The 60,269-nt window shown below is 39.8% G+C and overlaps 1 protein-coding gene and 1 non-coding gene across 2 annotated transcripts; one reads left to right on the top strand and one right to left on the bottom strand.

Moving 5' to 3' along the window:
- The first annotated feature begins 28,176 nt into the window (after nucleotides 1-28,176).
- Nucleotides 28,177-35,813, top strand: LOC114491977 (all-trans-retinol dehydrogenase [NAD(+)] ADH7-like). Its single transcript, XM_036026157.1, has 4 exons — nucleotides 28,177-28,500; nucleotides 30,771-30,906; nucleotides 33,571-33,709; nucleotides 35,611-35,813. The coding sequence occupies exons 1-4, from the start codon at nucleotides 28,192-28,194 to the stop codon at nucleotides 35,633-35,635; spliced, it is 609 nt and encodes a 202-aa protein (XP_035882050.1). The 5' UTR covers nucleotides 28,177-28,191; the 3' UTR covers nucleotides 35,636-35,813.
- Nucleotides 35,814-37,740: 1,927 nt separating this feature from the next.
- On the bottom strand, nucleotides 37,741-37,847 carry LOC114493545. The gene has a single exon (XR_003684182.1). It is a non-coding gene; the product is annotated as a U6 spliceosomal RNA (small nuclear RNA).
- Between the last annotated feature and the right edge of the window lie 22,422 nt (nucleotides 37,848-60,269).

The following is a 60,269-nucleotide window of genomic DNA, read 5'->3' as shown; positions in this document are numbered from 1 at the left end:
GGGAAAAGTACATGGTTTTGGTAATAAAAGATGTAAGGAAACAGAATTGAAAGGAGGTTGTTCTAAAGTTGGTTAGTTCTGAATGACTTAAAAAGAAGCAAAATAAAGGGACCAGGCAAGTTGTAGAAGGTTTGTGTTCATCACAGTAAGCTCACATAAGTCACAGAGGGATTGTGTAAATTGAAGAAGGATTCTGTAGAAGGAGGAAGCAAAAAGAGAAAGAATTGAGGAAGTGAAAAAGGTGAGAAAGGATAAAAGAAGGATATACATATTACAAGGAGGAAGGACATTGGAGAAGGAAACTCAATAAGGGAAATGGAAATGCAAAAAAGAAATAAGAAAGAAAAGGAAAGGCACATAGACAGATGGTGAAGTGAAGTAGTCATTTTAATGTAGATTTTTTTGAAAACAGTAAAAGCAAATGGAGTGAAATACCTTGTATTCAGTTGTTTATGACCCTTTATCAAGATAGACATGTAAGAAAAGTCTTGTGAGATGTGTGTTGCCACAATATCAGATGAATTAGGGGACACCTTCCTTACCGCCCTGGCAAGATGCTGGCCCCTTTCCCTAGTGAGTCAAAAGGAACCCACCCTGAGGGTGGAGCAGCCTGTTTCCCAGCCCACTTTGTCCCCCAAAGTACAACCACCTCTGTATAACCTCTCCCCCACTGCAGCATCTGGTCCTGCTCGTAGTCTGCTCACTACAAGGAGCGAAACAAAATATCATCCAAGCCCTAACATGTTACCTCTGGGGGAAGTAGCAAACAGGGGATCCTGGTGAAGGAATTATTCAGGTCCATGTTCTGTTCTCTATGTCTGACCTGGTACTTTGCAAAGAAAAACTCTTGTCAGTTTTCTGAAGACCCTAGCAAATTCACAGAGGGTTTTAATCATGTAACACTGACTTATCACCTGACTTGGAGTGATTTGCAGATTGTTTTCTCCCACTGCCCTACAGCAGACGAAAAGCAGCACATAATAGGAGCCACTAGAGCTTATGCTAATGAATTAGCTGGTTGTCATGCAGCATCACCTGTATCCACCAGAGGGAGATGCTATTCCAGACCAGGATGCTAACTGGGATGATCAAACTGGGACAGACAGAGGATGAGAGGGAAGGGACTGCCATACCCATTTGGTTATTTGTCTCATAGAAGAGATGAAAAATGTACCATTAGTCCTGTTAATTATGGCAAAATAAAAGAGGTTACTGAAAAAAGGATAAAAACTCCAGGTTTTTTTAATTCAGGGGTGATTAACAGAAGCTTTGTGAAAATCCACAAACATCAACCTCAACCTGCCGAGCGCCAAGCACTTTCAGGGGTGTACTTTATCCAGCAGACACCCCAGATATCAGGAGAAAGTTATAAAAACTAGCCTTTGGATCCAAGACACCCCCTGAACAACTGGTAGAGATAGCTTTCAGTATTTTTAACAACTGAGGCAGGGCAGAAGAAGAGCAAAATGACACTGATGGAAGCAAAGTCTTTCTTGTTAGCTGCAGCTTTAAGTCCTACGCCGCCTCAGGGTCACCCAGCCCCTGGACTACAGTGGACCTGAAAGGGGCAATGCTATTCCTATGGATAAAAAGGACACATAAAGAAGGAGTGCCCATACTGGACTCAGGGTCATCTACCTCCAGGACCTCTGCAAGAGAGAAGGCCATTGGAAAAGCAAGTGTCCTAGGCTCTGAAGGAAGCCCTGGGTGAGCCTTGACGTGGCAAGTGAGCTTATTACATTTTTATTAGACACGAGGGCTGATTGCTCTGCTCTGACTCATTCATCAGGGCCTCTTTCTTCTGAGACCTGTTTGATCACTGGGGTAAATAGGTGTCCTCAACACTATGATTTCACTCAACACCTTGGCTGCAGCCTCAGGAATCTCACTTTCACTCATGCCTTTCTCATAGTTTTGGGATGCCCCATCTCCTTATTAGGGAGGGGCATCTTGTCTAGTCTAGGAACTACCATAACCTTAGGAGTGTCAGCCATAGAAAATAATGAATGCTCATTGTTGTGCCTGGTGGCCACCTAACTTCTCAGCCTGAACTAGAAGTTAATAATATTCCAGAATCTGTCCTCACCCAAGTCAACCCTGAGGTACAGGAAATTAGAATACCAGGCAGGGCAACAAACATATCCCTGTCAAGGTACCTCCAAAACCAGGGGTACCCTACCCTAACAAAAGACAATACCTTCCAAAACCTAAGGCCTTAAAAGGGGTTGAATCTCCCATTGAAAAATACTTAAAGCTTCTCAGGCTCTGCCAGTCCCCATGCAGTTCTCCCAGCACAAACACCAAATGGAGAGTACTGGTTTGTACAAGGCCTCAGAGCAGATAATGAGGCTACAATTCTGGTACATCCTATAGTTCCAAACCCCTACACTATCTTAAATCCCAGGAGAAGCCAAATATTTTACTGTATTTGATTTAAAGCACGGATGCCTTTTTCTGTATCCCCTTTCATCCTGACTCCCAGTAATTGTTCTCATTTGAATAGACTAACCTCAAACTAAGAAAAGTTGCAAATTCCTCAGGGCTTCAGAGACAGTCCCATTTGTTTGGAAATGCTTTAGCCAAGGAGTTTAGAGAACTCCAATTAACCAACAGTCCTCTCCTATAATATGTTGATGGATGACATATTAATTTCTAGCACCAACAAACAGGATTCAGATAAAAATTCCATTCCGGTTTTCAAATTCCTCACAGGTGAAGGATATAAAGTCTCTCTCAAGAAGGCTCAAATAATCTCTCATCAGGTCCAATACCTAGGGTATTTAACCCCAGGATCTGGGACCCTGTTACCCCAAAGAAAACAGGCCATACTGACTCTTGGGGGCCCACAAAGTAAATAACAACTTTGAGGAATTTTAGGAATAACTGGCTTCTTATGTCTGTGGATACCAGGTTTTGGGCTGATTGCTAAATCTCTTTATGAAGGTTTAAAAGGAGACAACAAAGGACCTACAGACAGGAAACCTGAATGCCACCATACCTTTGAGGAGTTAACAGTCAAACTAAACAGAGCACCCACCTTAGGGCTACCAAATCTATAAAAACCATTTACTCTATATACAGTAGAAAGACAAGGAATAGCACTTATAGTCCTCACTCAGAAATTAGCCTGACTCCAAGGCCAGTAGCTTACTTTTCAAAAACAATTAGACACTACAGCAGCTGGCTGGCCACATTGTTTACCAGCCTCAGCAGCCACTGCTCCCCTGGTAGGAGAGGCCAATGAACGTGTCCTAGGGAAGCCACTAGCAGTACGAACCACCCATCAGGTATAAGCTGTGCTAGAAATGAAAGGACATCAAAGGCTCACAGGGGAAGGCTAAGTAAATATCAGGCTCTCTTCCTAGACTCTCCTAAATTAACCCTGAAAGTCCGTCAAACTCTCAGTCCTGCCACCCTCCTACCAGTAAATGCAGAAACTCAGGCCACACACCAATGCATAGAAACTATTGAACAAGCGTATTCTAGGTCAAGCAGGCCTGACCTAGAAGATGAACCTTTACCTAACCCTGAAGCAGAGTGGTTTATGGATGGTAGTAGTCTGTACCAGATGGGGTCAGACAGGCAGGATATGCCACTGTCAGTCTTCAGGAAACAATAGAGGCAGAGGCCCTGCCCCCTATTACTTCAGCTGAAAAGCTGAACTCATAGCACTCACCAGGACCTTACAATTAGGGAAAAGCCTCTGGGTTAGTATCTCTACTGATGCAAAATATGGGTTTCTAATATTGCGTGCCCATCCTGCTGTTTGGAAGGAAAAAAGACATCTAATAGAAATAAATTCCCCCATAAAACACCTCAAAGACATTTCAGAACTTCTGACAACTGTAAGTAACACTCTCCCAGCAAGTGGTAGTACACATTGCCAGGGCCACCGACAGGGAAACAGACATAATCAAAGACAATACATTGGCCAGTAGGACAGCTAAGATACAGAACAGTCTTCATCAATCGCCCTAGAGTCAGCTCTGTTCCCTAACCCCCAGAAGGGCCCCTCCTACATCACAGAAGAGGTCTCCTGGGCTTTAGAGGATGGATTCTCTAGAAACCCAGCAGGCTAGGTGTCAAAGAATAACAAACTTTTATTACCTTGGATCTTAAAATGGAAATACATCAAAATGCTCCACGATGACATTCACTTGGGGAGAGAGACCCTTACCACCCTTGCCTCCCAGCTATTTATAGCACAAGGGCTTCATACGCTGTAAAGGAAGTGACCCAAGGGTGTGTGCTCTGCTTCAAAATAAACCCCAGAGTTGCCTCTCTCCTCCTCCCCTCCTGACATTAGTACAATACCAGGAACACCCCTGGCTGGTGTAGCTCAGTGGATTCAGCGTGGGCCTGTGAACCAAAGGGTTGCCAGTTCGATTCCCAGTCAGGGCACATGCTTGGGTCATGGGTCAGGTCCTCAATAGGGGGCGCATAAGAGACAACCACACATTGATGTTTCTCTCCATCTCTTTCTCCCTTCCTCTCTCTCAAAGTAAAATAAACAAACAAAAACAAAAACAAAAGCAAAAAACACCAGGCACATAACCTGGGGATGACTGGCAAATTGGTTTTACTAAGATGTCTCCTAAAGCTGGATTTAAATATTTGCTAGTATTTGTAGATAATTTCACAGGATGGATCAAAACCTTTCCTACCAGAACAGAAAAAGCTACTGAGGTAGCCAGGTAGTTACTAAAGGTAATTTTACCTAGGTTTGAACTACCAAGAAACTTACAGAGTGTCAATGGCCCCTCTTTTGTAGTGAAGCTTACACAGCAGCTGGCTCAAGCTTTAGAAATCAACTATCACTCACACTCATCATGAAGATATCATTCCTCAGGTGAGGCAGAAAGAGCTAATCAAGCCCAAAAAAGGACTCTAGCCAGCCTATGTCAACAAACCTCAGAGTGTTGGTGTTCATGTTACCCACAAGTCTCATGAGAATGACAGCTGCACCTAAAGAAAATTTACAAGTTAGTTCCTTTGAACTCACCTATGGCAGGCCTTTTCTCAGATTTGACCTGCTAATGGATGAGGACAGGTATATAAAGCATTACAGGAATATGGAAACAAAATTCTATCTGCTCCACAATAAAGACACCAACACAAACAAGTTAAAGCACGAGACAAAGTCTATTTAAAAACCTGAGGGACAACTGTCCCGAGTCCCAACTACAATCCAGATGGAAGGGACTGCACAAGTCCTATAAGCACCCCAACTGCAGTAAAACTCACAGGGGTACCCAACTGGGTTCATTTATCTCAAATTTAACCTGTTTTTTTTTGTGTGTCCCCAGAGGAAACACAACCTGAGACCTATTCTTGTAAACCGATTGAGGATCTCAAGTTCCCCTTCAAGAAACAAGAATCTGTTACAGATAACTAATATTATGTCTAGGCCTTAATATAATTGTCTTTCTCATCTTTCTGAGACTTTCTACCAGTCTGTTGATATGCTCAGGTTCCTCCCCTAGGAAAGGAATCTTTCTGTCCCTGTTGATTTCACCCTTATCAGACAAAGTCCCAGGTCCTCCACCCCACTAACCTTCTTGTCAAATTTGTCACCTTTGGGATACAATTCCATGTCAAGATGATGACACTTTAGGGAATCCAGCCCATCCCTACTTTAGATGAATCACCCAATGGCCTCTCTGTTCCAGCCTCAGATCCCATTCCCTTGTCTCCCTTAGACCAGGCAGGGGCAGACTTCCATACCCTACTGCAGGCAGAAGCCTCAATCTTTATCAGCAGGAAGCAGTCACTGAAGACATACCACCCTCCCTTCTCAACCCTAGAAGATTTTAGGGATAGAATTCTCTAAGAGAGTGTGGAGGAGTATGAGGCAGAATAGTGAGAAGCTAGGGAACTTCCTTGACAAGTGAAATAAAGAAAACTGAGATAAATAATTAAATAAGGCCAAATGATTTGCACAATTTATAGCCAGCTAATAAATCATAAGGTTTTACCTCCCCTAACCAAGGACACTTAGGAGCAAATGGTTTACACACTCCATACCGTCCTGGGACAGACCAACCTTGTACCAGTTCCACAGCAATGATGTTCTTGATAACATTCTTTGAAAATAAAACTAATCATTAAATAACCCCTGAGCCATTTATACACACATTTCTGATAAATTAACCTATTGAAGGACACACCTGAAAAAGTAATGAATATTCTGTTAAGATCCTCTACTGAAATCTCCCCTAGGATCTGGCCAGTCAAAAAAAGATAAAAGGCCTCAAGACAAAGGACCCACAGTGTGCTCTTGCTAGAACATGCCCATGACTTATATCTCTGCTGTCTTTCTCCTAAATTCTGAGGGTCCCCATGAGACTTGTAACCAGGGGAGCAGCAGGCAGCTACAGCTTGTCCCAGACTTACCCCCTCAACCTGCCTTCAAGTTCCCCCTTGTTTTCTGGCTTTCTCTCTCCTGTTGCTTCCTTTACCCTAAACCCTTCCTTTGTTTTACTGTCCTGAGTGTTAATAAACATACTCTCAAAATCACCTGAATTTTTACTGTGAAATCTTTCCTACAGGAATTCAAGAATCCACACAATACAATCAGGCCCAGTGCAGACCTGCTCTGGGCCTGGTCCCCATCTGGTAATAATATACACAGTGAGTTTTTTTAATGGACAACATAAAGTGAGTCAATTTAAATCTACTCTGCCATTTTTAGTCTTTAATAAAAGTTTTATTGAGATATAATTCACCTACTATACCATTCATTTCTTTAAAGGGTACTGTTCAATTTTTTTGTATATTCACAGATATATGCAAACATTACCACAATTAATTTTAAAATATTACGGTAGTATCTGGCAGGTAGTAGAGTTACTTAAATGTTAACTCTTGCCCCCATTTCAGGGCTGACATCTCCCTAATATAACCTAAAATAGCAAATCACCTGGCATCTACTATAATGGATTGTGGAACCATTCAATTAATTGATGCCCACACCTTTCAGGCTGATAAATATTTTAAATATTGCATCTGTCCACCATGATCCTGATGCAGATTTCATTCAGAGTTATAGTGCTTGGCATTATATATTAATAAATTATAAATTAGTGAATTAGTATTCACTTTATCAAATTTCATGAGTGTGACTTATGTGAATCAGTCTTCAGAATCTAATCAAACTTATGCATACTAATAAAATTAAGTTCTTGAACTTGCAAAGTGGAGACATACATAGATCCAAGATGAACTCATCGTATTACAGACTCCCATGTAGGTGAGATTCAGCATTATCCTGGATCTGCTATCTAACTTTCTAAAGATAATAGGAAACACAAGGAGCAGTGGAGGTGCAAACACAGAGACAGCTGACTCACTATGAGGGCAGCATTTGCACTGTGCCTAAAAGGCCAGGACAGCAGGGAAGCTCTCACTGGCTCAGTGAGATAGAAGAAAATAGTGGAGAAATTAAAGTGTTGTGGTTTTTATACAATTTAAGATTCTTTGTACCTTGTATTCCTTTCTTTCACTTTGCTCACCCATCCTTGCAAACAAGCCTACACTTCAAGGTTAATGTCATGTGGCTGTTTTAGAAGACTTAGACCCCAAGGACCCTGCAGTTTACCTGAGAGATATGTTGATCCAGGTGTGGCTTCCCATTTCTAGCAGCAGAAACAGCAGCACATGAGAGTGAGGGAAGGAAGGAATTCACAGTGACCTCCACAGGCTCGAGCCCTGCTATGTGCTGTCTTTATAGATCCTTGCATTTCCCATGATCAGTTCTTATGTTCCCGTCTTAGGTGACGCTAAGGCTAGTCTAGCCTCCCCAATGATGCAGGAGTTTTCTTTCTACTCTTACTAGCAGGTGGTTCTGCCCTTTTAATGATAAGCAGCTCAAAAACTTTGTAAGTTAACCCATTTAATATTGGAAAATTCTTGCTTCTACTGAGACCAAAGAGTCTTAAGAGTTTCACTCATGTTTCTACTTCTTTGCTTTAGATATGCAAGTCAGTTCTTTCCCCCTCCCACAGGCCCAGAGAACACTCTTCTTCACAAAGGTTTGCCAATACAAAACAGGTTAAGGCAAAACTCTGGGTGTGGGGATGGCATGGGCTCGATAAGCCCGCCCATTAGCCTGCCCTGACCCACCACACTTCTGCTGTTGTAGAGACTTCTGCAAGTGCCCTCTTGACTCCACAGGGACCTCTGCAGTGGAGATGTGGTCTGCAGCCACTTTGAGCTGACCTTCTGGAGTTTCTATGTTCTACTGAGACAAGCACTGAGGGGGGCTCTGGAAATAGATGCCAAAAGAGAACAGATCACAACTTGTGTGAGACATGCAGTGCCTTCCAGAGCCATGTCTGACTTCTTCCCAAGGCCTCTGCTTTCCAGTCGTTAGCCACACTCCCAGTTGTTGTGCCCATTTGTGGCCTGACCTCTGTGAGGAAGAGCCTCGAGGCTCCTCTCTGTAATGAAGAACCAACAGCCAGCCCTGCTGCCTTGACTTATTTTCTGTGCATATCCAGGGAAGTAATGAGGGGAACAAAACAACTGGGATTTATATTTTTCCACAATTCTGATCTCCTTGAATGGAAACTCTCATCAGCCAGCATACTCAGGTGGTGGGCTGAACACAATGGAGAGTTCACAAAAGGAGAGACGAAGTTCTCTGACATAGGAAAAATCTGCTTTGGATTCTCTTCATGGGCAGGGTATGAGTGCACAGGAAAATTTTCTGAAACTGCCCAGCACAATCTCACACACAGCAGTTCTGAAAGCTGGTGCAGGGGGCCTGAAGGATTAGAAAAATCTGCCAGGGCAGAGCTGCAGAAACCCTACCCCAACCCTTCTTTCCAGTAAGGCCTCACCCTCATGGGGCTTGGCAGAGCTCAAGGATGGAAGGATGGGTTTCAGCTTGCAACCAGCTGAGCTGCAGTGTTGGAGAGAGAAAACTGTAGGAACAAAGGCCAGGATACAACCCCACCCTGAATGTTTGGCATTGGCTGAGGCAGAACAACAGTTGTTAGTGTTTATGGTTATCCTGGGTGACTAGCAGTTGAATGCTTTTTAGTATTATAGTTGCATAACTATTTCTGCTACTAAGAATGATTCAGCAATAAACTAAGGTTCATTTTCCTGTGACACAAAGGCCCTTTTCGTACTCAGTCTTGGAGATACAACTTATTGTATTTTTGTTTTCTGACCGTGTGACAGTGTAATAAGCAGGTTGGCACACATGGCCTCCCTTAGGCTCATGACAAGCCTTGAAGTTGTGAAGTTTGGAGCACTTAGTGTGTTGCCACTAGCTCTTCCTGGTCACTGCTGGAGCTGACGTTTCACTTAGTTCTTCTGACTCCAGTGACCATCTCTCTTCCCTGCTGTCATCCTGAAGCCTGGGGCCAACAGAGTCCTAGTTGGTGTCCATGATGGAAGGCTGTTACTGAGGGTGAAGGATCAGGGCTGTGAACAGGAGGCCTGGCACTCAAAGCTGACATGACTCTGTGGATCACACACACTCATGGACTTCAGGGGAAGCAGAGCGTGCATAAGATGACAGTCTCCATTTGCTTGGACTCTCCTGGGTTTAGCACTGACTTTCCTGCATCCTGGGAATGCCCTCAGTCCAGGGCAAACACATGTGTGGATCATATTCTGCCACTTTGATTCCACCTTTTTGCAGGTGCAGAAGATTCTTAGCCTTAAACTCTTAGGAAACCCTGGAGACTCTGGGACTGCACAGTTGATTCCTGTAAGAGTTCTGCTGAGCTAGACTACAGGTCTTATATTTTACATTTTAATTATTTAAAAAATCTAAGAGATCCTGACAGCGTGGTAGTTGGCAACTTCGTCTGCTTGCTCCCAGACCTGGACTGGACTCGCAGTCAAAACACGGAGAGGAGAGTAAGTGAGAATATCTGTGAGTGAGTGTGTACATAGATGAGAGCTTGGGGAGTGTGTTGCAGTGGGAAAAAATTCAGCCACCTGCTGGGCACTCGGGAGCCGGTGGCCTGGTCACTCTAAGTGGGGTTGCCACAGCTGTCCAGCCCGGTATAGCACTTCTGGCTGCATGGAATTGAGTCAGGGGCAGATTAGCTCAGTAACCACAAGCTACCAGAAATGGAGAGAGAAGGCCTGGGTGGTGTGGGCTGAGAAACACCATGGCAGGAGCAGGCCTGCCCAAGGCTGAAGATCTCTGGAGGGAGCAGGGTCAGCATTCTGCTACCACCCTGTGCTATAATATACCTGCGGGTCTCTTCCCAACACCATCTGGGAAGGAGGCAGAGAGAAACTTTATCTAAAACTGTTGGAGGCTCTGAAAGGTGGTGGCCAGCCCTGACCATGAGAGACTGTCTGATTTTTGGGGAGGGGGAGTATGTGAAGAATAGGGGAGGGTGTGAAGAATAGGCCCCCTGAGGGACCAGTGCTATAGCATGGAGGCCACACAGAAACTTGTTTAAAAGGTCGCTGAAGCGAGACCTGAGATTCTTCAGGGACCCAGGTCTCCCACATCTGTGTGTGCACCTGTGTACATGAGTGCAGCATCTCTGCTAACCAAAAACTCAGAGGGTTAAAGTACACTGAAGGAATGGTAGGACTTGACTCAGCACAGCTCATGAACAGAGGGCTGTTCAGAGTGGAGATTTTAGGCCAAACCTCCTGTGAGGGAGCAGTAGGCTCAGGTCTGGAAGGCAGGAGTTGAATGCCTTAGATTTGCTGCATCCAGTCAGATTCCCTCACAGATAGGTGAGCCCACCCCGCCATCTGTGGGATTACAGGCCCTGCAGATCAGCGAGACCAGGCTCAGGAGTTTCCTGCAGGGTACATTTCTGCAGGAGAAAGAAGAAAAATCTCTGAAAGGGCCCTTCACCAGACATTATGCGCTACACAGTTCCTCAGGCCCTGATCTACTAAACCCAGCAGATCATAGAGGATAGAGACAGGCACATTAAAGTGCTATATTCTCTCCTGCATAGCTGCTTAACATTCATTTCTTATCCTTCAAGCTTGGGCCTAATATGTCACCAGGTTTTACAAAGTAGTTCATTTCAAATTCCATATTTTGTTCTTTCCTTCTCCTACTCCACTTTACCTTCTTCTTTCCTCTTATTTTTGTTTTAAATTCTACTTTCTCCTTATCCATGACTTGTTTCTGTTCTGCATTCTTACTATTTCTCCCTGCTCTAGCCTATCAAAACCACTTGTAATTGTCATTAGTCATCTCCCATTCTTTTTCCCATTCTTAAAACATCCTTATTCTCTCTCCACCTCTATCAATCTTTGTTTGTTAATTGTGGATAAGGTGATTGTTATTGCATTTCTTCAATCTTATTTCTAGATAGTCACTATTTTTTAATTTCAAATCTCAAATTTTACCATTCCCTTCTCCTACTCCATTTTGCTTTCCTCCTGCCTCCTCTTTTTTTTTGGTTTGTTTTAAAGATTAATTTTTCTCTGTCTTAGCCTGGTTTTCATTCTTCACTCTTAGTATCCTTTCTCCCTATATTCTCTCAATATCACTTCTCTTTCCTCTAGGCATCTTCTGAGCTTCTCTTTCTTTCTTTCTTTCTTTCTTTCTTTCTTTCTTTCTTTCTTTCTCTCTCTCTCTCTTTCTCTCTTTCCTTCCTTCTTTCCTTCCTTCTTTCCTTCCTTCCTTCCTTCCTTCCTTCCTTCCTTCCTTCCTTCCTTCCTTCCTTCCTTCCTCCCTCTTATCCCATCCCACCTGTATAAATCTTAGCTCATTTGTTGTTGATATTGCTGAGGTGGGTCTTTTTCTCCAACCGGGTCCCTATTATTGTTTATATATACTCTTTTTTGTTCTTCTTTCTGTGTGTGTGTGTGTGTGTGTGTATACAGATATATATATACTATATGCTTTCCTTCTCTTACTCCATTCTGCCTTCCCTCCTCCCATTTTAATTTATGATGTAAATTTTATAATCTTTCTCTCTTCACCTTGTCTCTATTCCCTACTCTTATTATTGCTTCCCCCTATACCCTCACAAATCACTTTTCTTGTAGTTTGTCATCTCATATTTGATTTTCCTTTCTTACAATAGTCTTAATCTATTTACACCTTTATTAATATTGGCTCATTTGTTGTTGATAGTGTGATTGTTGGTGGGGGTTATTTTTGCAGGTATGGGTTTTTTTTTCCCTGGGCAGTTTGGTTTTGTTCTGGCAGCAGCTGCACAACAGTATATAAGATGTGGTGGGTGGAGTGACTCTCAGTCAGCCAGCTGGAGGGAGGACCCACCAAAGAATGGCCCCCAAACAACCAAAACACAATTATAACCAGAGGGCCCACACAAATAGCATAAATGGAATCCCAAGAGCATCAAGTTTAGGAGATCAAGGAGACTGCACCACTGAGTCCCACAGGTCTCCTATCACAGAAGTTCACACCATGAAGACAGGAAGTCAAAGCAGATCAGTCTAAAAGCAGAAACAAACAAGAAGAATTACCTAAAATGGGGAAACAAAGAAACAACCCAAAAATGAAAGGAAAGGAGGAATCCCCAGAAAGGCTGCTAAATAAAATTGAGGAGAGCAAAATATCAGACATCAAGTTCAAAATAATGGTTATAAGGATGCTCAAGGAGTTCTGTGACAACTACAAAGAACTCTAAAGAAGCTATAAGGAAATTATTGTGAGCTGCACAAGCATGAAAAAGGACATAGAAACTATAAATAAGAGCCAGAAGGAAGTGAAGAATACAATATCTTAAATGAACAACACAGTAGAAGAAATTAAAGGTTATGTGAAGGTTATGTGAAGCAGAGGATCAAATCAGTGAGCTAGAGGACAAAGTAGAAAAAAAATTACCAGAGAGAGCAACAAAATGAAAAAGGACACACAAAAAAGAGAAGTTAAGGACAACATGAAATGTATGAATATCCATATCATATGGACACTAGAAGGGGAAGAAGAGGAGCAAGGGATAAAAAAAGTAATGACAGAAAACATCCCCAACTTGATGAGAGAAAAAGTCATACAAATCCAGGAAGCACAGAGGATCCCAATTAAGATGAACCCAGAGTCCCGTTCCAAGACACATTGTAATTAAAATGGCAAAATTCTAAGACAAAGAAAGAATCTTGAAGACAGTAAAGGAGATGTAGGAAGTAACATACAAGGGAGCCCTGATAAGGCTAGCATCTGACTTCTCAACAGCAACACTACAAATCTGAAGGGGATGGCAAGAAATATTGCAAGTAATGAAAAGCAAAGGCTGGCAATCAACACTACTCTACCCAGCAAGGCTCTCATTTAAAATGGAAAGTAAAATAAGGGGTTTCAAAGACAAAAGAAGGCTAATAGAATACACCCCCACCAAACCAGTATTGCAAGACATGCTAAAGGAACTGTTTTAAGAAAATGATGAAAAAGAGTGAGTGAGAGAGAGAGAGAAACACGGGTATAAAGGGGAAAAATGGCAAGGAATAAATGCCTATCAATAATAACCTTAAACATAAATGGATTAAATGCTCCAATCAAAAGACATACGGTAGCTGAATGGATAGGAAAACATGACCCACACATATGCTACCTATGAAAGACTAAAAAACACAGATGGAAAGTGAAGGGTTGGAAAAAAATATTTGAAGCAAAAGGACAGGGAAAAAAAGCTGGGGTTGCAATACTTATATCAGACAAAGTAGATTTTTTAAAAAGGCCATAAAAGGACACACAGAAGAGCATTTCATAACACCCAAGGGTAGAATCTGTCAAGAAGACATAAACATTGTAAACGTATATGCACGCAACATAGGAGCACCCAAATATATAAGGAAAATCTTGGAGGACTTCAAGAAAGATATAGACAGCAACACACTTATAGTAGGGGATTTTAATACCCCACTGTCAAAAATGGATACATCTTCCAAACAAATAATCAACAAGGATATTGTGGCACTAAATAACACTAGATCAAATGGACTTAATTTATGTATATATAGAACTTTTCACCCCAAAGAAACAAAATATATATTTATTTTAAATACACATGGAATATTGTCAAAGATAGGCCACATGATAGGACACAAAGCAAGCCTCAACAAATTCAAGAAAATTTAAATCACATCAAGCGTCTTCTTGGATCACAATGTTTTGGATTATACTAGAAACCAATCCCAAGAAAAAACTAAAAAAAATTTATATTCATGGAGAAAGAATAACATGCTATTAAACAATGAATGTGTCAACAATGAGATAAAAGAAGAAGTCAAACAGTTTCTGGAAACACGTGAAAATGAGCACACAACAGCCCATAACCTATGGGACACAGTGAAGGCAGTATTGAGAGGGAAGTTTAGAGCAATACAGGCCTACTTAAAAAAGATAAACAACCTAACCTTACATCTACAAGAAATAGAGGAACAACAACAAAAAAAGGCAGTCCAAAGCAAGTAGAAGGAAGGAAATAATCAAAATCAGAGCAGAGTTAAATGACATAAAGACTGAAAGAACAATTCAAAGGCTCAATAAATCCAGGAACTGGCTCTTTGAAAAGATAAACAAAATTGAGAGCCTTTAACCAGATTCATCAAGAAAAAAAAGAGAGACTTCCAGCCAAGATGGAGGCATAGGCAGACACACTGTGCCTCCTCTCACAACCAAGATAGGGACAACAATAATTTAGAAATAGAATAACAACCATAACTGACAGAAAATTGATCTGAATGGAAGTTGGACAACCAAGAAGTTAAAATAGACACATTCATCCAGATGGGTAGGAGGGGCAGAGTTGGGCAGCTGAGCACTGGTCATCGCGGGGAGAGCAGAGAGTGTTGGGACCGGGTGTGTAAGGCATCCAGGGCATGCAAGACTGCAGCAGGTGGACCCTGAGTGTGCAAGTGGCAGCTGGCAGACCCCGGCCAAGGGGTGGCAACCAGCAGACCCAGCAAGGCAGTGATTGTGAAGCAAGGTACTGCGCACAACCCAGGATCCCAGCGCTGGAAAATATATCCCTGGGTCACTGAATGAAAACACCTGTGGGGGTTGAGGCACAGGGAGAGATTCCTAGCTTCACAGGAGAGGTCATTGGAAAGTCCCACAGGGTGCACAAGCCCACCCACATGGGAGGCCCAGTGGCCAGAGAGGCCCAGAGAGGCCCAGTTTGCTTGGGGGAAGCGGTGGAAGGGACTGAAGTCTGACAGAAAGCAGAGCAAGCATCATTGTTCCCTCTCTGACCCTGCCCCCACATACAACGTCACAACCCAGCGACTGGGGTGCCTTGTCCTGGTGAACACTTAAGGCTCTGCTCCTCATATGTAACAGGCACAACCAGACCAAGGGAAAAAAAAATGGCTCAAACAGAATTGAAAGCCCCAGAATCAGTACTTTTAAGTGACTGAGAAATAGCCAACCTATCAGATGCATAATTCAAAGCACTGGTGATCAGGATGCTCACAGAATTGGTTGATTTTGGTCGCAAATTAGGTGAAAAAAATGAAGGCTACAATAAGTGAAATGAAGAAAAATGCACAGGGAACCAGTAGTGATGGGATAGAAACTGGGACTCAAATCAATGGAGTGGACCAGAAGGAAGAAAAAAACATACAATCAGCAAAGAATGAAGAACTAAGAATTCAAAAAAATGAGGAGTGGCTTAGGAACTTCCAGGATATCTTTAAACATTCCAACATCTGAATTATAGGGGTACCAGAAGGAGAAGAGGAAGAGCAACAAGTGGAAAACTTATTTGAACAAATAATAAAGGAGAACTTCCCCAATCTGGTAAAGGAAATGGACTTCCAGGAAGTCCAGGAAGCTCAGAGAGTCCCAAAGAAGTTGGACCCAAGAAGAAACACACCAAGACACATCATCATTACATGAGCCAAGATAAAAATAAAAGAGAGAATCCTAGAAGCAGCAAGAGATAAGGAGACAGTAACCTACAAATGAGCTCCCATCAAACTGTCAGCTGATTTCTCCAAAGAGACCTTACAGGCAAGAAGGGACTGGAAAGAAGTATTCCACGTCATGAAAGGCAAAGACCTACATCCCAGATTGCTCTATCCAGCAAAGCTTTCATTTAGAATGGAAGGGCAGATAAAGTGCTTCTCAGATAAGGTCAAGTTAAAGGAGTTCATCATCACCAAGCCCTTATTTTATGAAATGTTAAAGGGGCTTATCTAAGAAAAAGAAGATAAAAAATGTGTATAGTAAAATGACAGCAAACTCACAATTATTAACAATCACACCTAAAGCAAAACCAAAAGAAACTAAGCAAACAATTAGAACAGGAACAGAACCACAGAAATGGAGATCACATGGGGGGTTAGCAACAGGGGAGTGGGAGGAGGAGATACGGAGATACGGAAAAGGTATGGAGAATAAGTAGCATAGATGGTAGATAGAAAATAGACAGGGGGAGGGTAAGAATAGTATGGGAAATGTAGAAGTTCAAGAACTTATGACACATGGACATGAACTAAAGGGGGGGAATGTGGGTGGGAGAGAGTGTGCAGGGTGGAGGGGAATGAAGGGGGGTAATGGGACAACTGTCATAGCATAATCAATAAAATATATTTAAATAAAGAAAAAAGAGAAAAGACTCAAATAAATAAAATCAGAAACGAAAGGGGAGAAATTCCAACTGATAGCACAGGAATACAAAGGATCATAAGAAACTACTATGAACAACTATATGCCAAGAAATTGGAAAACCTGGACAAAATGGACAAATTTCTAGAAAAATATAATCTTCCAAAACTGAATCAAGAAGAGCAGAAAGCCTGAACAGACCAATAACAGCTACTGAAACTGATGCAGTAACCAAAAAACTCCTGGCACACAAAAGCCCTGGAGCAAAAGACCTGGAGCAGGTGAATTTTACCAAACATTTAGGGAAGAGGTAACTCCTTTCATTCTCAAGTGATTCTAAAAAATTCAAGAAGAAGGAAGTATCCCAAACTCATTATATGAGGCAAGTGTTGTCCTAATCTAAAACCTGATAAAGACGCAACGAAGAAAGAAAATCACAGACTAATATGGTTAATGAACATAGATGCTAAAATTCTCAACAAAATATTGACAAACTTGATCAAGCAATACATTAGAAAGATCATACACAGTGAAGTGTATGATTCTTCTCAGGAATGTAAGGATGGTACAATATTAGCAAATCAATGAACATAATACATCATGTAAACAAAATGATAGATAAAATTCATATGATTATATCAATAGGTACCGAAAAAGCATTTGATAAAGTATAGCACCCATTTATGGTAAAATCACTCAGCAAAGTGGGAGTACAGAGAGCATACTTCAACATAATAAAAGCCACATATGAGAAGCTTATAGCCAACATTATACTCAACAGGCAAAAACTAAAAGCCTTCCACCTGAGATCAGGCCACAAGATAAGTGTGTCTACTTTCGCAACTACTATTCAACATAGTATTGGAACTTCTAGCCACAGTGATCAGAGAAGAAAAAGGAATAAAACGTATCCAAACCAGAAAGCAGGAAGTAAAACTCTCATTGTTTCCAAATGACATGATAGTGTACATAGAAAACCCTATACACTCCACCAAAGAACTACTTGACCTAATAAGTGAATTTGGCAAATAACTAATACAAAGTCAATATTTAGAAGTCAGTGGCATTTTTGTACACCAACAGTGAAATAGCAGAAATAGAAACTAGGAAAAAATTCCTGTTTACTATAGCAACACAAAAAATAAAGTACCTAGGAATAAACTTAACCAAGGTGGTAAAAGACCTGTACTCTGAAAACTACACAACACTAAAGAAAGAAATTAAGGAAAAGACAATGAAATGAAAGCATATACTGTGTTAATGGATTGGAAGATTTTTATGTCATTAAAATGTCCATACTACCTAAGGCAATCTATAGATTCAATACAATCCCCATTAAAATACCGATGACATATGTCACAGATATACAACAAATATTTGAACAATTTATATGGAACCATAAATGACCACAAATTGCCTCAGCAATTTTCGGAAAGAAGAACAAAATAGGTGGGATCACCACACCTGACATCAAACTATGTTACAAGACCACAGTAATCAAAACAGTCTGGTACTGGCATAAGAACAGACTCACAGGCCATAAAACAGAATAGAGAGCCCAGAAATAAACCCATGTCTCTATGGTCAATTAATATTGACAAAGGGGGCAAGAACATAAAATGGAGTAAATATAGCCTCTTTGATAAACCATGCTGCGAGATCTGGATAGCTACATGCAAAGAAATGAAACTGTATCACCAGTTTATATCATACACAAAAATAAGTACAAGATGGATAAAAGACTTGAATATAAGTTGCGACACCATAAAAGTTCTAGAGTAAATATAGGCAGGAAAATTTCAGCTATCCCACGCAGCAATATTTTTGTCAACATATTTCCTAGGGCAAGGGATATAAATGAAAAAATAAACAAATGTGACTACATCAAATTAAAAGCTTATACTTGGCAAAGAAAGCATCAGCAAAATGAAAAGGGAACCAACTGTATGGGAAAATATATTTGGCAATGATACCTTGGACAAGGGTTTGATGTCCAATATATATAAAGAACTCATATGACTGAACACCAGGAAGACAAACAATTGAATTAAAAATGAGCAAAAGGAGAGTTCAGGCCAACATGCAGGCGTAGGCAGGAACCCTTCACTTCCTCATACAACCAAAAGGAGGATAACAACCAATCTAAAAACAATAAACAACCAGAAGTGCCAGAAAATCAAGCTGCATGGAACTCTGACAACTAAGGAATTAAAGAAATAGTCAACCAGACCAACCAGACCAGTAGAAGGAAGGTAGAGAGCCCTGCGGGCAGAAAGAACCCACAGTAAGGTGGCAGACCATGAGGGCAGGGCTGACTGAATGGGAAACTGAGACTCAGAGCTGGCTGTACACTAGGGCAGGAGTTGCCACAGCAGGAGAAACTCCAGTCTCATGTGAGAATTTGTTGGAAAGTAGGACTAGAGCCAAACAAGAGAGATGCATTGTTCCCTTTCTGACCCCCCCCCTACCCCCACACCCACAATGAGTGCCAGAATGCAGCAAAGAGGGTTGCCCTACCCTGGTGAATACCTAAGGCCCCACCCCCTTACAACTTAACAGGTGCTTCGCTGAGACAAAGAAATATGGCCCAAATGAAAGAACAGACCAAAACTTCAGAAAAAGAGCTAAGCAACAAGGACACAGCCAACTTACCTGATGCAGAGTTCAAAACGCTGGTAATGGAGATGCTCACAGAACTGACTGAGCTTCTGAAAGCTCAATAACAAAATGAAAGAACAAATGAAGGCTACCCAAAATGAAATAAAGAAAACATATTCAGGGAGCCAACAGTGATGGGCAGGAAACCGAGACTCAAATCAATGATTTGGAACAAAAGGAAGAAATAAACATCCAACTGGAACAGAATGAAGAAAGAAGAATTCAAAAAATGAGGAGAGGCTTAGGAACCTCTGGGACAACTTTAAATGTTGCAATATCTGAATTATAGGGGTGCCACAAGAAGAAGAAGAGCAAGATATTGAAAACTTATTTGAACAAATAATGAAGGAAAACTTCCTCAATCTGGCAAAGGAAATAGACTTTCAGGAAGTCCAGGAAGCCCAGAGAGTCCCAAAGAAGTTGGACCCAAGGAGGAACATACCAAGGCACATCATCAGTAAGTTACCCAACATTAAATATAAAGAGAGAATCCTAAAAGAAGCATGAGGAAAGGAGAGGCTTACCTACAAAGGAGTCCCCATAAGGCTATCAGCTGATTTCTCAAGAGAAACCTTGCAGGCAAAAGGGGCTGGAAAGAAGTATTCAAAGTCATGAAAGGCAAGGACCTACATCTAAGGTTACTCTATCCAGCAAAGCTATCATTTAGAACATAAGAGCAGATAAAGTGTTTCCCAGATAAGGTCAAGTTAAAAGGGTTCATCACCAAGCCCTTATTATGCAAAATGTTAAAGGGACTCATCTAAGAGAAATAGAAGAAGATCAAAAACTCCAAACAGTAAAATGACAACAAACTCACAACTATCAACAACTGAACCTAAAACAACAACAACAATAAAAACAATGACCAAGCAAACAACTAGAACAGGAATAGAATCAGAGGATATGGACATCACATGGGGGGTTTTCAGTGGGGAAGGAAAGGAGAGGGGAAGAACAGGGGGGTAAAGTACAGAGAATAAGAAGCATAACTGGTAGCCATAAAATAGTTGGGGAGAGGCTAAGAATGGTATAGGAAACAGAGAAGTCAAAGAACTTATATGTACAATCCACAAACATGAACTAATGGGGGGGAGAATGCTGGAGGTTTGGGGGGTGCAGGGTAGAGTGGGGATAAAAGGGGAAAAATTGGGAAAACTGTAATAGTGTAATCAATAAAATATAATTTAAAAAGATATAAGGAATAAGAAACACAAATGGTAGGTACAAAATAGGAGGTTAAGAATATTATAGGAAATGGAGAAGCCAAATAACTTATTTGATCTTATTTGTACAACCCATGGACATGAATTAAGGTGGGGTAATGATGGTGGGATGGGTGTGCAGGGCAGAGGGGAATAAAAGGGAGAAAAAATGGGACAACTGTAATAGCATAATCAATAAAATATATTTTTAAAAAAATGACCAAAGGGCCTGAACAGACACTTCTCCTAGGAGGACATACAGAGGGCCCATAGACATATAAAAGAATACTCAACATCACTAGCTGTCAGAGAGATGCAAATGAAAACCACAATGAGATACCACTTCACACCAGTCAGAATGGCCACCATTAATAAATTAACAAACAAGAAGTTCTGGTGAGGATGTGGAGAAAAGGGAAACCTAAAGCACTGTTGGTGGGAATGCAGACTGATGCAGTCACTGTGGAAAACACTATGGAATTTCCTCAGAAATCTAAAAATGGAACTGTCTTTTGATCCAGTGATCCCACTGCTAGAATTATACCCTAAGAATTCTGAAACACCAATTTAAAAGAACCTGTGTACCCCAATGTTCATAGCAGCGATATTTACAATATCAAAGTGCTAGAAATAGCCTAAGTGTCCATCAGTAAATGAGTGGATCAAAAAAATTGTGGTACTTTTACACAATGGAATACTGCATAGCAAAAAGAAAGAAGGGGCTCCTACCCTTTGAGACAGCATTGATGGATCTGAAGAATATTATGCTAAGTGAAATAAGCCAGGTGGTGAAAGACAAATATCATATGATCTCACTTATAAGAGCACCTAATCAACAAAACAAACAAATGAGCAAAATATAACCAGAGACACTGAATAAGGAACAAACTGACAGTAACTAGAGGGACAGGGAGAGGAGGATAGTGGGGGAAAGAAGGGGCAGAGTCTAGTCAAGGATCATGTATAAATGTCCCATAGACATGGACAACAGGGTGGGGATCTACTGTGGGAGTGGGGTTGGGCAGGGCAGGGGAGAGCAACAGGGAAACATTGGGGCAACTGTAAAAAAAATAAAAATAATAGGGTAATGGGTAAAAAAAATAAATGTGAACACTTGAGAAAATAAATCTAAACCTTTAGTTACCGATGGACACCAAGTTAATAATAATTCTACTTGCTACTGAACCAGGCAGTATGGGAAGTGCTTTATGATCCTCATGATGGCACCCAGGACATGCATTTAACCTACAGATCATTATTCCCATTTTACGAATGTGGCAGCTTAGGGCATGCATGTTCCAGGTCCTGAACCAGGTGTATCTGACACCACAGCCCTTACTCCTGCATCATACTTCTCAAAGTCCTTCCTGGCATATTCTGTCCTGAAGAAATTAGAGTTCCATGGGTACTTTGAGATTTGCATGTTTCTTTGGAGACTTTTGGAAACTTTTGGAGTGCCACCAGGTTCATGGCTTTAGGAGATTCAGTACCCTGGGAGATTTGGCCCCAGAATTTCATGGAAACACTGTGAAAAGGTTTACAAGAGGGAGTCAGCTGACAATTTCTGCAAACCTAAAATTAGGACTGACATGCTTTATTATCCAACACAACGGTGAACTTTTTTAGCCCAACTTTTTAAAAATAGGTTACCTTCCAAGTTGCAGCTTTTGGCATTTATATCACCCAAGCAATTCTCCCTGAGAAGGGATGTAGGGTAAGTAAAGGCAATCTGGATTCCTCACCCAGGTGTCTGGGTAGCTGAGGGAAACAGTGTTCCCACAGCCTTGAAGGGGCCTAATAAGTAGCATTCTCATAGCCTTGAAACTGGGTCCAATAAACTGTCCCTCCAACATGAAGTGGACTCGCATGCACAGAATTATGTTATGTAATTTCTGGCATCTTGCTGGCTTTGTTCCCCTCTGATATTTAAATAGATAGGGACTCCCTGCTGGGGGTGATGATGATGAGAGACACATAAGGGGACAGGTGCCAAGATGGGTGCCACACTGGAAAGCAAGGGCCAAGACATGAGACATGCAGATGCACACATAGCTTGCAGCGTGTGTGCCTCATCCACCCATGAATAAAGGCATTCCAGACAACCCGGCAGTTCCGTGGATATTTTCTGTCTGCATGAATACCATGGACCAGACCAGCCTTGGAAGGTCGCAACACGATGGATTAGGCTCATAAGGATTATACAGATATGAAATCTCACTCACTAACACTATTTTTTGTAAAACTTTTTTTATATTAATGTGCTAAAAGGTTGTGCCAAGACCTTAAGAGGGAGTTCACCAAATGAGTGTTTTTGTGTTTGTTCTGGCACTGACTATGTTGGTACTCTTTTGCCCTTGTCCGTAAGTAAACAACTTTTCATCACTGAGATAAAGATTGGTTTAAAGGTTGGGACTCAGAATAAAATGGGCCTGACTTCATCAGTGTTTGCAGCTAAAACAGTGGCTCACACTCAAGCCTCATGGACTGGCAGTACTTTCACCTAGTGCTTTTAATTTGGCTATGACTAAGCAGAACTAATTTTAATTGCCAGCTCTGAGTTAGGCAGAAATATATGTTAAATTGGACCTACTACACTTACTATATTACATTGAGATTTTCCACAATTTATTTCATCATTTTTCTATTATTATTTATGTATTTGTTTATACATATTGGTCACATATTTTCCTTCATAAATAGTGCTGTGATAACTTCTAATCTATATTAAGATTTTTTGAATTTAACATTTAATTAAAGTAGACTTTTAAATATAGAACTATAGGGTGAAAGGGTCAAAATAGTAAGTAGGGTACAAAGTTTTTGCTATGCAAGATGATATGTTCTGGAAATTGAATATACAGCATGGTGATTATAGTTAATATTATATAATTGAAATTTGCTAGGAAGATAAATCTTAAATTATATCTCAACACACACACACACACACGCACCATAGTAACTAGGTAGAGGTGATGGGTAGGTTATTTAACTTGATTGTGGTGATCTTTTCAGAATATATACATATATCAAAACATCAAGTTATATTCTCTAAATGTGTACAATTTTTATATTTCAAAGATATCTCAAAAATTTGCCAAAAAATGTGACTACTTGAAGGAAAAGAAACATTTCTAAGTATTCTGATGTATACTGTGAATTATTTTTCAAAAGTATTTATATAAATAACATTGCCTTTTTCACTGCCCCTTTGACACTACTGTGTACTCTATGTAAGTAAGAGATCAGTACTGACTTTAAATAGAAAATTATGTCATTATTTTCATTAACAAGGCCTTTTTATAGCAGAGAACAACTGCTTGGTGATATATTCATTAACTTGAACTTTCCTACTTATGTTGTTTGCACGAATTTCTGGGTGTGAATGTGGTATGTGGGAGGGCAGGAGTAGTTGGAGAGGATGGGTTCCTTTGTGCTTTCCTTTTAAATTTAATTAAGCGTTGTATGTCTCAAAAATGTTTCCTTTGGTCATTTTTGCAGTAAGCCTTTTCCCCTCAGACTCTGGCTTAAATTAGTTAAGTTTGGAAGATTTAGTTACTGTTTCTCAATACACGAAATTTTCATTTTTAGAAGGTTTCTTTATGACTTTTATCATTTTTAGCATAAAACTTCTTATATGCTCCATATATTTGATATTGAAGCCTTCATTGATTGTTGAAATAGTTCGATTTAAAGGGTAAATTTTGTCCTGGCTGGTGTGGCTCAGTGGATTGAATGCTGGCCTGTGAAACGAAAGGTCACAGGTTTGATTCCTATTCAGGGCACTTGCCTGGGTTGTAGCCTAGGTCCCCAGCTGGGTCATGTGAGAGGCAATCAATTGATGTATTTCTCACACACTGATGTTTCTCTCCCTCTTTTTCTTTTTCCTTTTCCCTTCCCCTAGCTCTAAAAGTAAATAAATACATTTTTTAGAAAAAGTAAATCTCAACTATTCAAGTAGCTGGAATTTGTGTGGAATTGTAGTGTGCAATTCTAATTTCAACAATGGACCACAGTACATTCTGACCCATAACATTTTCCTTAGAAAGGATGAGGGCGAATGTTAGTAACCTGAGTCAGGGATGGCTTTCAGCCACCCATCTGTTTCTAGCATATGATTTCTCATATTAATCTCTTTGCAAAAGAGCCATATAACCATCCACAGGAGCCCTGCTAGAATGTTGCTTTAGTTGACAAGTAAGATAAGGGATAGCTCATATTGCATCTGAACAAATTAATTACAATATTTTATAGGATTCCTTGACAGATTTGCACATGGGAAGACAGGAAGAGTGTCTCTCTCAGAATGAGATTATCTCAGCAAAACCACTGAAGACTAGTTTCTGAGTATTTCCACAACTTAAGTTCTTCTGTAAGATGAGAAGCTTTAATTTGCCTAACTCTCAAGACTCAATGAGATGCAAAAACTGGGCTAGGTGAAAAAAAAATAGGGCTACAGAGATGCAAAACCCAGACTGACTCATCTAGGAACTCCCAGTCTATTAGACTTCATGACATTCGTGGTTCCCTTCATTTCTACCATGCTAATTTTTAATTTCTTCCCCACTGCTACATGATTATACAGCACTTAAATACTGGCTTAAATTCCTGCAGAAAAATCAGCAGCATCTTCGGTTTTATAAATTTGCCCTTGTGGATAAGTGATAGAAAGATGACAGTTTTGTTAATTTGAAATGTAGTACAAGAACCTAATTTAGTGAAATATTATGTGACCACAGCAATAAAAGCAAAGGGCTGTGGCTCAGGTCTAGTCCAGCCCTGCTCCTCAGGCATCACGTGGCCGTGGATCAATCTTTTGGGCCATGTTTCTCATACACCAAACACGGGTGCACACAAGATGATCTCTAAAGATTACAATTCTAGTCTTCAGTGAAAACCATCCTGGTCAAATTAGAATGTTATATAAAAGCTTTTGTCCACATTTTTATTATTTGTGGAATCTGTATTTGCGAAGACATAATTTAATTATAACCTATTATAACTCTCACCAATTTCTTAGGTTATTAAATGCAAGGCAACTGTGTTATGGGAGCTGAATAATCCCCTTTCCATTGAGGAAATAGAAGTTGCCCCACCAAAGGCTAAAGAAGTTTGTATTAAGGTAATGAGCCTTAGATTACATAAGTCTAACATGTTATCACACCAATATTGAGTATATCATTGTTGTGAGGATGGATTCTTAAATAAAGAGATATTTCCCAAGTTTTGTATATTAATTCTGTTACTGGTTCTTGTTTATTGTTAAGGATCTTGTCATACTGGATATGAAATTTATGACCTAATTATCCATTAAAGACAAAACTACTAATCTGCTCTATTAAAACTATTGTTTGTTGACTTTTTATTGATATGCTTCTGATTTAAAAAATTGTTAGTAAACATGACTAATAACTTCTTTTAAAATATTCTGGAAGTCAGATAGTATTGAGATTACTTTTCCCAAAGAATGAGAAACTCATTTTTTTTGAGCCTGGAGAAATGACAGCTTCTTGGAGTTCTTCCCTGAATCCTTTGGATACAGCCTAACCACTGGTTTGGTTACCAGCTTGTTGAATAAGTGTTGCTACCAGTCCTTCTTTGATCTTCTCCTGTTACCTGTGCACTGCAGTTAACAGATTTTGCTTCGTACCTACCTTTGTGCATGCCATTTCCTCTACCTTTCATTAACAAAGTTTCAGGAGGGCCTGGCTATAAAAATCTACTTTTGTGTTGGCCACATGGTAACATCTGCATTCTGTTTTCATCATAACAATACCAGTTTACTAGACAAAGGAACTTAGATTCAAAGTAGGGCCAGAGGCAGCAATATTGTGAATCCCTTGATGAGAAGGATCATGCATGATGGCTAGTATTAGGCTCAGAATCTTCTGTGAGTTTAAGACTGTGTTGAGTGGTTTAAACAAAAATTTATTTTCTCACATTCTGGAAACTAGAATCAAGGTGCTGGCAGGACTGGTTTTCTCTGAGGGCTGTGAGTGAAGGGTCTGTTCCAGACAGCTCTCCTTGGCTGTCTTCTTGCTATGTCCCTTCATATCGTCTCCCATGTATGTCAGTCTTTGTGTCCAAATTCCTCTTTTTATTAGGACACCAGTCATACTGGATAAGGGTCCACCCTAATCACTTTATTTTAACTTAATTACCTATGCAAAAACCCTATTTCCAAATAAGATCACGTCCTTAGGTACTAGGGATTAAGACTTCAACATATGAATTTGGGGGTAGGGACATAAATCATCTTGACTAAGCAGATGTTGTGGACTTTCTTCTGTTGTCCTCATTACTCATCTTGACCATCTCCAATAATTCTCCATTTAGAAGCCAAACTAATTTCATAAAGCATAAACTAGATTATGTTAGTTTTGTCCCAAAATCCTTCAGTAGTTTTCATATTTGGAACATTATTGTGTAAGCCAGCCTGACTTTCCTCTTTTAGCATCCACAAGCCTACTGAGCTTCTTCTGCATGAAGGCCTCTATACATGCTAGCCTGACTGTCTGAAGCACTCATCTCCTGAGCACTCATGTGGTTGGTTCCTTAACACCACCCTCAGTTCGAAGTCACCTATATGCTCAGAGAAATTCTTGTTTTTCTGTCCACTGCATCTAAATAGGAACTTCGTCCGTTATTCAAGGAAACATGATTGGTTTATTAATAGTATGTGTCCCAAATCTCAAAGTCTTATGTCTTTAGTGTTACTCATTAGACAATAAGCTCCAGGAAGCTACACAACAAGTCTCCTTTATGCACTACAATACTTCTTTATTTAATCTCTAGTAAACCTTGAACTGTGGTGGCTATGAAGTGTGATATTTTTAATCATTAAGAAACTGTACCTCTAAGCAGCTCTCCTTAGGTCCCAGACTCCCCTCTGAAAAGTGATAGTTTCTTAACCCTCCAGTCACTCTGCCTCTGAGCCTTTAAGTGGACCATGGCCCTAGTCTCTGCTAACCTGACAACAGCAAAAACCAAACAACCAAGAATCAAAACCAACAGCAACAAACCAACAAGTTTTCTTCCTTCCCTCATCTTCCTGTTCTAAAGAATAGGAACTAGAGATTAATATCTATAGTAAATTTTCCATATCATTATTGGGGAAGAAAGCCACAGTCTAAAATAAAAGTGTTAAACATACATTATTTAAAAATATTTTATTAGCTTTTGCGATTGCTTTTCTTCCCTGTTCTGATCTCCTTAGTATTCTTTAATGATCGTCTGTGTGTCACCATTCGAGAGGTCTTCAGGACTGGTTATGTTGGGCTCCTGGGAGGTAACTTTGGATTCGTTGGAACACCCTGCCTGATGCGAGTGTCTTTGTGTACCTGAGACCTGTGCTGTGCCAGTTTATGCAAACACTGTAGTTTATGGTAAATGGAAGCCTGGGGCTTTAAGCCATCAGCTTGACCTCTGGTGGTGTTGGGGTCTGAGTAGCTGAGGTCAGTTACGGGAATGCTGCATGCCTGCATCCCCCAAAAGAAACCCTGACACCAAGACTTGAGTGAATTTCCCTGGTTGACCAATGTGTGTTGTCACACATTGTTCCTGGGAGAGTTAAGCTCTGTACCTGGGACACCACTGGGAGAAGACAACTGAGGTTTATACCTGGAGAGATTTAAAATATGCCTTGTAGGTAAAGTTAACAGAACTTGTTGTTGGCTTGCATACAAGGTAATGGAGAGAGAAGGTCATGGATGAAGAAACTTGGAATGAACATAAATATGTTCAACGGGCAAAGAACAAGAAAATTAAGAGTTCAGTTTTATACATAATAGCTTGAGATACCTGTGAGACATCCAAATGGAGGTGTCAGATAAGGAGTTGGATGAAACTCTTTTCTCTCCACTGGTCACCCCGGGTTCCATCTGTGCTGTCTTTGGCCTGAGAGGAGTTGGCTTTTCAGTCATCATGGGCTGTAAGTCGGCTGGTGCTTCCAGGATCATCAGAATTGACCTCAACAAAGGCAAATTTGAGAAGGCCATGGCTGTAGGGGCCACAGAGTGCATCAGCCCCAAGGACTTTACCAAGCCCATCAATGAAGTGCTGTCAGAAATGACAGGCAACAACGTGGGCTTCAGTTTTGAAGTCGTTGGGTGTCTTGACACGATGGTAAGAAACAAGATTAGGGCACCACACAATACACAAGCTATTTAATCACACAAGGTAAAACTCATTTTCTATAGCTTTATTAACAAATAACTATGGAAATAGCCCTTAGGTGAAAACTGATAATCATGAAGCAATTCTGCTGAAAAAGTCAAAAGCTTATGAGCAGGTCTGAGTGAGCAGGTCTGAGTGACCAAAGTGTCACATCACACCACTCTCATGTGATCAGCATTCAAGGTAATCAACTATCTAAACCATTTTTTGCGTGTTCAGTTCCTTGTGTGTGTACGGGATTTTATTGGCAAAGGTGATCCCATCTATTATACTTCAGTAAGCCAAACAGCACAAAGTGACTTCCTGAAGAGAAATAAGGACATCCGGGGGAAAGAGACTATTCCAAATTGGTAATCTGTTCCCCCAAATCCATGATGTAGCCAACTTCTCACTCTTTACACCTGAGTTTTGTTTTGTCTGAATTCCCGTGGAGTAGGAGCCTTCCACTTCTCAAACATGGCTCCACTGTGGCAGCCAGCAGCACCAGCCTCCATGTAGAAACAGGTGCAGAGCTTCTGGATGAGGGAGCCCCAGCCTGGGGAGGGAAAGGAGACTCGGAAATGTGAGACAAAGCCAATCCTGCACATGACAGAGTAGGAGCTTTGATTCACTTTAGTACCATTCATAATTTATGAATAATTAGTCTTTAATTTACCATTGTTGTCATAGTCCTTTCCCAGTGAGACCTAGAATTACTCCATACCAACAAATAGCATTCTAGGTTGTATGTTTACAGAGCCAACATGCAATATTGGATATATTGTTAGTGCCTGTTGACTTCCAGGTAATATACTGATGAACATGGGTATCTGAAAAACTCAATATCCATTACTACTATCTAGCCACTAGTCAAAAAAAAATACAGTAAGTCCTCATTAAATGTTCTCCATAGGTTCTGAAAACTGCAACTTCAAGTGAAAAGACATAACAAAACCAATGTTGTCACAGGCTAATTGATATAATCAAGAGTCAAGTTATGGCATATTTCTGGTCACAGAAAACATTACCAAAATTCTAAATAAAGACTCAAAACATGTATAATATTAAACATTGAAATAAATGTGAAATGTGAATACATTTAAGAAAGATTAATAAAAACAAATAAGCTAATTTTTTCTCACTGCTTTATTCCAATTTAGGGTCTCAAATGCCCACAGTCCATCCTGGCAGCTTGGCAGAAGGCAGGTCGCACCCTGGTCATGACACCCTTCCATCAGAGGGTGCTCACACACATACACATGCTCACCAGGTTGGGACAATGCATAGATGCCATTTACCTCATGAGCACATCTGTGGGACATAGGAGGAACCCAGAGTCCCTGGAAAAAATCCACACAGACACAGTGAGAATGTGCAAACTCCACAGGCACAGACATTGGTCCAGGCCAAGAATCAGTTTTTTTTCCTTATCAATGTTACAATGAAGCAACATTGAATGAAATGACATGATTAAAGGATTTGCTGTATTAATGAAAACCCAGATGAATAAATGACCAGAAAATGTAGGGTTAGTGTCAGAGATGCCACCAAAAAAAAGAGAGACTCCTTTGTTTCACATTTTAGTATTTTATTTAATTTTCACACTAAACTTAAAAAATTAGGTTAATTGACTTAGTGTAGTTAATTCAATTTAGTTTAGATCAAATGACTTTCCAAGGCTTATCTGAAATGGTGGCATTTGTCTGAAAATTTCACAGGAATTTCTCTTTTGCTTTGACCCATGACACACTGAAAATGCCACAAACACTGACCACAAGAATTTCTGCCGTCTGCCTTAAAGTACAAATGTATAAAAAACTAAATTAAGACTAGAATTGTGTTGAGAATTTTATTTTTAAAATTTTTTTATCCTCACCCAAGGACATTTTTTTTCATTGCTTTTAGAGTGATAGAGAGAGAGAGAAACATTGAATGGTTGCTTTCTTGTACACACTCCAACCAGGGAATTGAACCTGCAACCCAGGTAAGTGCCCTGACCAGAAATCAAACTTACAAGTTTTTGGTCTATAGAACAACACTCTGACCAATTGAGCTACACCAGTGAGGGTTGTGTTGAGAATTTTGAAACACAAGTAGAAAACAAAAAGTGTGTGGGCCTAATTTAGCCTCATGACTTGGAAACGAACTAACTACTAGAATTCTGAGTATATAGGCACTTACAAGCCCATGAGATACAATGAGACAGAAGAAACAAATAGCCTCCTTCATTTTAAACTTAGGTTGATGTCCTCACATTCTGCCACTCAAACTACGGGACCAGTGTGGTGGTAGGTGCTCCTCCAGCAACCAAAATGCTCACCTATGACCCTATGCTGCTCTTCACTGGACGCACATGGAAGGGGTGCATTTTTGGAGGTAAGTGCAGCAGAGCCTCTGGCCCAGGAGGGCTGCCTTAACTGTTGCTTTCAAAAGTGAGAGAAGCCAATTGTCTCATCATACCTCTCTTAAATTTCTTTGTTCCAAGGATTGGTATGAAGTGATCTAACCTGAGACTGTGACCACAATGATACAAAAGATGATTGCCCATCCCTCCTCACCTTGAGTTAGGGCTAATATTGGTGGGCACATTTTTAATTGTAGCACTTGCAACTCAAGTTTCTCCAGGACCTGAATGATAGGGACCAGAAATCTCTCTATGGGAATGATATTAGAGGGCAGGAAGTGCTGATTAAGTCCACTTTCTCAATATGTGCAAGAACATATATGAAAATGTGTTCATTGCACTTCAATTGTCACTCCTTCCAGGAATATTTGCTGGAGACTCCACATCTTCAGATCTCCAACTTTTGTGTGTCCTAGGGCTCAGAACTTTTCCTTACTTACATGTACTTCCAAGGTAATCTCCTCTGGTCTCATGGCTTTAAGTCTGCATCTTCTGCCTAGACCTCCACCTGAGCTACAGACTTGTATACCCAATTGCCCACCTGACATATCCACTTGCATAGTTGATAAACGCATAAGCCTAACCTGCCCCAAACCTCTCTGCCTGCCACTACCCAACCCCAGCCCCCAACCTACTCCTCCAGCAGTGTTCCCATCTCAGTAAGTGACAGCTCCATCATTCCTGCTGGTCAGGCCCCAAACCTTGGATTGCACTCTTTCTCTCATGCAGTGAATAGTTCAGAAAATCCTGTTGGCTTTATCTTCAAAGTTTACCCCGGACCTGACCATTTCTCACCATCACTTGTCCAGGCCACCATCAGCTCCTTCCTTTGTCACAGTAACTTCTTAGATGGTCTCCCTGCACTTGCCCTTGTCCCCTACATAGAACATTCCCCACAGAGCAACTCGAGTGTGACTGTTTCAGAAGAAGTAAGATCGGGTCACACCTCTCTCAAAATTCTGTAATGTAATGATTTTCAGCCAGTGTGTGTGGCACACTGGTGTGCTGCATGAATTTTTAAAACATGCAATACCTGACTAGGTAGTCAGAGGCACTGACTTCTTTTCCCTTACATTGTCAGAAAAATGACAACAGCCAACACAACAACAGGTGTCATATAACAGAGTTAGCTTTTATTGGTCATGTGGCATAATGAGGTTGCATCTGATTGGGTTATTTTTTTGGTACCAGAAATCTTGTATATATGTATAGGCACCTGATTTTCTTCAAAGTCACTTTAGAGCAAAAGGGTAGATAATTACTGTTAATATTTTTCTTGTAAATCTGTCAAAATTATACTTATATATAAATATTTTTAGATAGATATTTTTGGGTATGCTGCAGAATTTTAGTAATTAGTTTATGTGTGCCATGATAGGAAGAAGTTTGAAAATTGCTGCTCTAATGGCTTCTTTTCCTGTTCAGAATAAAATCCCCAAATATTCAATGGCCAGAGTCTCATTGATCTGGCCCCTGACCCCAGATGCTGCTCCTCTTCTGTTCTCACTCTGCTCCAGCCACACTGCCCTCCATGCCCTTCTCACATGCCAACTCTCCACCTCAATGCCTTCACATTTACTCTGCTCTCTCCCAGAATGTTCTTTCTTAAGATTCCTGCCTAGCTCATTTCCTTTATGTTTTTGTCCAAATATCACCTAATCAAGCTGGCCTTCCTTCAGCTTCATTAAATATCATTCCCTCCCAGAACCCCACCTGTTCTGTCCCTCCAGCAGTGCCCATGACCCTTACTCTATTTTTCTCCTCGTGCATCACTGGACAAAGTCCTCTGCATTGGGTTGTTCATGTCAGTCTCTGCAGTAAAGTGAGAGGGTTCCCATGCTTCCTGCTGGCAGGGGCCTGGTATGTTTTACTTTGCTATATTCCCAGCCTGGTGCCTGGTACTAGTATATACCTAATAGATACTCACTGAATTTTATTTTTAATATCCTGATAATTTGTAATCTTCCCACATCACACAAATAGTCAAAGTGAGGTGTCTCAAGTTACATCTTTGATTGTTTATTCATCAGTTCAAGTCTTCTTTCCTCTAAGGAGCCAGCCCTAAAGAACCACCTATGTACCGAGTAGCCTCTCATTTTGTGCCCCAGATGATGATGTGGAAAGAGAACAAGCTTCAGCCTCCCACTGAGCCTCATCCCTGTCAGTAACCTTGAGGAGAGCTGCAGCTGCAGATGCCCAGGGGGCACAAGCAAAAATGGCAGAGTGGGCAGTGGAACTGGAAGCAATGAACCAGAGATGAATTTTTTTCTCTAAACTAAAGAAGTTACTCGTCTCTTAGTTTAGAGAAAACTAAGTTACTTCGTTTTCTCTAAACTAAGTAAGTTTTCCCCTGAGTGTTTCTGTTACTAAAAAAGCAACAGAAATTTGGATCAGCTAGAAGGAGATATGGGATCTTGAAAGTATTTTTGTGGCTTTTTTTTTGCCTTTGGGAAAATAGGTTATTGGTATGTGATTGAGAATAGATTCTTAAGAGGAAAGAATAGCCTATTTGTGTGATGTTGAGAAGAGTTCAACATGGGAGAAAGGTAAAAATGCAAAAGAGAGAAGATACAAATATAATAAACTATAAATATAATTTAATAAAGTCTAAAGAGAAAATATGTGCTTATTTACACGTTGGAAAAGCACAGATGATATTCCAAAAATAGTGACTGACTTCCTGGCAAGGAAATTTGACCTGGACCAGTTGGTAACCCATGTTTTGCCTTTTAAAAAAATCCAGGAAGGATTTGAACTGCTCTATTCAGGCCAATGGTACTTGGCTTTTTATGGTGATCTTGTCTTCATTACACAGGCTTTTAAATTTTGATACTTATAAATGTACCTATTTCTCTTGTATTTTATTTTTGTTTTTTTATTGTTGATACTATTACACTTGCCCCCAATTACCCCCCTGTTTCTGATTTTTTACCCTTGCAAGATTGGTATAGCTGATTACTTTTTTAAGACTTACTATATCATTGTCCTATATTAACCAATTTTTTAAAAATCTTCTGGACCTTGGTTTTCTACATTAGATTGATTTCATTATAGCTATTTTTATTTCATCATAAAGATGCTAACTTCAAAAAATGCCACAAAATTTTCTTTACAGTTGTCAAGTGCTTTTTTAAATGTGCTTTCTTGCAATCCTTAAAGGTCACATGTTATTTCTACCATTTGCAGTTGAACAAACTGAGACTGTGAAAAACAAATCAATAACTTGCTAGACCTTGTAGAGGCAGCACCAGGATGCAAAATCAATGCAAAGCCTGTGCTCTTCTCACCAGACTCAAAATTCCTCTGACCAAGCCCAGCAAACATGGGCATTCTCGTCACTACTCTTGTTGCTTCTGAGGGTGGGGCAAGGGTAGATGTAGAATATGAAAAATTCACACAAATGTCAACTATGACATCTAGAAGAGCAATCAGAGAGCCTTCTACAAAGATGACATGAAATTTTACTCACTGGGGTCTGTAAATATATATTTAATACCTGCTATGTGCCAAAGATTTGGGTTTCATTAGCAAACGGAGATGTTGACCTGAGATCCAAATTCTCAGTAAGTTTTCCCCTGAGTGTTTTTTCAATGTTGTCTGGTCTTTCTACATCTGGTCCTGACTATCAGGTCATTGCATTATAAACATACACTCAAACTCCTTTTAAGCAAGAAAACAATGGGTTAAAATATCAAAACAGCCTTCACTCAGTTAACCCAAACAAATTGCATAATATGGCCAATTTCACAAGAGTTACTAACTAATGCCCAGAGACACAAAGTCTGCTCTCAGAAGTTTTGCGCCCAGTATCACAAACTGACCTTTATACCTGTAAACCTAAGCACTTCATTTCCAACTGCTTCCTACATAGCTTCACTTGAGTGCTATGCTTGCATCAACTTGACCCCAAATAATTCTTCCACCAGTACCTGTTATCTCAGCAAATAATGTCACATTTCTGCTTTTACAGACAGAGCATCACGTTTGACTCCTTCACTCTTGCCCACCACATGGAAACTGATGCTGAGCCCGAAGCATATAACTCCCAGGGTCTCCTCCCTTGCCTCCTCCATTGCCCAGAGCATTACATAGTTCAGTCCAATCACCTCTCTGCTGGGCGTGTTAATACAGAAAGATCTCCTGCCTTCTGTGTTTTACCATAGTGCTCAGGCCTTCATTAAGCTGCTAAAACTCAAGTTGCCCAAAACGTCAATGCCTTCTCGTGGTTTTGAAAGCCTTTACTATTCATTTGTTAACATAGCCAGCCATACACAGCTGAGAACTTAGCACCCACTGGACTGCAGCCTCAGTGCCAGGCTGTGGGGATGGAGCCAGGGTGTAGGTCTCTCCTATTTCCACAATCTCCTAGGCATCCAGAAGTCTAAGCACAGTGGATTACCTTTCCTGTTCACACCTTCCCAGCCTTATGCATACTTTCTCTTCAGCCTTTGTCGACCTGGTGCAGTTGTGTTGAGGCTTCAAGAATCATCTCAGATGCCCTTATCAGAGACTCATGAGAAAGAAAATTAATTGGTGTGGCCCTCAGGGCCAGAAGGATTTCCAAGAACAGAATTTACCTGAAGTTTCCTCTAACAGATAGGGCAGATAATTGTTTAAACTGTTCTTGTTTGGAATGTATGGGCCAAATCACTAAATATGATCATTTTACATTTCAGCATTCGAACTGTCCTGACATTTTGAGATTCTAAGTGGCAGGAGGTCTGTGTTGTGAGGTGGCCTGGAGCTTCCCTTTCACATGTTTACTGAGCTGAGACCATGGAGCTGCTTCATAAACACAAGCAGGAACAGGTGGTTTGAGAAAGATATAGAACCTTTATGAAATAAATATTTGCAGTTGTATGAGTAACTGGGAATTAGCAGGGAACTTGGGTCAACAATATTAACACTTTAATATACATTTTCTAAAGTTGTAAAGGTACTTTTTTTGAAAGATTTTATTTATGTACTTTTTAGAGGGGAAGGGAGGGAGAAAGAAAGAGAGAAATATTAATGTACAAGGGATACATTGAAAAGTTACCCCTCACACACCTCCAACTGGGAAACCTGGCCTATAACCCAGGCATTGTGCCCTGATATGGGAATTGAAGTAGCAACCTTTTGGTTCACATGGCGATTCTTAATCCACTGAACCACACCAGCCAGAGCTAAACATGCATTTTGAAAAATATATGTGCGGTCTGTCTGGAAAAAGTCCAACCATTGTTAATGTAACAAGAACTGTTTGGGTGACATTGATGTGTCCTGGCAGGCAAGGAAAGTGGACTGGAAAGTGCATGCATGAACGACAACTTTACTGTACTAGTCAGTGGGAGTGTTAGATGCTGTTAAGTGAGGTGTGTACTGTATGGCCATCCCATTCAAAATAAGTGAATGAGTAGAACAATGAATCTGCATCAAATATTCCATTAACTTAAAAATTCCTCTGCAGAAACTATTTCAATGATTTTGAAGGCTGCAGCTATGGGCAACTGGCAGCTTCATCATGACAACATGCCTCCTCATGCATCACATCTTGTGTAGAGATTTTTGGAGAAACATCATATCACCCAGGTGTAGCCACCCTACAGACCAGATTTGGCACCCTGTGACTTCTGGCTTTTCCCAAAATTAAAATCATCTTAGAAAGGGAAGAGATTTCAGGCCATTGATGAGATTCAGAAACATACTATGGGGTAGTTGATGGCAATTGGGAGAATGTGTGAGGTCCCAAATGCCTACTTTGAAGAGGACTGAGGCATTACTGTCCTATATGTAATGTTTCTTGTATCTTCATCAGTAAATGTTTCTATTTTTACTATCACATGACTGGATACTTTCCGGACAGAGCTTGTGTACTTGAACTTTTATATTAGAATAGAGATTTTTTTTTCATTTTAATCATTGTTCAAGTACAGTTTTCTCCCTTTTACTCCCAATCCAGCCCACCCACCCAATCCTCCCCTCTTCCCTCCCAATACCACCCTCCCCCTAGTTTTTGTCCATGTGTCCTTTAAATTTGTTCCTGTAAACCCTTCCCATTGTCCCCTGAAAATTCCTCTTCTCTCCCCTGTGGCCACTGTCAGCCTGTCCTCTATTTCAGTGTTTTTGATTATGTTTTGCTTGTTTCTTTGTTTTGTTGTTTAGGTTCTTGTTAAAGGTGAGATCATATGGTATTTGTCTTTCACCACCTGGCTTGTTTTGCTTAGCATAATGCTTTCCAGCTCCATCCAAGCTGTTGCAAAGGCTAGGAGCTCCTTCTTTCTTTCTGCTACATAGAATTCCATTGTGTAAATGTACCATAGTTTTTTGATCCATTCATTTACTGATGGGCATCTAGGTTGCTTCCAGCACCTAACTATTGTAAATTATGCTGCTATGAACATTGGGGTGCATAGGTTCTTTTGTATTGGTGTTTTAGTGTTCTTAGGATATAGTCCCAGCAGTGGAATTGCTGGGTCAAAAGGCAGATCCATTTTTAGTTTTCTAAGGAAGTTCCATACTGCTTGCCATAGTGGTTGTACCAGTCTGCAGTCCTACCAACAGTGCACTAGGGACCCCTTTTCTCCACAACCTCTCCCACACTTGTTGTTTGGTGCTTTGTTTATGATGGCCATTCTGACTGGTGTGAAGTGGTATCTCATTGTGGTTTTAATTTGCATCTCTCTGATAGCTAGCGATATTGAACATCATTTCATGTATCTTTGGATTTTCTGTATGTCCTCCTTGGAGAAGTGTCTGTTCAAGTCCTTTGCCCATTTTTTAATTGGATTCCTTGTTTTCTTAGAGTGTAGTTGTGTAAGTTCTTTAAAAATATGGAATGCTTCATGAATTTGCGGGTCATCCTTGCACAGGGGCCATGCTAATCTTCTCTGTATCATTCCAATTTTAGTATATGTGCTGCCAAAGCGAGCATGAGACTTTTTTTTAAAAGAGTTTTAACCAGCTTCCATTACTTAGAGCAGATTTAGCATGTAAAGATGACATATATATTTCCTAAAGTAATATTCATTATAGTGAATATTGTAAATTCAGTGAAATGAATTGAGGATGGTCTTTATAAAAGAATTGTAAACATTCTTTTTGGGATTCAGTTGTAAATATATATATATATTTTAAAATCCTTGTTGTAAATTAACTTATATTAGATTTTAAAATGTCCTGCACAAGTTGATTAGATTAGGAAAGAAGTACAGAATTTGAAGGCCACATTTTCAATGATTAACTTTAAATTTATCATTATATAACTGGGTGGACCTGAAAGAACATACTATCAGGGTGTATGATGCTATTGTTCTGTGCACTAATACTGCAGAAACTATGCCTTTTAATAATACTACTTCAATATAAAATTACAGCTAGAATCACATTGCAACATATACCACAATGTTCAGTTCAATAAAGTAGAACTGTAAGTCCCTAAGTCCCTGTGTACTTAATAATGACTCCATTTAACAAAAAGTGTTTTTAATTTAGTACAACTGAACTGGCATTGCTATCTAGTGTATCTATATATAATATAGTATAAGTTCTTAATGAGGTTTGAATATTTTATAAAATATTTTGTAGTGATATAGTTTGTTTGAAGAGTCAATTTCATTTTTGTTTTTAAACTTTTATTGGCTATGGATAAAGTATTAAAGCACCTAAAAAATATAAAATGCATTATAAGAAAAATAAGCATGGTAAGCAGAAGTAGGGGTTTCAATATAAAGATGTAATATAGCTTGGGCAGTCCTGCCTTGGTAAATTGCAAAATATTCATGTAATTATGAGCCACTTTTTCACAATGAGTATTTCCCAATGAATAGTGGCTTGAACCCAAGGGTGAAAGATTTTCCTTTTATCAGTTTGTTGATCTAGGCTTAATCTAGCTTTGTGGGAAAAACCAAGAAGCTGAAATACTAAAAAAATATACAGAATTCCTTTCTGAAGTAACTTTAACATCAGATAAGTTTAGCTATGGGAATCCTCAAAGCACTTATAAATAGTCACAGTTTATAAATATATATATATATATATATATATATATATATATATATATTTACCCTCCACCTAAGAATCATTTGAAGACATTTTCTTTATCCACTAGCAATGTCTGGAGTTAGAAACCTGGGACCTAATTAATGCAGCGAAAACTGGCCCCACCATTCTCCTGCCCAAAGAATTTTTGACTGGAAAGACAAATTAATGTTTACTTTTTATCTGAAATTTCAAAAAAATTAAATAAAGATATATAAATAGTTACATCAAAAGAAATCTAAGAAAGAATAAACATTTATATTCTCAGATTGCAGTTTTTGAAATGAACTCCATTTTATGCCTAGAGCTTCCCATAAATTCTATTTTTATAAATGTTACATATGTCACAATTTTATATAATTAATATTTATTATGAAACTTTGTGGAATCATTTCTCACTTCTGAGTTTATCACGGCCAAACAGTGAGCAGAAAGTACTTGCACCATGTTGCTGGGGAAACCTGCCTATGAAGTTTTACTTTTTCTTTTTTTCCCTTGATTATTCTTTTGGAATGTTTGTTTAATTTCACCCTCAGTAAAGTAATTTGAATTGTGAAAGTACGTCTGAGAGCCATAGTACTATCTCATTCTTTTATTTTTTAGTGTAATACCTTTTAATAGATATTAAAAGTGTATAATATAAAATGATATTTTGACATTATAGTTTCAAGTGAAGCTACTCCTCCAATTCAGTCTATGCTTCTAGTTATAAATTATGATGTGAAACAAATTTGAACTGTGTACTGTCTTTGGAAGCAACCTAAATGCTCATCAGTAGATGAGTGGATAAAAAAAGCTGTGGCACATTTACACAGTGGACTACTACTTGCCCATAAAAAAGAAGAAACTCTTACCTTTAGTGACAGCATGTGTGGACCTGGAGAGTATTATACTAAGTAAAATAAGCCAGTCACAGAAAGACAAATACCATATGATTTTATGTATATGTAGAATTTGATGAACAAAATAAACTACAACAAACAAAATAGAAACAGACTCACAGTTGTCGGAGGGGAGGAGGTAAGGGAGCTGGGTGAATAAGGTGAAGGTGAAGCAGGAGACAGCATAGGAAGAACTCTGAGACTGCAATACTGTCACTGGCCAGCATTTAGCACCCTGGTTTCCAGGAAACACCTTTTACCAATTAGGTAGAATAAATAGTAAACAGGCAGGAAGGAGGAAGGAGACAAGTCTCACATGTTAACTCAGCAGTCCTGAGCCTGGTCTGATAATATTGCCAGGTGTTCCAACATCACATGAAACACTATGTTAGCAAGAAAGAAGGAAAGTGCCCCAATTGTAGTTAACTTCCTCCTGCCACATATTTATTTTACAACAGGATGACAATGGGAGTCTGGAGCAAGATAAGGATTTGGGGCTGAAAGACTCCCACATATCCGTAAGTTTGGATAGTCACATTCCCACAGGAAAGCTGGCACCACATTTACCCACTAATCAATATGTGACCTTTTCCCCCTCCTAGCCCACCAATTATATAAGTCCTGAGAACAAAGGTCTCTCTCTCTCTCTCTCTCTCCTCTTGGGCCACAGGGCCTCTGGCCACCCGGCCTCAGGCTGCCCAGGGGCTTGCCACCCTGGTCTCCAGCCTCTCTTGCTTTTTTCACCCTGCTTTGCCCTGAAACTGTTACAGAACAACAAGGGAAGCCTGGGATGATATACTATTACTGAAAGAAATCCCCAGGTCTGTTATGTCCGCTGTCTATAGGAAAGATGTCTCTCAATGCCAGAGATTTGTGAAAAGAAAAGGAAATATTTATTTAATGCTATACAAACTTAAAGTAGTGACCTAATGTCTTCATCAAAACCCTAAAGTCTCTTAAAACACCCACAAACATACACAGTCCTTCCTTCCCCCTTTGCCCAGTTTGGGGTACCGTATCTCAGGAAAAGAAATAGAAGTCCATGGCTCAGGCAGTCCCCAGTTCTTCCCAGTAATCCATCTCAGCTGGTAGACCTCCCTCGGTTTCTGGCACCCTCAGCTGTGTCGCTGGGATCTCTGCTAAAGCTGGGTGGTTCCCCCTACTAAAGCTGCGGGGGTCCTCACTCTGGCAAAGGCACTTGGTCCTCTCTCCACCGCTCCAGCAGTGTGGTCTTCTCTCCCCCAGGGCCATGGGAGTCCCCACTCTGTGTGGTTCTTCCCACTCAATGACTGCAAGGAGTGAGGGGTCACCTTTCTGCCAAAGCTGAGTGGTGGTTCTCTGCTAAAGCCGCATGGTGATTCTCTGTCACAGGGCTGCGGAAGTCCCCACTCTGCTAAAGACCGAGTGGTTCTCTCTTTCAATGGCTGCCATGTCTGGGTTTAAATCCCCACGCCAATCTTCCTCTGCAGCCCCATTTCCGACTCCTCCCACACTCAGTTACACCTGTCGGCACTCATGTCCTTCCAGCTTTACTGGGCTGCCATCATGAGTCTGTGTAGGCGTGGCCCCATGTCATGGAGCCAATATTCTCCAAGCTCCCACGCAGGTGATGTAACTCGGGGGAACTGCCTCCCAGTTACATCTTGGTGGGGAAGTTACTTCCATTCCCCTGGCTCAGAGCATGGCCACAACTATTTAACATATCTATGTAACCAGTTAAAGGTTATAGATGTGTTAAATGACCATGCCAGAGGGTAGCTGCAAAGCTGTTGTTATGCAAAACAGCTCTCAAAGGCCCTGCTCCATTTGTCCCTTCCCCCAAACCACACCTGGGGGTGGGGTGGTGAGGACATCCTAATATTTCCTGGACACCCTGAGTTCTGGACCCCATTCCAAATCCCTATTTGGGGCCCCTCTCTTGGCGGCACCCCATTACAAAACTTTCTCTTTCACCCCCTACTTTACCCAGTCCTATTCTCTTCCATGGAAATGGGACACTAATAAACTGATTACATACTACTACATTTGCTGGTATGTAATTTCTTACATGTGTCAGCAAGAAGAACCAGGTCTCTCCTGTCAACAAAGGGGTTAAACAAGCAAAAAACATACAAAAAAAACCCCAAACCTCATAGACAACAGCATGGAATTACTAGAGAGAGGCAAAGGAGGGTAAAAAGGTGATAAGTAGTGATGGAAAAAGGTAATTCACAATATATATATCACCTGTCATTTTTGTAAAAGCCAATTTCTCCATATTGTGAGAAGAATGTCTTTAACTCTTCCAGTTGTTTTAGTAAGTGATTAAAGCATGGGAAATGTCTCATTTTATTCAAATTAGTTTCTCTAATTGTAGAAATGGAAAAATGAAGAAAATGGGCTATTTCTCTATAACATAGGTCTATTTCAGAGGCTCAATTAGTCCCTGGTGACCAGATTGAGGACTTTATAGAGGAGGTCAGGCATGTTCCTTTGACATGTGCGCATTAGGCAATATTGGTAGGAATAACAAGAGTCCCTAAAAAGAGGAACATTATTTCTTGATGTCTCCCCACCTCACTTAGGAGACCACTAATATGAAGTCTCTAACTTCAACCAAGAGTATTTTTTTCATTTTTAAAATTTACACAATAAAAATTTCCCCAAGTCCATGCCCCACTACTTTGCCCTAAGAATAGCTTGGCATTTTGATCTTATCCATTTGGATTAACTCTCTAAATATTGGGAATAGCTGCCTATGTCACAGGTGTGCACAGGTAACCAGGTTCTTAGTGATCGAGGACAAAGAATTGAACCGAACACACAAAGTTTATAGCATAAAGAAAGAGGGAAGATTTATTAAGTGATAGTATACTCCACAGGACATGGGAGTGGGCCAGCTCTGAGCAGAGAAAAAGGGCACGTGGGCTGGGGGATTCTATTCTTATAGGGCAGAAGCCCTCTTGCTAATCTTTGGCGGGCTTTTCCTGCACAGGTACAAGGAGTTGGATTTCAAAGCTACTGCGCATGTGTGATTTCCCATGATTTTCTTGATTGGCTACTGGAGAAGGGAGTCCCACAATGTTATTTCATTATAATGATGCGCAGGCGCATTCTATGATTCAGAGTTATCCCAGAAAACAGGAACCTGTCTTAGGGGGTCTTTGTCATGTATAGATGTTTTCTACCTCAGCCCTGTGGGGGACCTCTGGTGCTTCCTTCCTGACTATCTCCTGCCTCACCTAGATGCTCCAACTCTCTCATGTGTTTTAATTTCCTAACTCATGTCTTATACCACATGTGCACTCTATTCTCAACCAAAAAACAGAAGGATGCTGTTAAAATACCTGTCAGATCAGGTCATGCCTCTGCTCAGAACCTTCCTGTGGCTTTCTATCTCAATTACAATAAAAACTGAAATCTTCTCAAAATTGCACAACAAACACTCTGATGGCTTTGTGTAGTAGACCATGCTGTGTGGTATGGGCCCAGCCCCCAGTGGCAAACATCTATTGCAAAATAACTTCCTAAAAACCATGCTGAAACCTTCCAAGGGCCAGTGTAACTGGTTCAACCACTTTTGCCTTTTCATTTGCAAATATTCCTCTTATGTGATGTGATTACTGGCATTCTCTCCTTTGTTGTCTGTATAAGGTAACCACCTAAAGTGAGCCTTTGCATAGTTAATGAGGACTTTCTTGTAATTTGCCCAGTAAGACAATAAAAGCTCATTGGAGGAAGGGCAGAGCCTTTTGCTCCCCTTGAGAGAGAAGCCACTAGCCCTTTTCTTCCACTGGATTCGGTAGTCCGTGTGAATTTGTTTCAACTACAATGCCGTGGACCCCATGAGTGCAGGGTCTGTGACAGTTTTGCCACCCATTGCTTCTCTGACGTCCCATCTTCACTCTTGTCATGTTCACTGTGCCTCATCCACATGGGTTTCCACTGAGCCTTGGGTCTTCCAGACAGACTCTCGCCCCTCCGACAGCTTGTGTCTGTTTTTCTCAGCTCTCTCATGTCTATGCCAAAATGGATGCCTTCCCTCACCACCTTATTTGAAACTGTGTACATGTCCTCTCTTAGGAAATTCCATGTCCCTTCCAAGCTTTTATTTTTCTTAGCATGTATCAGAAATGCTAAGAACAGACTTATTTTGATTCTTCTCTGTAAGATTTACTGAACATAAGCACATGGGAACAGGGATTTTTCCTAGAGCAGTGTCCAGGGTGTATTGCGTATTCTATTTGTTCATCTAGAATGAATGTGTTGTGGGAAACAAAGTGGTATGATAAGAAAATTGTGGGGTTGCAGTTCAAACTCTTCCCTGTTTGACCCTTGGAACAGTTATTTAAACTCTCTCAGCTTCAGTTTCCCTGTGTGAAAGAGGATTATGATAATAACTATTGTGTAGCATTTTAATGATGACCTATGAAGACAGTGAGGTCTTCCCAGCTGCAAGTGAGAGAAACAACTTTCAGCATCCACTTACCAACTCTACATCTGTGACTCTCATTCCTTCCAGATGCAGGCACACTTCCCTGTGCAGTGAGTGATTCTGATACTGACAGCTCAGGACTCAGGTCGTCTCAGCATAGCAGTCCTGGAAAAAGGAAAACTTTCCTCTCTAAGTACTTTTGCTTAAAAATCCCAAAGGGTGGCTGGGGTCATGTGCCCTTTTTAAGGCCAACCTCTTGGACCAGAGGCTGTGATACTATGATTGGCAGGTCTGAGTTTGGTGCTCACCCCCATGGCCAATGGGTTGCAGAGGCAGCTCCATTGGACAAGCATGCAGTCAGGGAAGGGTGATTCCCAAATGAAGATGATTTAATTTGAAAAGAAGGAATGACAAATTGAGAATGTATTAACTTGTGGAATTCACAGAAGGATGAACAAAAAAAAAAGTAATGAACCTGAGCCTCAGCTAAAAGGGAATCCATGAACAGAGCTTAGTCTCAGAGTAGGCTTCCCCCTTTATCTGTTTATCTGCTTCTCTGTGTAAGTTGGCATCTTTTCCTTCACCACAGTCTGCCTTTCTCCAAATGTAGCAGAAGTTAGGACCATACCCACACTGTTCATAGATGGGTTAATATGGAAACAGAGGATTCAGGCAGCTCTGAGGTGCAGAAGTCTTTGGCATGTGTGTTTTCCAGGGTTTGATTCTGCTTCTTTTCTCCTACTTCTGCATCATAACCAGCATTAGTAGGTGACTGTGCAATTTATTATCCAAAACCAGCATAATTTTAAGAGTGAATGGAAGGCAGCATTATTAATAAATATGCTGACAATAGGCACAAACTAACAGGATCCAGAAAACTAGTTACCTTGCCTTTACATTTTCACTGTTTCCAACCTTAAGGGTTGTTCTTTATGAGTTTTATATTAGTCATTTATGTGTGTATATGAATCAAATTGATTTCTCTCCCAGGGAAATTGGAAGAGCAAGTGTCTTCTGTCTTCCCCGACAGGCTGGGAAAGAAAAAGGAAGAAAGAAAAGAGCTCCATCGCTCCCGCATTGGGACAAAAACTCATGGCTGACAATTCCTCCTCTTTCCTCCCCAATCTTCTAGATACACTGTGGGGATGGAGAATGGTTGCTGTGGGTTCACCCAATGGTAACCTTTGGGAGGGAAGGACTTCTGGCTTTTATGGAGTCTTTAGGATCTCTATGTTACATTTTCAGAACTATAAAAATTATTAATTAAATACTCTACTTAAAACTAAATTTTCCATTAAAAATTTGTTTAGCAAGTAGTATTCCATTGTCTTTTTCTCCTATGCTTTCCTTTCCACAAGTCAAAATCCTATCCCAGACAACCTTCCCATCTCTATTTCTGTTTGCTTCACATAATTCTCAAAGTTCTCAAACACCGTCTCCTCTTTGAAGTCTGTTTTTACTACCTGAAAGTGATCCTTTCCCTGGGTTACACATGCAAGTTTACTCTAAATGTGTGAAAATATACTTGAAAAATGAACACAGTTGTAGGTGCCTAATAATTACAGGAAATATTTCTTCACATGCATATTACTTTTCTATTGCCCAGTAACAAGTTACCACAAAATCAATGGCTTGACAGAATATCCATTCATTATCTCACAGTTTCTGGAGGTCAAAAGCCTGTCCAGGTCCAAACTGGTTTCTCTGCTCAGGATCCCTCAAGGTTGAAATCCAGGTGCCAGCCAGGCTTCCTTTCTGGAGTTTGGGGTCCTTTTCTAGGTTCACATTGTTGTTGACTAAGTTCAGTTCCATGTGGTAAGAGGACTAATGCTTCTGTTCTCTCGAAGGCTGTAGACTGGGAACAATCTCGGCATGGCTCACTCCATAGCCTCTCACACTTCTAATCTCCTGATTTCCAATCCCCCTCCAGTCTTATATAACACAGTCATGGGAGTGACTAAGCCATTACCATTTGCCATATAACATAACCTAATACAACCTAATCAAAGGAGTGACTGGCCCATTATATTCAAAGGTTCCATCTCTACTTAAGTGTAGGAGATCAAAGGAGGCATGTATCCTAGGGGGTGGTAGTCTTAGAAGTTATCTGAGAATTCTGTCTACCACAACATGACAATAGAACTCAAAATTTAAAACTCTCAATTTCAAGTATAAATTATTAAAGAATATGATTAAAAACAATTTGATTGTCAGGTCTCTCATCAGGACTTTCTAGTATATTGCATAAAGGTACTTTTACTATGGGGCAAATCGATTAAAAAGTTCAAGGCTATATGTTAATTATAAGGGTTGAATTTGATGAAACAAAGTATGTGAAGTACATAGCAAATTATGCACTCCATGAATATTAGATATCGATAATAATAACTTGTGTGTTTCATGGGAAGTAACAATATTTTTAAATTTTGAGGGGAAATCTCACCATCATTAAAACATTGTTTTTAATTTTAAGATATTTTTATTTTGTTGCAACTGAAATTTTTATTATTTTGTATTATTTTAATGTATTATAAACATTTGGTATTTCTACATCATCTCAGTAATTGCATTTCCATCTGCCAAGCACATATGAAAATGATTTTTTTCTGTTTTGCAAAATGCATATTCCAATTATTTTTTAATTGTTGTTTAAGTACTGTTTTCTGTCTTTTACCCCCATCCCAGACCACCCCCCAGCCATCTCCACCTCCCTCCCATTTCCACGTCCCCTTGTTATTGTCCATGTGTCCTTTATACTTGTTCCTGCAAACCCTTCCACTTTTCCCCTGAAACTCCTTCTCCTCTGCCCTCTGGTCACTATCAGCCTGTTCTCATTTTCAGTGTCTTTGGTTATATTTTGCTTGTTTGTTTGTTTTGTTGATTAGGTTCCTGTTAAAGGTGAGATCATATGGTAATTGTCTCTCACCACCTGGCTTATGTCACTTAGCATAATGCTCTTCAGATCCATCCATGCTGTTGCAAAGGGTAGGTGCCACGCCCTCTTCCAACCATGTTTTTTGACAAGGTCTGAACATGGACAGAGGGCATTCAAGGAATCCATCTTCCTGGAAGAGAGCGTGGCATACAAAGGGGGACAGTAATTTTTCTGGGGATTGCTTTTAATAATTTCCTTGCTAATATTAATCATGGTCTTACTTTGTACCCTGATTCCCATAAGAACAGGCCATGAGAAAAAAAAAAAAAAGTCTTGAAGAGAGTCAATGATTAACTTTGAGGGAAATTCTGAAGGGACAACTAGTTCTCCCTAGACTATTGAATCATGCCCAAATTGTTTTAAACAAGGTGTTTATAAACCTGAGTAAGAAACTATCCCTGATTGTTCCCATAAAAGAATTCATGAATCAGTTACGATAGGTTGAATTATTGGTGGACTTTCCCACACCTGTTCCTTACCCATAGATACAAAGAGTCTTTCTAGAAAACAAGAAAAAAACTATATAGACCCTTACCCACAGCCCAGGGATACCCCTGGGTAGCATATTAGATTATTGGCAAATTATGGTATCCCCCAAAAGGAGCTAATAGTCTCCAGAGGGTTCCAGATCTCCCATTGCCTTATACAGGAGCATATAATGAGGGTGACATTAGAATGGTCAATAAGGATGAAATCCAAGTGCCTTATAATAGTCTAAATTTCATGGAAAGGCTAGCTTGAAGCAGACCTCCCTGGTGTTTATTAACTAAGGAACAAAAAGGGTTTACTGTAGCTGAATTTCCTGTTTATCTCTTATACATTTGTTTTTGTGATTAAAAGGTGGTGGGTTGTCAGACATCTGTATTTCAGGTTTATTAATTTGCATAATTCCAATGAAGTTGTATAAAATAATTTCTTGACCAGAGAATAAAATCCCCTCTAATGAAATAGCCCCTGAATGTCTAAAAGTTGTTGGAGTAACAGCCCCGCCTTTACCTTGAATAGGAATATATATCAAGTAGAATTAGACAGGCAAAGAAATAAGAAAAGCTGGTTAACTATTATAAATTAAGCATGTAGAAACAGTTACCAGGGAGTCAGAGTCCATGGTACATAGAGAAATATTTTAGACAGAAAAGGTAAATAGGTAAGTTAGACATCACAAAGGCCTTATAATAAATTTCCTATAACCTCTATTCAATTTAGCGTATCCTTTTGCCCCATGACAAATTCTGAGAACTTTAGTAAACAATAAGCTATTTAAACTCTGTATGTACAGCTATTTCTAATTGTCTGATTTATGGCTCTCCTGGTTAAAATAATCTTTGTTTAATATAATTTAATCTATGGGAATTTTTGTATTTTTCCTGGTTACCTTTGTATTAATTTTTTTCTGCTTCACCTAACCGCAAATGTCAATCACTGCTAAAAATGAAAGTATAAAAACCTGCTTGTACTCGCAATAAACGGAACAGAGCATCACTGTCCTCTGAGGCGTGTTGTCGTCTGTCTCCCATCGCCGACGCCTTACCCACCTTTCAGGAACCCCTGGACCTAGCTGCAGCTGGACCGCGGCAGGTAGGAGCTCCTTCTTTCTCTCTGTAGTGTAGTATTCCATTGTGTAAATGTACCATAGTTTTTTGATCCACTCATTTACTGATGGGCACTTAGGTTGCTTCCAGCACTTGGCTACTGTAAATTGTGCTGCTATGATGTATGTGTTATCATTTGATGTGACTGCAACACAATAGGCTTGTTTACACCAGCTTCACCACAAGTACGTGAGCACTGTGTTGAGCTATGATATCATGATGGCTACAAAGTCACTAAGCAATGGGAATTTTTTAGCTTCCTCATAATATTATAGGAGCACCATCATATATGCAGTCTGTCATTGACAAAAATGCTATACAGCTCATGACTGCATTTCTTAATAGAGTCTTGTGTTATCTAACCACAACTATGGGTTAGTGCATGAAATTCTGTGTCTATATTTGGTCGATGAAAAGATGTTTGTGTTTGTGTAATCTCTATAACCCCCTTACTCAAATGCTTGCTTAGACAAACCAGTCTGTGTTTATTGTTCCGTGTGCTTCCTATTTCTCTGCTTCTCCTTCTCCCTCCTGTCTGACTGGGAAGATTTCTTTTTCACTCTCTGTATGTCTGCTCCACTCTTGTTATTCCCTCTTTTCATATCATGAGTAAAGGAATGTTTGTTTGCGTTACTCACTTGGAATAACCTTGGATTTAGCCAGTACATCCTCCTTTGTTATTTGTTTTACATGTAGAGACTGCTTTCTAGCTTGCGTTTGATCCAGAAGTGCAAAAATAAAAAATGCCAAGTAGAATTTTTCTTTTTCTACTTCCCCATTTTCTTCTTATTTCTCTTTTATGTAGGAAAAGTGGGTTTGAATCTATACCAAAGGCAGTTTTTTTAAAAAATATATTTTATTGATTATGCTATTACAGTTGCCCCATTTTCCTCCCTTTATTCCCCTCTGCCCTGTACACCTGCTCCCTCCCACATTCCCTCCTTTTAGTTCATGTCCATGGGCCATACATATAAGTTCTTTGGCTTCTACATTTCCTATACTATTCTTAACCTCCCTCTGTCTATTTTCTACCTACCATTTATGCTACTTACTCTCTGTACCTTTTCCCCCTCTCTCCCCTTCCCACTCCCCTGTTGCTAACCCTCCATGTGATCTCCATTTCTGTGGTTCTGGTTCTGTTTTAGTTGTTTGCTTAGTTTGCTTTTGTTTTTCTTTTAGGTGTGGTTGTTAACAACTGTGAGTTTGTTGTCATTTTACTGTTCATATTTTTTATCATCTTCTTTTTCTTAGATAAATTCTTATAACATTTCATATAATGATAGCTTGGTTATGATGAACTCTTTTAACTTGACCTTATCTGAGAAGAACTTTATCTGCCCTTCCATTCTAAATGATCCAGCTTTGCTGGATAGAGCAATCTTGTGTGTAGGTCCTTGCCTTTCGTGTCTTGGAATACTTCTTTCCAGCCCCTTCTTGCCTGTAAGATCTCTTTTGAGAAATCAGCTGACAGTCTGATGGGAACTCCTTTACAGGTAACTGTCTCCTTTTCTCTTGCTGCTTCTAAGATTCTCTCCTTCTCTTCAATCTTGGCTAATGTAATTATGATGTACCTTGGTGTGTTCCTCCTTGGGTCCAACTTCTTTGGGACTCTCTGAGCTTCCAGGACTTCCTGGAAGTCTATTTCCTTTGCCAGATTGGGGAAGTTCTCCTTTATTATTTGTTCAAATAAGTTTTCTACTTGTTGCTCTTCCTCTTCTCCTCTGGCACCCCTATAAGTCGGATGTTGGAACATTTCAAGATGTCCTGGAGGTTCGTAGGCCTCTCATCATTTTTTAAAATTCTTGTTTCTTCATTCTTTTCTGGTTGGATGTTTCTTTCTTCCTTCTGGTCCACACCATTGATTTGAGTCTCAGTTTCCTCCCCATCACTGTTGGTTCCCTGTACATTTTCCTTTATTTTACTTAGTGTAATCTTCATTCTTTCATCTAATTTGTGGTCAAATTCAACCAATTCTGTGAACATCCTGATTACCAGTGTTCTGAACTGTGCATCTGATAGACTGGCTATCTCTTTGTTGCTTAGTTGTATTTTTCCTAGAGCTTTGATCTGTTCTTTTATTTGGGTCATTTTTTTGTCTTGGTGCGTGGAGCCTTAGGTGTTCACCAGGATGGGGTAACCTACGATGCTGCATTGTGACTCTTTTTGTGGGGGAGGGTTCCGAGAGGAACAAAGGTGCTTGCTCCACTCTCTTCCAGTTTTCAGTCACTTCCTCTGCTATCCACAATCAAATTGGTCCCTTCTGGTGCTGATTCCCTGGTGGGTGGGTTTGTGTACATTCTAGGACCCTGTGGGTCTCTCCAAGGAACTCCCCTGTGAGGCTGGGAGTTTCTCCCACTACCGCCTCAACCCCCACAGGTGTTTTCAATTGGTGGTTTGATTCTTTATTTCCCCAGTTGAACCTTGGGTTTCACAGTCTGCTTCACTCCCCTGTTGTTCCTTCTGGTTTATCTGCATGCAAATGTGGGGCCACCCGCTCTACCAGCCACTGCCTCGCTGGGTCTACCAGCTGCCACCTTGCCAGGAGTCTGTCTCTGTCCCTCCTGCCAACCTGGATGAATATGTCTTCTTTAACTCTTTGGTTGTTGGACTTCCATGCAGTTCGATTTTCTGTCAGTTCTGTTGTTTTTAAATTGTTGTTGTTCTTCTTTTGGTTGTGTGAGGAGGCAAAGTGTGTCTATCTATGCCTCCATCTTGGCCAGAAGCCTGAATCTGTACCAAAGGCAGTTTAAGAATTGTTTTTACTACGGGTTAAATTTGCTTAGCTATTTTAGATATATATCAACCCCTATTTCATTAGTGTGAAGCTACTACCAGTCAACACATTTCTATAGAGACTGACATATGATCTAGCACTCTCCTCCTCTTTACAGCAGAGAAGTCAGATGTCAATCAGTCATGGCAAAGGTGCCCATGATTCTGGCATTTCTGCTCCATACAATACCACTCAGCATTGACTGAGCAGCAACCTGTTCTAGGCTTTCAGCTGAACACAGCATGGGGTGGGGTAGGGGCAATGAGGGATCAGAGGTCTCTAACTCTGCCAAGAAGCAGCATGGGGTAGTGCTTATGATATGACCTTGGATTCAGGTAGCCCCTAACCTTACTAGCTGTGGGAATTTGGGATTATTTAACTTCCCTTATCTGTAAAATGAGGATGAATAATAGTACCACAATAGTATCAAAGGGTTATCTAATGAGAAAATGAGATAACTCTTTTGAAGCACTTTTCAGGGAGCCTGACAGAAAGAAAAGCCCTCCAAAGATGTTCACTACAATAATTATGTATAAAAGCAAGTTCACAATCTGTGGTAGAAAAGAACTGCAGTCTTGTCAGCCTATCTCAAAGTGTCATAACACAGATGCAAGTTAGTGTTTTGGAGCAGAGAAGGAGATGTTCTTCTGAATGAAGAACTCACAGGAGGCTTTGTAGGTGAGCAGGCATTTGAGGCAGACTTTAAATAATCCTGGAAAATAGGGAAAAATCTTCACTGGGTCATTTCTGTTGTCCTTTGTTCAGTGTAACTAGTATGTCTATGGTTTCCAGGAAAGAGGAGTTTGACTTTTCTTCTATCCATATTTGGAGACCTCATAAAATCTATTGTAAAATCAGCTATTTAAATGTAGACTGTCAAAACTCCCAATAACAAGGCAGACAAATTAACATAACGAACTTCTTTCTCTAGAATTGCCAAGGGAACAATTACATGACTAGTTCATGCTGTGTCAGTAAGCTTTAATTAAACACAGGGTGGGACAAAGCAGGTTTACAGTTGTGAGTATATGAAACTTAAATTCTTGTATTATTATTTATTAATTACTGTATTACTTTGGTCCCACCCTGTACTTATTGAGAAACAGCTGAAAACTGAGAAGCATTCACCTATCAGAGAGGCCAAGGAGGATCTATAATTTCAAGTACTTCCAGTTTGGAAAGTACTGAAGGAAAGAAGAAAGTCCCACATCTTTTATCCGACAGTCAAGGCCCTTCATTACCTGACTCTAGCCTTCTCCTTCACCTTAATTCTTCATATTCTCCAATAAAGGCCCATGTTCTTTAAAAGCCTGTGTTCACATTCTCCCCCAAACAGAAATCCATTCCTCATTCACCCCTTGCTCATCATGTTCCTTTTCCCCTTTCTGTCCTCTTGGCCCCTGCAAATCCCGCCCAAACCTTGAAATTCAGGCCATAGTGCCCCACTGTGGAGATACATTAGCTCCACCTCACAGACATCCTTCAGTGCCCACATGGCTCCTGTGGCATTAGGGACCCACCCTCTTCAGCTGCTCTCTGTACTCAGTGCAGAGATCAATCTCTCAAATTCTATTGAAATCCTTGGTCACAGACCTTCTTAAATTTCATTACTGTTCTCAACTGCATTTTGTGCCATGCATACAATAGGTGGTTAATAATCATTTATTGGATTCTTGTGCTTATTTCCCTCAGGGAAGGCACATGCTGACCATGAGGAGTCCCATACTGAACACAATTCAGCACCTCCTCTTTCAGAGCTGGCAGATTAGCAGTGCAGCCAGCACTGGTCAGGTCAATAGAACAGAGAAACTCTCACATGAGGTAGGAAGTGACCATTGACCTAGGTTTCCCAAGTAGAATTCAAAAGAGGGAGGCTCTACTCTGTCTTTTCATTTGTGCATTGTCAGCACCTAACTCAATGCCTGACACATAATGAATGCTCAGGTAATTGACAATGGAACTGAGGAGTGACTTCTACTTATAGAGTCAAGGGAGCCTTGTAACAAACTACAGAAATGATCCTTGAAAGTATAGTCAAGGAAGCTTTTAAAGAAAGATATTCTATTAAGTCTTATCTGGAAAGATGAGTTTGAATAGAGAATTATAGATGGACTCAAAAAAGGTATAGATGGACAAAGACACTTGATCAAATGACTTTCTCTTAATACACACTTTTACACATTTTCCTGTGTACTCATCTCCCATACCTGATGACCTGGAATTTTGAGGGTATTAGAGTCATACCAATTTGTGTTCAAGGTCTCAATAAATTTGCAGCCCTAATACTCAATCATGACCTTCTGTCACTCTATGAACACATGGCTCCATGAAGCAGCCAACAACATACCAGGACAAACTCCTTGCCCTGCCTTCTACAAGTTTATGTCAGTGGGTGGGAAGAGTGGAGGACACACAATTGGGTACAAGTTCCAATATCAAAAGGGCCATAGCAGGCCTGGAACAATATCTGGAATGTTCAGAGGTAAACCTGTCGTCCTCTAATGAACCATAGGATATCACTCACCTTTACTTCCCTCTCTGTTGCCTTAATTATGTTTCTCTCTGTAACCCACCTGAAATCTGTGTAACATTTCAATCCAAGCACTGTCTTCTAAATTCAGATTCTGTGGAGAGAGGATAGGATTGGTTCTGCTTGAGTCAGGGGTCCCTATTGTGGAAGGTAGAATAATGGCCTCAAAGATATCCGCTGTAATTCCTGAACCTATGAATATGTTGCCTTATATAGCAAAAGGGATAGTGCAGATGTGATTTATATGAAGATCTTGAGATAAGAAGTTTGTCCTGGATTATCTAGATGGACCCAGTCTAATCATATGGATTCTTCAAATAGGAAGACCTTTACAGTCTGTGGATAGAGACAGTGAGGTAATTACCCACAGTCCTCAGATGGACATACTACAGTAGGCGGTAATATTCCTTTTCTTTTGCTTTTGTCACTTAGAGGATTAACAGGAAGACGAGGACTGGAATCTCTAATACAGACTTACAGAGCTAATAATGAGCAGTGCTGGCATCTGACTCCAGAGCTTAGGAGGGAAATACCAGCATCTGTACAAGAGACCTAACTGTCTCCTTGTTACGTAAAGGCCTGATAATTGGTAAGAAACTAAGAGAGATTGTTGTAATGGCAGAAATCATCCTCAGTCTAAATCCTTCATTTTGGGGGGGTTAAGTTACTTTGCAAAATGGTTAGGTTAATACTCTTTTTAAAGTAGCTCAAAAGAAAAATAAATATAATCTTTACATATGTGCATGAATAGTCTTCAAACTTTAAAGCATATTGAGGGTTGAGGTGCAAAATGAAGAGTTGGGGGAGGAATTTAGCACCAGTACATAGAATTATAGGCCAAGATTTTAAATTCCTAGAGCAATTTTGAAAAATAACCACATTAATTATTATACAATTATTATTTTATTTTTACTTTAATACTGAAGCCAAATGTTGGGGGAGTCGAAATTCTGGCTAGTGTTGCTGTGGTTGTGGAGCTGGGAACCTGGCCATGAAAAGCATTGCGGGGGAGTTTGTTTGCATGTGTCCTGAGGGTCTTAGGAAATAGAGTAAGAGAAACCAAAATCCAAAACCACAAATATGTAAGCTCCAGTCTTTGGTGAGAGCCAAGCAACAAACTTTCTGAATGTCCCACAAGTGTTTTGTTGATTTATTTCAAATCATTTGGATGGTGTGCTTGACTGAGATGTTATAGAAACACCAAATGTTCATAATACTTAAAAATAATACAATGTAACATAAATTTTGTGGTTGCAAGAAAATTAAAATATCTTAAAAACTAAAACTAATTCTTTAGTGATGGAGAGATTTCTTCTCAAAATTTAAAATATTGTTATTTCCCATGAAAAACACAAATTGTTACTTTGAATATCTAATATTCATAGAGTGCTTAATTTGCTAGATACTTTGCATACTTTGTCTCATTGAATTCTGTCTTTAAATGAATGAGTGAGAAGGTATCATATCATGAACATCATATAGAGGAAAACACTGAGGCTTAAGGAGTAAATTTCCCAAGTTGAAATCACTAGTGCACTATAAAGCCAGGATTCCAGGGGGCCTAATTCTAGAGTTTAATAACCTGCTTAGCAACAATAATAATGAGTAATATCTTTGTCACTCTCCCTATGTTCCAGGTACTGTTCTAAATGTTTTACATTTATCAACACATTTAATCCTCACCATAACTCTGTGGTAGGTTCACTGTTATCCCTGTTTTAAAGCTGCATATTTTCATTAATATCCTTGTCATTATTAATGTTGCTTTCTGATTTTCATAGCATGTTTTTCTAAAACATATCAATTTTATTCCATCTAAGTTGCTTGAGACACAGCACCTTTTTTTAAAAAAAAGATTTTATTTATCTATTTAGAGACAGGGGAAGGTAGTGAGAAAGGGAGGGAGAGAAACATCAGTTGGTTGATTTGTTGCCTCTCTCATGTGCCCCAAGTGGGGCCCTGGCCCACAACCCAGGCATGTGCTTCAACCAGGAATTGAACTGGCAACATTTTGCTTCATGGGAGGATGCCCAACCAATTGAGCCACACTGGCCAGGGCCAGGAATGGAACGCTTATCCCTAGACACATTCCCTACTGAAGTCTTTGACTTACTCCAGCATTGGGTGGGAGTACTCTGCATCTGAGCATACCTGCCTTCCTGCTTCCCAAACCTAGTCCCAGAGAATCCCTTCACTCTCACCAGGATGAGAGCACTGGCTTCCTCTTGAATTGGCTTCCATGGAAGACACTAGCTTCCATGTCTTTCTCTTGAATTAAATTAATAATTATTGGAGAACTTCAACACGTGGCTTTCCAAGAAAAGGTGCAGTGGGGGATAATTTTTTGAGACCTGTTATGTTTCTGTTAGATTTTTATTCCTGCCATGATAATATTTAGTTCTCAGGAGATTTTTTATTTTTAAATTACAACCTGTTCTTATTTTATGCATACAATGCCTTGTCTCTTTCTGGATATCAGTAACAGCTCTTTTGAAGATTTAAAAATTATTTTTTCATGGATTATTTCTTCCAAAGTTTTTTCTTCATTCTCTCTCATATTAGAGAGGTAGAATCATCTCAGATGTCTTGGTTTTGTGCTTTAGTTGGGAATCTTTGAACACATGGATGGCATTTGTTGACTGTGGGTATTATTGTTAAGGAAACTGTAATGCCCATATGTCCAGGTCTTTTCTCTTTGGGCTGGTCAGTTTTTTCAGAAAAGGAACCTCTGGTTCTCAGTGTGGAAGATACACACTCAGCTGCCACTCTTCTGGAATCCAGGAGGACACTTGAGGGTCCTTGAGAGGAAGAATCCTTTTAAGGCCTGTGAAAATTTCCTCATATATAGCCTTACATATCTGCCTGTGATAATCTCAGGTTTCTAAATGAATGAGTGAGAAAAGTACATCTATCACTTTACAAGTAATGTGAAAAGTGGACAAGGAGTTTTAAAATCTCCTGAAGGTTTTAAAAACATTTAAAATTAGTTTATATCATTTTGACAATTATTTTTTCCAGGGTATTTTTTTTCTTAAATGAAAATAAAAATCATGGAAACTTTAAGTTATTTGACAACTATATATGAATATTGCAGTTGAAATCTGCATTTCTTTACAGTTTCTATATAGGTAATAAAGTTATAAATCTCACAGTAACAAGTACAACCAAACGGTGGCAGTGAAAAGTCAACTTCAGTTTTCCAACTTCCTTCACTCCCAGGTTCCTGAGGTAAATAGCCTGTTTTTGTACATTTCCAGCACTTTCGCCAAGCTCATATAAACATATATACTCATAAGTGGAAATATTTTTTTGCTGTGTTTTGTCTTTCACAAACATTGGATCATACAATGCATGTTATTTTGTATTTTGTTTTTTACATGTAATGATGCATCATATTCATCCTTTGTAAGAGATATAATTAGTAATTTTAAATATAAATTTAACTTTCAAAATAGGGGGTAATCATCTTTTATTGCCTCTGACCATTTAAAGATTTTTTTCTATAAGCAAGGCTGCAGCAAATAGCTATTATCTCTACATCACCACACAGACACCTCTATTTTTATGGAGTTTATTTCCAAGTGTGGTATTTGTGGTGGAAAAGACATGTATGTTTTTAAATTGTAATAAATATTGCCAATTGCTTTTCAAAAACCTGTAACAATTCACATTTTACCAGCAGAAGCTAATAGGTTAGTAATAATATCTCATTTTTAAAATTTTATAGTTTGCTGACCACTATCAAGGTCTGGTACCATTCCAATGCTTCTTGGCCATTTTTATTTCATCTGTTATGCATTTTCATTATTTCTAATTTTTCTGTTGAGCTGTTGGTTTTTCTAAATAAATAAACACTAAAATATTAGAAATATTAATATTTTTGTCAGTCACATGTGTTACATGTATTTTCTTTTATATTATTTTTTCACTTGACTTTTTAATACAAAATTTAAATTTTTCTTCATGCTAAGAATTTGATTTTAAATCCTTTCATAAAGTTATTAAAGTGAACCTCCCACCTTATTTGAATTTATATCTCTTATGGGAAGTCAAAGGAAGGAACAAAGCAATGCCTCCTCAAATACATTTTGTCCTCTATCCTCTTTGCCTCATTCCTCTATTTCTCCTATGTAGTCCTGTTTTCAAAACCTATGACATCAGCCTACTTCAGCTTTCTTTCTGTGGAAATACTTGATTACAGACCTATCCTATAACATTTATGCTCAAATACATGTTTATATATAAATATAATCACTTGACCTATTTAATCAATATGCCCACAAAACAGTTCCTTTATCCAATAGAAAGTCTTGAAGAAATACATGGTAATGGGATTGTAGTCAATTACATTCTTTAATAATTTATAAGTACTTGAAATTGAGGGTTTTCAACTCTGAATTCTATTGTTATGTTATGGTAGACAGAATTCTCAGATAACTTCTAAGATTCCCACCCCCTGGGGTACATGCCTCCTTTGATCTACACTTAAGTGGAGATGGAACCTTTGAATATAATGGGCCAGTCACTCCTTTGATTAGGTTGTATTAGGTTATGTTATATGGCAAATGCTAATGGGTTAGTCACTCCCATGACTGTGTTATATAAGACTGGAGGGGGATTGGAAATCAGGAGATTAGAAGTGTGAGAGGCTATGGAGTGAGCCATGCTGAGATTGTTCCCAGCCTACAGCCTTCGAGAGAACAGAAGCATTAGTCCTCTTACCACATGGAACTGAACTTAGTCAACAACAATGTGAGCCTAGGAGAGGACCCCAAACTCCAGAAAGGAAGCCTGGCTGACACCTGGATTTCAACCTTGAGGGATCCTCAGCAGAAAAACCAGTTTAGACCTGACCACACTTTTGACCTCCAGAAACTGTGAGATAACGAATGGATATTCTGTCAAGCCATTGATTTTGTGGTAACTTGTTACTGGGCAATAGAAAAGTAATATGCATGTGAAGAAATATTTCCTGTAATTATTAGGCACATACAACAGTGTTCATTTTTTAAGTACATTTTCACACATTTAGAGTAAACTTTTATGTGTAACCAAGGGAGATGTTTAGAATGGGATCACTTTTAGTTAGTAAAAGTAAAAACAGGCTTCAGAAAGGAAGGAGTGTTCTGGGAACTTTGGGAATGATATGAATGGAATGAAGAAATATGAGTAGAGATATGAAAGTCATTTGGTGTAAGATTTTGACTTGTAGGAAGGCATAGGAGAAATTTATAGCAGAATACTTGTTGCCAAACAATTTTTTAAAATGGAAAGTTAAGTTAAAATAGAAAAAAATTATTGCGGGAGGGCGCGGGAAGGGTGGAGGTGGGAGAGGGTATGAGGGGGATAAATAGCAAGGGAAAAAATAAAATAAAAGCTTCTTGTAAAAAAAAATAAAAATATAAAGCACCCAAAAGATAAAATAGAAAAGATTATGATACAAGAATAGAGACAAGCATAATATAGAAAGATTTATATGCTGGCTAAATATTAAAATTATGTATTTCTACTTCTGATGCATACATAAAAGAATTTTAAGTGTATTATTAATCAACAATTTTTATAGTTCTGAAAGTGTAATAAGTAGACCCTAAGGACTCCATTAACAATTAGGACTGGAGGTTCCTTCCTTTTAAATATTATTAATGGGAGAGATTCACAATGGTGGAGGAGAAAATGGAAGCTACACTAACCTCCTTCCAGAACCAACCTGGAATTACAACTAAATTGTAGAAAGAGCATCATGAATAACCAACTGAACACTAGCTGGAGAGAAGCCTTATAACCATGGGCAGACAGAAGAAACCACTTCATCACAACATGATTGGCAGGGAGTGTGGAGATGTGAGAGGGCTGGCTAGGCTCCCATGGGTAAAAGATGAAGATCCAGAGGGATATTACAGTGGCTGGGGTATTCCCCCTGATAAGTGTGGGGTCTAAACCCAAATGTGGGCTCCCCAGCCTTCAGCACCAGAACTGGAAATGAATCCAGAAAATATCCAGCTGTGAAAAGCAGCAGGGTTTCTGTCTGCCAGAGAGAGACAACTGGAGGTGCAGAGAGCCTCTTAAAGGTCCAGTGCACAAAATGTCATTTGCAATCACTAACCCCAGGAGGGTAGAATAGACTAGAGATGCTTAAGGAGAATCTGGGGTTGGTGGCTCCAAGGAGAGAACTGAAGAAATGTCCAGCA

This window comes from Phyllostomus discolor, chromosome 1 (genome assembly GCF_004126475.2).
Source record: "Phyllostomus discolor isolate MPI-MPIP mPhyDis1 chromosome 1, mPhyDis1.pri.v3, whole genome shotgun sequence".
NCBI classification, from domain to species: Eukaryota; Metazoa; Chordata; class Mammalia; order Chiroptera; family Phyllostomidae; genus Phyllostomus; species Phyllostomus discolor.
The sequence above is the reverse complement of the archived record's forward strand: the minus strand, read 5'-3'. Positions and strand labels throughout refer to the sequence as shown.

What these genes read in the sequence shown, in the direction of transcription:
- LOC114491977 (XM_036026157.1), top strand. Translation starts at nt 28,192, where the DNA reads ATGGAGGTGTCAGATAAGGAGTTGGATGAAACTCTTTTCTCTCCACTG. An exon ending in TTGGGTGTCTTGACACGATG is followed by an intron (nt 28,501 to 30,770) that starts GTAAGAAACAAG and finishes TTTTAAACTTAG; the next exon opens with GTTGATGTCCTCACATTCTG. An exon ending in GAAGGGGTGCATTTTTGGAG is followed by an intron (nt 30,907 to 33,570) that starts GTAAGTGCAGCA and finishes GCTTATTTACAC; the next exon opens with GTTGGAAAAGCACAGATGAT.